The 60,948-nt window shown below is 27.7% G+C and overlaps 2 protein-coding genes across 2 annotated transcripts; one reads left to right on the top strand and one right to left on the bottom strand.

The window, feature by feature from the left end:
* Positions 1–911: 911 nt before the first annotated feature.
* Positions 912–19,736, top strand: LOC136072134 (actin-related protein 6-like). Its single transcript, XM_065820627.1, has 16 exons — positions 912–1,041; positions 1,157–1,274; positions 2,467–2,535; positions 3,280–3,342; positions 3,648–3,708; positions 5,620–5,758; positions 5,989–6,045; positions 6,172–6,211; positions 6,957–7,015; positions 10,396–10,474; positions 10,559–10,600; positions 10,679–10,742; positions 10,872–10,931; positions 14,462–14,537; positions 14,851–14,913; positions 19,515–19,736. The coding sequence occupies exons 1-16, from the start codon at positions 965–967 to the stop codon at positions 19,663–19,665; spliced, it is 1,218 nt and encodes a 405-aa protein (XP_065676699.1). The 5' UTR covers positions 912–964; the 3' UTR covers positions 19,666–19,736.
* Positions 19,737–48,094: 28,358 nt separating this feature from the next.
* LOC136072035 (uncharacterized) lies at positions 48,095–57,485 on the bottom strand. Its single transcript, XM_065819993.1, has 6 exons — positions 57,358–57,485; positions 56,768–57,232; positions 49,688–50,107; positions 49,171–49,611; positions 48,914–49,003; positions 48,095–48,744 (listed from the first exon to the last, which is right to left on the bottom strand). The coding sequence occupies exons 1-6, from the start codon at positions 57,413–57,415 to the stop codon at positions 48,308–48,310; spliced, it is 1,911 nt and encodes a 636-aa protein (XP_065676065.1). The 5' UTR covers positions 57,416–57,485; the 3' UTR covers positions 48,095–48,307.
* Between the last annotated feature and the right edge of the window lie 3,463 nt (positions 57,486–60,948).

Here is a 60,948-nt window from a genome sequence, read left to right as displayed (position 1 = left end):
TGTGCAGAATAAAAATTATGTTAACAAAAACTTTACCATACATTCATTAACATGAATAAAACAAACAAAAACAATAACATACATTAACAGACTTTTATAAGAGTTATTTAAGTTTCATTTAAGAGTCATTTTACTCATTCTACTGGCAAACATTGTATAAATTGTTAAAAATCTCTTCAAAATTATTGCTGTAATTTGTAATAAACCCATACAAATTATAAATGATTTTAATTTATTAATTTAGCAGGCTTTGAAACTAAGTATTTAATTGTCTCTTTAAATTAAGTAATTTATAATTGATATTGTCTCTTGAAATTTAGTAACAATTTTAAAACTTTTTAATAGAATATTAATAAATTTAAAATCCTTCAGCTAAATTTTTTTTTAATGCTTAACATTCATTATTCCTGATTTGTTTGAATGAGTTTCTATAATGCTTATTTAAATATGCCTATTGAAGAGTAAATGGTTTATAAACGTAAAAAATTGAAATCAATTTTTATTTCTTTATTTTTTTTTCATTTCATGTAATATTTATTTTTCAATATGTTTACAATCTTTATTAATTTTTTTATTTGTTATTTATTGCATTTCAACTATTTAAACTAAATTTGATAACTAAGAATTTTTTATTCATAGCAATTCATCTCATTTTTATTAATGATGTACACAGATGCATTCCATATTTATTTTTTTTACAATAACAGTTTATACAATGTTCATATCTCTTATTATAGCATTCTTTGGAATTGATGACTAGTGCAATAAAAGTAACTCTGCTTTTCAAACATGCTGTATTTATCCATATGATAAATGTGTGTTGATAAGTTTTTTTTGAAAGGATACAGTTTAAGAACTTGAAAGGATTAAATTTATAAAATTTTTTATTTAATGCATTAACGTTTATTTAATTTTTTTAATAAAAATAGAAATGTTTAAACCTAATAAAATGTAAATCTATAAAATGGGAACTTACACTACTGTTCTTGATCTTGGAGCATACAACAACAAATTAGGAAATGTACAAGATTGTGAAGCAAGGTTATATATATTTTATATATAATAGAAGTATATATACATTTATATTACATTTTAAGTGTAAAGAAATAGTAAAATTTTATTGGAAAAAAGTTTTTTTGTTCAATTATCTGACTAGGATAATACCAAACTATATTTCAAAAGCGAAGAATGAAAGAAGAAAAATTTTCTTTGGAGACCAATTGTATGAGTGCAAAGATTTTTCTGGTTTATTTTATGTTTTGCCATTTCAAAAGGTGATTTGATTTTTTTTTCTCTACAATAAAAGTGTAAACTAAATGTTCTAATTTTAGTTTTGAAAAATCCTATTTTAAGATTGTTGATCTTTTGAAAAAATGATCTAAAATCTTAAAGAATAAATATTTTTTTTTTAAGTAAAAAAAATATTTAATGTTCTATATATTTTTTTAAAAACCATTCATAATTAAAGTTGTCTGTAAAAAATGTTGCAATCAGTCCAAAGTGCAGTTCTTATGGTGAATATGGCTAATTAGATAAAGTAATACTATTTATTATGTGTATTCTTTTGTTAAAGGGTGACCGAGAGTTTTTCTTTTCTTAGTACTGTTATGAAGTCTTTTTTTATCTTTTTTAAAGTAAAAATAAAGTACAATAAAACAATTTTTTAACTTTATAATATTACAACAGTTTTTTAACAATGTAATAGTTTTTTTAACAATATAATATGTTGCTTATAAAATAAATATCAATTTTTTTGTTATAGGCTTTTTTTTCATTGTGGATATTTTTACTTTTTTTTAATTGTGGATATAATTCTTTTTTAACTCTTTAACTCTGAAACATGAACCTTAAAAAATATGGCTGCTAATATGGCTGCTGCATGAAAAAACTAGTTGAGTTCTACCAAAAGAGGTAGTGGGATTGATCTTTCCATTTATGAAGAGTGCACTCTACCACTACATCACTACCACACATCGTATAACTATTGCAAAGTTGTCAAGATTATTTCTACTAATCAGACTAATCCATTTCTTAATCTTAACTTTTACAAAGATAACAATTTTAATTATAATTAAAATTATTATCTTCCTAAAAGTTAAGATTCATCTTTATAAAGACAAAAGTTATAGTTTGATATTTAATTTTAACAGAAAATTAAAAATTCCAACTAATTAGAATAAATTTTATGGGCAGTTTTTATAATTTTTATAAGTTATTATTTCTATCTATTTCTCTTGATCTTGTAACAATGTTGACAAAATGAAAATAAAAATAGTTTTTATGTTATAAAGATTGTCTAATTTTTTGTTTGAAAATTACCCTATAGTATTGACCTTAAAAACAAGTTGTTTTTGTGCATTTTTAGATTTGTAATGTCATAATTGTAATTACATATAAACTGAATATATAATATAAGTTTATGTATTATGCACATTAAATAAAAATTTAATTATTTAATTTTTTTAGGGTTATTTGGTAAATTGGGATGTCCAACGTCAGTTATTTGACTACATGTTTAATAAAGATTTTTTAAAGGTATAATACAAATTTTTTAATGGTAAGAATAATTTTATATTAATCTTTCCTCTCTTTGCTATTAGGTTTTGAGAGCTCTAATAGTAAATTAGGTTTTTGGAGCAATATGTTCATAACTATGTTAGTTTATAACTATGTTAGTTCATAACTAGTCAGCAGCAGACACCACATAGAATATGTGTGATTAGATGTCAGGGTTCGTAGGCTGAGGCAACAATAATTTATTGGCTTTCGTACTTTCCTAATGGATTTAGTTCTTTCTTGATGTTTCTTGATCATCCTAGATCTTGCAAACTAATGGCATTAGATTTGGAGCCTGCAAAGCAGCTAATCAAAAGCTATTTGAGATAAACTATGTGCAGCTTAGCAAGCAAAATTGATTGTGTTTATGGTACTATATAATTCCACTTACACAAAAAAGAAAAGACCCCAAACTTGGTGTTTTATACCAAACAAACTGATTGCTAAGCATTTAGTTTAACCAATGGACACCTTTATAAACTTTTTGTCTTTGCACTAAATGTTTAACTGGCTCGACCATGTTATCACCAGAGATAAGAAGTAATTATTCTTTGTAAACCATAAAGTGCCAGTGGCTAGGCCTGGAACAACTGTCAAAATAAACTCCAAAAATAAACTTGCACCCTAAACTTTATTTTTCCATAACAATGCCTGCTTTCACATTGCAAAATAAGCACCTTACTGTATTTTTATTTTACAGTAAGTAAAATGACTTGTTTTTAGGTAGAAGTTTCAGATTCAAACTTAATTATTACAGAACCACAATTTAATTTTACCTCCATCAAGGTATGAAGATATTCTTTTATAATCGTTTTATATAAAATTTTCTTTTGCATAAAATATTTTTGTATATAAATTTTTCTGGTGTAGAAATTTACCTGATGTATAATGTTCCCATATTTTTTTAAGTTAGATGCTTAATTATAATTAATTATATAGTTTAATTATACTTATGACTGAAATTATAGAGATGAACACAAAATAAAATATATTGAAAGATTTTCAACCTTTTGATAATAAAATAAATTGTCTGGATAATTAAAATAAATAAAGTGTCAAAGACACGACACTGCAAACTTTCTTTTTTAAAGGAATGTCTCGAAGAAATACTATTTGAAGAATACAAGTTTAATTCAATATGTCGAATAACAAGTAAGATATTAAATTTTTATCATATCATTTTTAAAGTTTAAAAGTTTAAAAATTTGTAAAAAATATTTGACTAAAGTTTAATACTCGTTATGTTTTTTTTATGTTTGTTATTGTTGTTATGATTGTAGCAACCCTGGGCATGAGGGTCGACATTCACAATGCCAGTTTTTGCAAACCTCAAAATTTTAAATTTTAAATATTTGCTATTTCAAGTAAATTAAAAATGACAAAAAATAAACAAACAATTTATTTAAATTTTTAATGAAGTGATAAAATTAAAACTATGTTCACTTTAAATTTCAAATAAAAATAAAACAAAAAATTTATTTATGAATAAATTTAAGCACTGCAGCTGTGGTAAGGTTGCAAGGACTTCTTGGAGCACCTTAATAACTACAAAAAAAAAAAAAAAAAATTCAAGAAAACAGTAAATTAAATGTTTTATTTAAATTCTAAATAAAATAAAAAAATAAAAAATAACGTTTTATTTAAATTCTTATCATAAAATGTTTTTGTTATAAAAACAAAAACAAAAAAATAAAGTTTTTTAAATCTAGATAAAATAATTAAAACAAAAAAGATAAAAACAACCCAATTAAATAAATTTTAAACAGTATGAACCAAAAAAAAAAAATTTATTCTTATTATACTTAATTAAATTATACTTAATAAAATAAAATAGAAACGGCAAAATAAGCGTTCTTTTTAAATACTGAATGCAAACCTTTCATTGAAAATGTAAACTAAATAGTTAAAATCAAAACAGAAAAACTAATGGTTTATTAATTCTATATAAAACAATTGAGGTAAAATCGCTAAAAATGTTTTATTTAAAATCCTAACAAAATGGTAAAATATTGCTTTCTTTTTTTTTTTTTAACTTTTAAGAAAATGTTTGAAAGAGAAGTCTGTGAAATCAGTTTTACTGTCAATTTTATTCTGAATGTTGCATGTTTTTCGATTTGTTGAACCTTGTTTCTAAATTTTGTGCCCGTCTGATGCTGACAAAAACAGTTTTAGGTTGTAATTTTTCTCAATTTTTTCTAATTCAGAGGGCTGTTGTTATGTTTGTTATGAATGTTATGTTTGTTATGTTTTTATGATTGTCAGCTTTTGGAATTAGGGTCAACATTTGGCCATGCTGACCTAACTGCTGATCTGAAAGAGTCTGAGGTCACCTTTATATATTGTTATGGTTAAACCTTTGTATCTAAAATTATGTGCTGACCTAATACAGTTAACCAAAATTAAACTAATTGGTTAGCAATAAATTACTGACCTTATATTTTTTAATTTCGTTAGTTGCATTGTTATGGTTGCTATGGTTATGTTTGCTATGATTGGTAGGTTAGTTATTTTTAAGCTACCGTTGCACAGCGTTTAGAGTTCAGGTTCATCACTAAAAGGTTCAAGGTTTGATGCCGGCTCTGGCAAATAAAGCGATTGATTTTTATCGACGATTGTGCCTCTCCACTTCGAAACCCGTGTTGTTGGCCATGTAATATACGTGGTGCAACATTATAACATGTAGCGCAACATTTTTTTTTTGTAACAGAATTTCTTAGATTTTGTGTTTATTTTTGGCAGTAATCTTAAAAATTAATTTAAATGTTTTACTCTAATTGCATGGATAAATTCTTTTAAGACTTTTCCTAATATTGACAAATATTTTTTATTTAAACTGATTGAATTACAATTTGGATTTTTATAAGATTTTTTTTATTTTTCTACTTTTTTTATTAATTTTTTTTTTTAGATAAAAAATAAAAGATTTTTGATTTATCATGTAAAATAGAAAATATAATGTTTTTTTACGAATTTATTTAAATTTATTTTATTAATTTATTTAAGTTTACCTTTTTGTATAAAACCTTACTTAAGTTTTTATTATGATCCCAAAACTTTTTAAAGCTGCTCAGTTATCAAGTTGGCAACGAAAACAAGATAAAACAGAAAATCATATGTGCTGTTTAATTGTAGATTCTGGATTCTCATTTACCCATATAGTTCCAGTATATAAAGGACAGGTACTAAAGAAAGGAGTAAGGAGGTAAGAAGTAAAATGTGGTAAGCAGAGCCTAAAAGATGAGAGGATGAAAAGTGTATTGAGTTGTGTTGAAAATCTTTCTTCTTATTATTATTATTTATTTTTTGCATACTATGCATTACCATGGATACCATTTTGTGTGTCTTAATTTATGTTTTATATTTTTGTTGCTTTAAATTAATGCTTTATAGTGTAAATGCAATATTTTATATGATAGGTGTATTATTTTATAGGATAGATGTCGGGGGAAAGTTGTTAACAAATCATCTAAAAGAAATAATATCATATAGGTGATATTTTTATTTTTTTTAAATTTATAAACATTAAAACATGAAAATCCATATAATTCCATAAATCCATACAACATCTGCATGTATTTTTGTAAGTTTGCAATAAAATCTTTTTAAATGTTTTAGACAGCTGCATGTATTAGACGAGACATTTGTGATGAACCAGGTACTACTTTTTTTTGTATGATGAACCAGGTACTACTTTTTTTTGTATGATGAACCAGGTAGTTCTACTTTTTTTTGTGATGAACCAGATAGTTCTACTTTTTTTTTTATGATGAACCAGGTAGTTCTATTTTTTTTTTTTTTGCGATGAACCAGGTAGTTCTACTTTTTTTTTTTATGATGATGAACCAGGTAGTTCTACTTTTTTTTTTATGATGAACCAGGTAGTTCTACTTTTTTTTTTTTGCGATGAACCAGGTAGTTCTACTTTTTTTTTTTATGATGAACCAGGTAGTTCTACTTTTTTTTTTGTGATGAACCAGGTAGTTCTACTTTTAAGATAAATTTTTTAGTGTTTTTAATGTATTTAACATAAAGAATTTTTTTTAAGAAATTTTTTATTTTTCAGAGACTTAATTCCATTTGTAAGTTACTGCAAGTAAGATGATGTCTGAATTAATCTTTTTAATATATGCAAGTAAGATGATGTCTGAATTAATCTTTTTAATATAGTTCAAATTACAAATGGAGATAAATGATCTCCTCAAATAGTTTTAATCCAGAATTCTAACAAGCTCAATTAAATTCTGAATAATCAACCCTAACTGCAACTTAACAAATTTAAAGAATACCATCCAAATACAAGACCTAGGGTGATCATAGACTCCTTCTTAGCATCATCACACTGTGATGATACTTAAAAAGAATGTATGAGCATCTTAAGTCACATCTTTTTGTTTTTCAAGGTTAAAGAAGATTGTTGCTATGTTACCAATCAATTTCTTGAAGATTTAATTATTACAAAGTTTGTTGATTTTTTTTTAAATTAATTTTTAAATAATAAATTATGTAATTTATTTTTAACACATTGTCAATTAATATAATCTTTCAGATTATATTAATTGATTAAACTTTAATTATGAGTTTGAAAGATTTTTTCACAACTAAAAGTTTGATATAGATTTTATTAGACATAGACAGATTATTCTTTTTATTTAGGAATGATTTACCTTTCTATATTACCATACTACATGCAAACTTTATCTCTGTAATATAAACCATTTTGCTTTTTATATCGCCCTTAATCAAAAAATACTTAGATGGTTGTATACAGGTGTGTGGAGCGGTATTTAGAAATTACTTCAAACAATCCTGTTATTTTATTTCCGCTTTCACTTTGCTTATAAATTATAAAGAAAATTTTATCACTCTATAGTCATGTTCTCTATCAATTAGTATGCTACACATTCAAGTGAGCTGAAGAGTTATTACAACTTTTCATTTCACAAGTTTGACAATTATATTACAGTAGAAACCCATTTACTTTATTTTTGTTTTCGGACTTACTTGGTTTCCTTATGTTATACCCATGGAATTAAGTTATTGCAGTTGTTGATAACAAGTTGAAAAGGTTCTAGCAAGATGATGGAAAAGTTCTTGCAAGATGATGGAAAAGTTCTTATATAATAATGGTTAAATTAGTTAAAAGTTTGATTTACCATATACTTTTAGAACTCACTCATCTCGGAAATCTCGGTCATTTTTTCAATTTGAAAATCTTGGTTGGCGCTTTTTTTGAATGAAGAAGAGTTCTAATGTTTTTGAATAAGAGAGAAGAGTTCTAATGTTTTTGATTATAGGAGATTCCTCATCATAAATTGCCTCCGCAAGGATACATTTTCACATTTTTCTGATTAAAACAAACAAAAAAAATTTTTTCTAAATATTTTTCAGTTATCTTAATTTTAAAATTTTAAAAGTTGCAATTGCAATGCAACATATAAGTTGCAGTTGCAATGCAATGTATAAGTTGCAATTGCAATGTAATGTATAAGTTGCAATTGCAATGCAACATATAAGTTGCTATTGCAATGCAACATTTTCACTCATTTTTAATAATGTTAATGTCACATAAAAAGGTGTAAAAATAAATAAAAAATAAATTAATAAACAAATAAAATAACAATAAGCTAAAAAAGAAATAACTGTAATAAACTAAAAAAGAAGTATAATTAATTTAATTTATAACATTTGGCATAGCAGTTGCATCTTATATGATTTTTAAATTTGAACAGATTCAAATAATAAAATAGAAAAAACTGCAAATGGAACTTATTCAAAATGGCAAAACTAATGTCTAGTTTTTAAAAAGTGACAAATTTCATGTTGAATGCACCTTGTGTGCTGACAGCAAAGGACAAATTCATAAAACCAACAGACTGTCAGGTTACAACTGAAAAATGAGACTGGGTTTAAAGATAGATATCTCTTTTAAGGTATAAGGTAAAACAAAAAAGAAAAATGTTTTAGAAAGTATTTTTATTCTAGTTTTTATCTATATAATCAGTTATTTTTACTTAAACCATTCCTTTTGACTTTATCAACTAGGCCTGGTATAGACTAAGCTGTACTTCCTATGAGCTCAATATCAACTTTATTAAGGCAATATATGATTTAAAAGCTCATTTTTAAAAAAATTTCTGCATGCCAATTATTCTTGTAGACAAGACCATTCAAAATAGTTCAAAAATTTTTGATTGGAAAACATTCAGGCAAGTTTGCAGGGTTAAATCATGAGATAAAAAAAAAAGTAATAAAAAATAAAAACCATTATCAACTACTAACATTAAACAATAATAATAAATAAATAGTAGTTGATAGTAGAATAATAATAATATTTTAAATAATAATAATAAATAATAATAATATTTTAATCAAGTAATAATAGTAGTTGTCAAAAAACATTAAAAAAAAAGTTCATAAAAAGTCATAATTTATTAAAATGTCATCAAAGCAATTTGAAAATTGGAATAAATCTTGCACATTTGTGAAGAAAATCCAACATGGAACTACAAACAAGTCTCAAAATCTACTAAAATTCCTAATAAATATTTACTTTTGTAAAATAACTACTGTTGGAAGGGTTATAAAACAATATAAGAAGACTTTTTCCATCGAATGAACTAAAGAATCAGTGTTAACAAGATTCGTTAGCAATATATCAGTGTAAATAAATAAAATAAATGGTAAATAAAATTCGTTGTTCTTTTGAAAGAAATCCAGGCTTGTCTACAGAGAAAGAGCTAACAAAAGTTATGTTACAACTGGATTCAAATTAGGAAAGTGATGCTTAAATTAAAATTAATCAAACCAACTTCAATTCAATGCAGATAGTAGTATTTGAGGCGGGAGAGAATGACTGCTGCAACTTTGAATGGCTTAAGTCTTTTGAAACAACATTAGTTTGATAAATGTAGATAATTTATGATTCATCGCTAATAATAAAAAATCATAAAACAAATTTTTCTGAAAGTTCCACATTATTTTTTTTATTTTTTTTTTTTAAATCTTGGTTTTTCTCTGTTTTGTTTGAAAGCTTGTCTTGTACAAAATATTGTTAGGAAAATATTGTCTTGTATAGACCATAGATAGTTATATATATACATATATATATATATATATATATATATATATATATATATATATATATATATATATATATATATATATATATATATATAGTTGAAACAGTTATATAGATAGTTGAATCTTGTGTAGACCATAGATAGTTATATATGTATATAGTTGAAACAGTTCAGCTCATTTTTGTTAAAGTTAATTTACTAAACAAAAATATATAAGGATGTTGTGCTATACTTTTCAAGTCCTCTTTTTGAATTTGCAGTTTTTAATAAGGAACTTTTATAATAAAAAAGATTTACAAAAATGAGTAACTAAATTGATTCTACAATTACACATTTTACCATATGAAACTAGGTAAAGATTGTAGGTGTATGATATTAGAAAGTAAATATCAACTACTTTAAAAACCAGAGTGCATTTAACCTTGTTCATTTATCTTGCTTGTTCATTTATCTTGCTTGTTCATTTATTTTGCTTAATCATTTACCTTGCTTGTTCAAGCTATTAGTAAATATCTAGAAGCAAAGTTTTTGAGTTTGAAATATTATTATACAAGTATTATTCTACTTTTTTTTTTTATAGTTAAAAAAATGACAAAAACATGTTTTGCTTGAAAAATTTCTAATCTGTTGCTACTAGAGACATAGTGAGATATGAAATCAGTAACCTCTGCAACTCTATGTAACCTTCTACTTGCAAAGCAAGCGCTCTATCATTAACTCACTACTGTGTTATTAACACACTGACCAACTTATCCTTTAGAAAAAAGAAAAAAGAAAATACTATTGCACAAGACTACGTGCTTCCTGATTATACCGATGTAAAACGTGGCTTCATTCGAGTATGTTTTTGAGACAGATCTTTTATTTTCTTTGTTTTCTTTGGATTATTTAAATTTATTTAGAAAATTTTTTATATAATATAGTCACAAGAAGACATGTGGACCAAATACACTGGCACTTCGCAGGTGATTTAAATTAATTTTTTATATATGTATACTTTATTTTTTTTTTTTGCTTTTAAATTTTGGATTTATTGTTTTTAGTTGCTACGCATGAATAATGAAAGGTTCACTGTTCCTGAGTTGCTTTTCAGGCCAAGTGATTTAGGTGTCAAACATTGTTTCTATTGATTGGTGTTATATTCTTGGGAGTTAGTTAAAATTTAAAACTATGAATGAATGGTGTTTTAAAACTAAGAATTTAAAATTTAAAATTGTAATATGTTTTTTTTATTAGGGATTCAACAAATGGGAATACCAGAAGCAATTGTTGATGCAATAGAATCTCTTCCTCTTCGTAAGTGTTATTGAAAAAAATATTTTCAAAGAGAAAATTAAAAGAGATAATTATAAAAACAAAATAACAATAAAAATATAATAAATAATTATAAAAAAAAAGTTAATAAGTGTTAGAGTATGAAAAATATGGAAGAGAGAACCAAAGGGGGTCATTTTTTAAAAAAGTTCTTCTTAAAATAACTTTTTTTTAAAAATTTCTACTAAATTTTGTGCTCAATTCAGTAAACGAACATATTAGAAGAATTAATAACTAATTTTATATAAAACAATATTTATAAATAGTTCTATACTAAAGTGCGTAAAAAGGTTGGAAAATCCATTAACTTCATGTTCCTTGATTGCTAAACATATATATGTAACAAAATCTATGGTCATACATCCAAAATCTAAGGTCATACATATTATGAATAGGTTTAAGACTACTCAAAGTCTCAAAAGAATGTTGAAGAATGAAAACTTTCCATAAATTAACAAATTTATCGATTCTCAATTCAGTAAATTTTAATAAATCTACAAAGGTAAACTAGAAAGTTTGTTAATTAATGATTTAAAGATGTTGCTAATAGCTGTAAGAAGACTGTTTAGCGATAGTTAGAGATGTTGCTAATAATTGTGACTAGGTGATAGTTAGAGGTGTCAGAGTAATCTAAAGAGTTTTTAAAAGTAAGAAACTTAGATGCCATTCTCCAGCTGGTGGTAAAACAAGATTTAGTTCCTGAAATAATTCCAGACATATAACTGCATCATGCTACTGCAACAAGTTACTTTTTATTACTTTTTACTAATACAATTAGTTTTAAGAGTGTATTCTGTTTAACCAAGTCTGGTATGCTGCTCTTTATCTTTACTTCGTGACTATGGTGTATCAAGAAAAATGTTTAAAATTTTTCCTCTCCAAATGCAGCACTAAAATTGCTATTGATAAAAAACATTTTTTTTATACAATATATTTCTTTTTTTCCAACAGAATTATAGTTAATTGGTATTTATCAATAGTATTTTTGAAAAGAGAAACCTGCTCTTCAGAACACAATAGTATTTTTAAAAAAAGAAACCTTGAATCAATTTAATGAGGTTTATGATTATTTGAAGATTGGTTAAAGCAAATTCAACTGTTTTCAATCTTATTTCATTTGTTTCCAATCTTATTTCATTTGTTTCCAATCTTATTTCATTTGATTCCAATCTTATTTCATTTGTTTCCAATCTTATTTCATTTGATTCCAATCTTATTTCATTTGTTTCCAATCTTATTCCATTTGTTTCCAATCTACTTCATTTGTTTCCAATCTTATTTCATTTGTTTCCAATCTTATTTCATTTGTTTCCAATCTTATTTCATTTGTTTCCAATCTTATTTCATTTGTTTCCAATCTTATTTCATTTGTTTCCAATCTTATTTTATGTTTTATACACAGCTTCACTTTTCCTGTGCTTGCACTTTTTGCTACGTTTTACACAAACATTCTGCATCCTGGGGCATTGTAACAATCTTTCCAAGCCTTTACCTTTGCTTTTCACTTGTTTTTTCTTTTGAATCACTTTCTGACATTTTGATTTTTCCAGGCTCATCTTCCAATTATTTCAAATTCCTTCTATTTACAGTTAATTCCCAATAACTCGAACCTCCAATCGAATCCAAGGAAAATAGTTTGACTTAACAAATGTTTAACTAAAGCGAATTTCCGTTAAGTTGAACTTTGACTGATATGAGATATTAGTTCGAGTTAAAACGATTTTTCTTTAGTCAGTGTTAAAGTATATACATAAATTTTACACCGTTATACTAATGTTTCAATGAAAGAAGTTACATATTGTATTAAAATTGAGTCTAAATGGTAGCGGTCTTTTATTTAGAAATTCATTAAACTATAAAATCATTGTGTTTTTTTTACAGTTGTATAGCATTTTACAATCTATTCTATTAAGATCTAAATACAACAAAATATAAAGCTACAGTTATTTATGTTTTATATGGAATGACTTTTTTTTTTAAAAAAAAAAAATTTTAAATATGTCAATATCTTTAATTCCCATATAAAAAGTTTGAGTTAACTGAAGAAGTTTGCTGAAAGGGGACAAAAAAAAATTGTTAGACTTGACAAAGTTCGAGTTATCTGAAGTTCAACTTAACTGGAGAATTTTAATAGTTATCCGTTAGACAATTTCAAGGGACCAAATGAAACAGTCAAAAAAGTTCAAGTTTACAGGTGTTCGACTTACTGGGAGTTAACTGTCAAAGTTCATTATACATTAAACATTGTCTTTACATTAAATAGTCTGCCAATTTTTGGATGTTAACATTCAAATATCCTGGCAGCACTAATATTATAGCATTTTTAATAGGGATGTTGGTGACTGAATTATTACAAAAAAGACAAAATGTCTTTTTTGTAATAACCAGTTATTGATTATTATAACCAATAACTGGTTATTACAAAAAATATTATAAGATATTTTAAAATATGTTTTGGTTGTTATTAGCTTCAGTAATAACTTATTACAAATTTATTGTAATGTTTTTTTATAAATGATTAAATAGGTTATTTCAAAATTTTGCTGTAAACTAAATATATCTAAATAATGACAGATAACATTGTACAAAAAATAAATTGATGAAATTTAGATAATGCTAAAATATGTCTTATGAAATCTATAGATGAATAGGAACATTTTCTATAAACTGTCATTTATTGGTTATTTTAAATTTATTAGTGATTTATAATAAATAATTAATTAAATTATCACTTTTTTCTCTCCTCTAAAAGATCGTCCATAAATTACGCAACGCTAAATTTATTTAAAAAATAGTTGTTGGAGATCTTGAGCACTTCTACGCTTTTTATTAAACTTAATTTTGATTTTTTATTCAATTTAAAAATTCAAGTTCAAAAAGAAAACAGTGACTCTTTAGTGTCTCAGGGAAAGTCTAAATAATTTCCCACAAAAAAATGTTGAAAAAGAAAGCAAAAGTTTTGTAAAAATAATCAAATTTAATCAATTTTGAAGGTAAAATATGATAAATTTTGTTTTATTTTGTTTGTTACAATATAGTATGTACAAAATGTCTTTTTTTATTTTGTTATTAAACTTTTTAAGTGAAATATGGTTAAACTTAGATAAGAAGCAAGGTAAAACTTGTGAAATTTAGTGTTGCGTAATTTATGGACAATCCCTAATAGCAATTAAAAAAAAAGTTTTTTTCTTTAATGGAAATTTAGTTTTGTTTCATGGAAAGTTTGTTTTTTTTTCAATCAAATCATTGTATATTGTTAAGTTTCAATTTATCATTCAAAAATATAAAAGTTTATTAAATTTAAATCATGCTTAGTATTTTTTTATGAAATCAAAATTCAAGACCAGAAAATTAGTTTTTTCATTTTTATTATGCACTTAAAACCTTTTTCAAAATTGTTTCTGTATTTAAGAATTTTCATTTAAAAATTTCCATTTTAAGCCATAAAATATTAGTTTAAGTTAGTTTATAAAAGTTTTGTTTAAAGTTATGATTTTTTTTTTCATTTTTAGCAATGCAGCCACACTTCTATGCAAATGTTGTATTGACTGGTGGAAATACCCTGTTGCCTGGTTTTCAAAATCGAGTGTAATTTGATTTTTAAAATTAATCTAGTATAATTATGAAACATATACTTTTTTATGTTTCTTTTTTTGATTTGTTTAACTAAAGTTTAAATGACTTAAAATATTTTAAATGATGAAATTAAATAAGTAATAATAAAGCAAATAAATAGGAATAAAAACTTTTGTTTCTCAGTAACACAAATATTTTTTGTTTTTTTCTTAGTTACACAAATATTTTTTGTTTTTTTCTTAGTTACACAAATTTTTTTATTTTGTTTAAAAGTTGCTCAAACTTTTTTTTTTGTTCTCAATTACTCAGACTTTTTTTTTCTCAGTTACACAGATTTGCGATCAATGGCTCCAATCGAATTTGAAGTTGATGTACATCTACCTAAAAAGTAAACTGTTTATTAGAGTTGTTTTGTTTTTAAAACTTTATCAGTTTAAAAGACAGATTATCCAATCAGAGAATCAACCAGAATTAATTATTTTTAATGATTTAAACATTAACAATAGTTAATAGATATTAACATGCATAAAAAAAAGTTGATTAATGTCATGTCATAATTCTGTTGTAACCAGTCCAATTCAGCTATTGTTACATTAGTCTTACCAACAAGCTTACAGTTTTTAATTTTCTCTGTAAGATTTAAAAAATTATTCTAAAAAACCAAGTCAGTCTGTATGTACAATTCCTTGCATGTTCTACCTATTTAAGTAAGTCAATGCATCTACGCTCTGATGCACACATCGAAGTATCGAGTCAGCTCTGATGTATCAATGTACACTCTGCTGTGCTAATCCCTAAATAAATCATTTGATGAAATAAAAATTAAAAAAATAATTAAACTTAATAAAAACGGTAAAAAAAATTAAAACATTCTGAATTACAAAGTAGACAGCATTCTAGTATATTAAGTTGCATTTATATTGTTTTTTAAAAAATATAAAATTTAATAATTTCCTTAAATATTTTAATGGTTTTTGCATAATGCATACTTAATTTTGTCAACTTTAATCACAAATAGTTGTTAAGAGCCATTTTTTATACCATAAACGGAATAAATAAATGTCAAGTCTAGGATTTTTAGTTACGTTAAAATTAACTTTGTCTAAAATTAAAATGTTTAATAAAAAGTTAAAATTTCTCTATTGTTTATCTAGAATGGTAAGCCCTACAAGGCAGCTGGATATAAATTAACCCTTTGTGGACTGATAGGACTTATTTGTTCCACTACATTAACTCCAGTTTTCTCTTAAACCATTTTTTTTTTCTTTCTATGAAAACATTGCATAAATTTTTACTTGGTTTTTAGTTAAGTTTTAAAATTACATTTAATTGTTTGTCATCAATTATTTTTTTATTTTAGATGTAATGTCTAATGATGATTTTTAAGGAAATTAAGTGTAATTAATTTTTAAAAGCAAACCTATTATTATATTATATTTATCTTTACATACTTTTATTTGTGCGGTAGTGGTGTTGTGGTAGAGCGCTCACTTCATTAGCGAGAGGTTTTGAGTTAGATTTCCACCACTTCCCTGGCAAATCTGGTATGATGGTAAAATATCAAGTATTTTATATTGTAGTTATTTATATTGACAATTGACTTATTTGCATTTATTGAAATAAATTTTGTAATGGAATATCACTAACTACCATCATTGAAAAACTCAGAGCCATTTGGAAGTACCATTTGTTTCTTCTGCAATGTTTTGTGACAGGTTCTCACAAATATTATTGTACATATCAATTATAGAAGCACTATGCCAAATAATAATCGTGATAAATTGTTCAAACTAAGACCACTTTTAGATAAACTTAAAAAAAACTTAAAAAAAAACTTTATATAACATTTCTTAAAAAATCAGTATTGAGTCTTTTCAAGGAATAAAAGTTCTCTCGAACAATATAACCGAATGAAACTGATAATGAGAGGGTATAAACTATGATGTATGGCAGAAAAGTTATTTGTTTGAATTTTCTTTTTATCAAGGTAAAAGTTGTCAAAACCTTCTTGATGACTTTTCAATCAATTTTGGGTTAGAGGATAAAATTGTTTTTGAAATGACTAGATCCTTACAAAGTTATTATTATGAAGTATATGTAAATAACTTTTTTACTTCTATTCCTTTACTTAAGTAATTGCAATCTCAAAATATTTTATGCTGTGGTACTTCACGAACAAACAAGAAGTATCTTCCAAATAATTTAAAAAGAGACAAAAATCTGAAAAGAGGAGATTTTGATTATAGAGTTTCTTGAAATGGTATTGTAATCTATAATTGGCATGACAATAGGTCTATGCATATTATATCTAATTTCCATGGTACTGATGCAACTACAATAAACTGTAAAAACAAAGATGGCAGTGTACAGATTATTTCTTATCCTATTGCTGTCAAACTTTAGGTGGTAAAAAAGTTACATTAATGCAGTTTAAAAGATCAGTTGCACAATCATTAATAATACTAGGCAGACAACCCCGACCCAAAATATCACCTTTATCAACAAAAAAATGCTGCAAGTCTAATTATTCAGTACCATTTGCAATTAGAGGAGACAATCAAGGCATTCATTGGCCTTTTAATGAAACTGACCGTGGAAGATGAGAAGCTCAAAAGAAAAGATTGAGTGATGTCCGCATTTTAAATGCGCCATTTTTATGTTTTTTTGTACATGAAAAAAAAAATTTTTTCAAAATATTATAACATCTAAATAAGTTTAATTGAAGTGTATTTAATAACAAACAATTTTTTTTTTTTTATTTTTTAAAATTTTTTTTAAAAAAAATGCTTTTATTGCCTGATGGTGCATATTAGTCCCACTTCAGTTTCTGTGGTAACAATGGCCCTAATATATTGAAAAATGTGTATTGTCTATTGTTGGATCCTAATTAGTATATTTCAGTTGTATATTTTATTATACACTAGCGTTTTCTACCCGTCAACCTTAAAGAGTTAAAAGATTATTTGGTAGTAATTTACTTAGAAAAGAAATAATCTAATTAGGCGCTATTTTATTAAGTTGTTTCATATTTGAACTAAAAAATGAGCTATTGTTAACTAAATACAAAAAAATCTAATATTAAAAAAAGATGGAAGAGGAGTTTTGAAGTTAAAAGGGTTGGGGGGGTTGCAAAGGTTTTTTATTTTACCTCTTTTTATATAGTTTTTTCCTCATGTAAAGTAAGGTAGTGTTGACATATCTTAAAAATATAAATATTTTTCAACTGTAACAAAAAAAATTTGGTATGCAATATTTCTAACATGTTTGATCCCAATGGTATTGTTTAACAATTGAAATCAAATATATATTTGTAATATTATTGATTGATCATTAATTTTGTTTTTGGAGTGCAGCTGCCAATGTTACCTCTCTCTCTCTCTCTCTCTCTCTCTCTCTCTCTCTCTCTCTCTCTCTCTCTCTCTCTCTCTCTCTCTCTCTCTCTCTTCCTCTCTCTACAATTTAATTCCCAACTAGGCTGCAAGCAACCACTAATTAAGTTGGAAGTTAACAGGGAGCAAAAAAGTTAAAAAGCAAGAAAATAGTTGACAGAAGACTTAAAGAACTAAAAAGAAAAACACAAAGAGGCAAAAAATTCTACAAGTTTCAAAAACTGTTGAATATTTTAAAAATTACATTGCGTCAACTGAATGCCCCACTCTCTGTAACCAATTTTAGCAATTTTTGAGAAGATGCTTTAGCTACATTTTTGCAATGTGTTATATTGCAATAGCTTTTCAAACAGTTTCTCTATGATCTGCCGAGTGTCTTAAAAACATCTAGACTGTAAAATACTACTTATATGGGATGGTAAGCAAAGTAGCTCAACTTTGTTTGCAACACTCTAGTCTACAACATGTGAGATTTGTTAGTCAAATATTAACAAACATATCTCACATATTGAATATAGCGTAAATTGTCCAGACTATTCCACCAGGTGTTGTAAACATAAGAGACCTTAGTAAACAATGTATATAAACAATGTAATAAAAATTGACTGGTTGTCAAATAGCGTACCAGTGAACATTATTTTAAAGTTCAAACCATTTTATTTAGATTTCTGGCTTCCTAAATGCTTGGGGAAAATGTAAATAACAGATTTAACTTAATGTCATAAATACTTAAAAGTATTTATGACATTAATCAACAAAAAACTTTAATAAAATAAAAGATCAGTTATTTATTTGTGAATAAATAAATAACGGATTTAACTTAATGTCATAAATACTTAAATGTATTTATGACATTAATCAACAAAGCATTAAATCATTAAATGCTCCCCCGTGGTCTTGTGTGACCATCAGGACTTAATGTTTATGACTTAAATTTACCCGCCATACATGGTGGGTAAACTTTAACTGACCCGTTAAGTAACTTTGACATTCTTTAGGGTAACATGTTTATTGAGTAACTTTGATATTCATTGGGGTAACATGTCAATTATATTCCAAAACCAAAATGTGCATTTTAAAAAAAATGTTATGTTATGTGTTCTTTTTATGTACTATTATGGGGAGGTAATAGCTATAATTGTTAATTCGACGAGTGGCTATTACATCTGGTGATATAATTTAAGCTTAATCAACTGGTGACCGGTAAAAATATTTAACCTTACACTGGTCAATACTACCCAAATATCTAAAATATTATCCTGCGTTACCTTTATTATATTACTAATAATAGTACAACCAAATTTACATCCTGACAAATTTAAGCAACTAATGACCTTATGTAACTTAATAATAATTTTATTTTGAATTTCAAATAGTTTTTACTATATATTTGAAACATATTTATGCTAAATTTTAACTCCAAATCATGCAAACTTTTGTACATTTATAAAATATAAAACGAACCAATTTCTACACAAATCACTTATACCATTTTTAGTTCTGTAACTTGTTTCTAGCCCCTAAGCTTTTTTTTAAAGACTGTTGTAACGTAATATATATTTTTTAAATGTCCTTATTTAACAGTTCATTTTATTTTTAGTCCTGTTACTTACGCGTGGCATGGTGGTACAGTATTATCTGCGGAAGAAGATTTTGTTCAAAAATATTGCGTCACGAAACAAGAATACGAAGAAAGTGGTAGATCTATATGCAACAAAAAGTTCGATTCTGAGGTCTATATAGCTTTGTAAGTTGACCTTATAAAAGGAATCGCTTGATTTAACCTGGACAAGATAGTATATGAATAAATTTTTTATTGGTATATATGCACCGTTCTCTACAACAGATTTATCCCGCGTGGAACCGGATTTATTTATTTTTTGTAGAAAATTTTATTTTAAAGGTTCTAAACCTTTTAAATGTCAACAATTTAATGTTTTTTAATGAGCGGAAAACATTAAAATGGAACCTTTTTCAAAAGTTTACACTTTAATATATTAATGATTTTATTGATATTTTTCATTCAATAGAATTGTAAAATTGGTTGAGTTGAAAACGGTATTAAAGCCGAACAAAAAAATCAAATGAACTTTTTTTGATAAGTTTAAAACAAAAATTTTCAAGGAAAAAAAAATCAACAAGCAATATTTACAACAAATATATTTACAAAGAATATTTACAACAAATATATTTACAAAGAATATTTACAAACAAAAAAACTTTGTTTTATTTTTCTCATTATTATAAAGTTATTAAAATTAAAAATTTATTATTATCAAGAACTTATTTAAATCTTGTTAATGTTTTCATAGTTTTCTAAACCGTTTGAAAAACTTTTCTTACAAAATCTAACATATTATTATTTAAGTATAACATTAGAGTGAAAATTATAACATAACATTAGAGTGCAAAACTTTCAAGAGATTGTAAACAATATTTAAAAACTTTCATTGATCTTAGAGCGACAAGATCAAAGTTCGGTACATTGTTTTTTTTTAGTGTAAAATTTTAAAATTTGAATCTAGTCTTTGAAATTTGTTAAATTTTGTTTTTCCATATCCAATAAATAAGTCTGAGTAGGGCTTGCAATCCCTCTGGATCCTCGCGAGATTTATAAATTCCTGCGGGGTTGCAATCCCTAAATCTGACTGTCATAAAATGTTTGTGTTGGTTTTGTATTAGTTCGCTTTACTTATAAAAACAATTGGTTAAATTTTTTATTATTAAAAAGGAGATGTCACATAAAAGTTCCTTTAAAATGTTTCACACAAATTTGCTTTTGGCGCTTAAATACAAAGTTTTAAAAAATATGGTTATTTGATAATAAGTAAAATTTTAAACTTCAAACAAAAAAAGGAAAAAAAATCATCTTTGCAAAATTTAAACTTTTATACAGTAGCGTGCAAAAACACCAACTTTTTTTCCGTTTTTACTGCATAACTTTTCACAAACTTTCTTAAATAAGCTGAAATTTTTACCCAAGGTGCCCTATATTATATCAATTTAAAATAAAAAACACAAAGGTTGTAAAATTGAACAGTTAACATTTAATTGTTTTTTTGAAAAAGCTTCTGTGCCAAAGTCTAGAAACAACATATCACGCAATAAAATCATGTTTTTGTAAACAAAAGCAAAAATTAAGGCCAAAATATTTGTGAAGTTTAATAATTTCATTAGTTTGAGATATTTCAAAGGCAGTGAAGTATAATTAATTGCTAAAATATTTGTGAAATTTTATTATTAAATAATTTAGTAATACTTTAAAAGCAAGGGAAAAATACAACCAAACGTCAATTGCGACAAAATAATCTGTATGGCCGTCGTCCAGTTAAGAAACCGCTAATATCTGCAAGAAATTTAAAAAACAGAATAAAATTTGCAAAAGATCATATTAGTTGGTCAGTTAATGACTGGTCAAAAGTTCTTTTTTCTGATGAATCAAATTTATGCTATTCAGTTGTGACGGAATTAGGAATATTAGGCGCCTAGTAGGAGACATATTTAATCCAAAATATCAGTTACCCACTGTTAAACATGGAGGAGGAAATGTTATGATTTGGGGATGTTTTAGTCGTGACAATGTGGGTCCTATTCCTCACATAGAAAGTATTATAGAAAAGAGAGTTTATTTAGACATCATAAAGAATGTTATGTTGCCACACGCAAAGCATAAAATGACTCGCAAATGAAACTTACAACAAGATAATGATCCAAAGCATTGTGCCAGATCTGTTGAGAAATATTTTAAATCACAAAAAATTAAAGTTCTTGAATAGCCTTTTCAGAGCCCAGATCTCAATCCTGTTGAGCATCTTTTGGAGTACATTGACCGGTAATTAGTTGGTAGAAAAATAACCAACAAAGACCATTTATTTGCATTGATTAAAGAATGTTGGTATAATATTCCTCAGGATGTACTCATTAAATAAGTAGATTCAATGCCTCGTTGCTGTGATGCTGTTTCAAGGGCAAATGGATATGCCATCAAATACTAAGTGTTTTATTAAAACTATTTTATTGTTAAAAAATTTTTATTTTGTAAATTTTAGTAAGTTTCAGCTTTTTTGAAATAAATATTAATCAAATTCAGTTTTTTCTAAACTTTTGCACGGAAGCATTTTCAAAAAAAATATTAAATGTTATTTAACCGTTCAATTTTACAATTTTTGTCGTTTGTATTTAAAATGAAATAATATAGAGCACATTTGATAAAAATTTGAGCTTATTTAAGAAAGTTTGCGAAAAGTTATGTAGTAAAAACCAAAAAAAAGTTGGTGCTTCTAAACTTTTGCACGCTACTGTATACATTTATATCCACTGATATATTATATATACTTGATGTCTAACTTCGATCCGAAATATGAAGCCGCTTTTGTCGTAATTAGAAATAGCTTCCACAACATTAACTATATAATTTTGCCCTTTTTTAAAATGGTTGATTAAATTTGTAAAAAAAGCGGCTTCGCTTTTCGTCCAATAAAATCCCGCAAGTTCGACATCTGGTACTCTCGGTCGTCAAGGCTTTGGAACTCACTCTCATCTCCATGTTTTCACTCCATTTAAATTAGTGTTTTCTTTAACTGTTTAATAATTAGTTCTCCAATTAAATAGTGGTTGCTTGCAGCCATGTTGTGAGTGAATTAGTTTAAAGAACCAAAACGTTTGTGTAATCTGAACTTGCGAGTTTTAATTGCGAAAACACAAAGTTTTTGTTTTTTATTGTTTCGAACTCTGTAAGGAATAATTTAGGATTTATTTGACTTGCGTTAGGGTTTGCCTTTACTTGAATATTAGAATTCGAGTTTCAGTTTCGATTGATGTTATTAGTTATTTTTATGAATTCTTTTAATTTGCGTTTGCAGTTATTGCTGTCGCGACAAGTAACCGCATACATGAAAAAAAAGTTTAATTTGCGTTTGCAGTTATTGCTGTCGCGACAAGTAACCGCATACATGAAAAAAAGTTTAATTTGCGTTTGCAGTTATTGCTGTAACAACAAGTAACCGCATACATGAAGAAACTTTTTGATAATTCTAAATTGACTACACTTTGCTTTTTTTCTTTAAACACAATTTTTTTTATTTTTTGCAGTCAAAATTTCAAGGAGTCATTTAATCGTTGAAGTCCAACCACATTTAATAAACAAAATTATAAATGCCATTGAGCACGGAAAATAAAAGTTTTAAATCTTTGTACTTGAAGCTATGAAATTGTTAGTCACTCTTGGAATGAAGTTTCAGAAACCACTATTATTAAATGCTTCTGCAGAACAGGATTTAAAAGAAGAATATTGGACACAGATAATGAATACTTTTAGACTTTTAAAATTAAAATCAATTTGTTGCGGTAACGTGTTAAGTATTTTGCTTCAAATAACTTTAATTACAAAGACAAGTAACAGGTTGACAACGGTTGACAAAGGTTGTCAAATATATTTTTGTTATGGGAAGAGCAACAAAAGGACCTTTTCTAAGGACCTTTTTTTTTTTTTAAAGAAAAATCTAGATATGGAGGACTTTTTTTTACAAAATGATGATTGCCCTCCCCCCCTTCCCACTTTGAAACCCGTGTTGTTTGTGATGAGCAGAAGAAAAAAAAAATCTTATAAAACAGTGACAAAATCAACAATTGGAGAAATTCATAAGGTCATTCCCCTGTTGGCTTTTTGATGTTTGCGCAGAGTGATTTAATCATAATTAAAATTAGTTTTTGCCAAAATTTTCGAATGAATTTTCGAATAAAGTGTGCAAACGAGTATACTTATTTCACATTTCAAAAGTTACGTTCCAAATTTTACATAGATAATCATTTTAACTAAATTTTAAACTTGCTTAAAAAGGTTTTAGTCGCAAATTATGTCTAATCTACAAATTTAGTTAAATCTACAAATTGAACTATTTAAATAAAATAAAACACCAGAGCAATTCTCAGTTAATGAAAATTTTCAGGATGTTACTATTTGCCTAATACAATAATATCATTAAATAAATATACCAAATGAATTGGTGAATGTTAAATGGGCGGAAGTCCAACTATGTAAACATTCGGGGAACTAAAAAAGAACTGCATTTTCCCCCGTAGTAAAATATTTTTTAATAGCTTAATAATTTTTTTTGAAGAGGATAATGTTTTTCACCAAAAAAATTATTGAACCATTAACAAAAATTTACTACGGGGGAAATGCAGTTTTTTTTAGTTTCCCGAAAGTTTAGATTATTGAACTTCCGCCCTTCAAACATTCACTGATTCAAATAAATTACGTCTTGAAACAGTTTCTTACGTGATTCAGTTTGTGCATTGTGTGGGTTGAGAAAAGTGCAAGACGCTATCAGAAATCACCAACCGTATACATGATATTATCAAACTTAGGGAATGCAAATTTTGACGAAAATAAAAAAATCGGAATTTGGAATTAGAAATTAAATTTTTTCGAAATTCAGTCGAATTCCGAAAATATTTTAAATTTTTTTATGTCTATAAAATAATAAAAATAACTTATTTGAGATAAATTATTGTTACTTAATGCATAAAAAATACTTTCTTTAAAGATATAAATGGAACATAATATTATGCCAAATTCAATTAGAAAAAAAACATTCTAATATGGTATATCATTTAATAATAAAAAATTTATTATTGTTTTATTTGCGTAAAATATGCCTTGAGAAAACAGAGATCACTGAAAGCTGCGTCTTCGAGTCTCGTTCAAACTTTTGTATAAAAGTTACCAGCAATTGAGAAGGCTCGCTCAGACTCCACGCTCGATGGCGGAATCAACATCAAATGTGAGTAGACGGACTCTAATATATTGCCACGAACGCGTTCTCTTCAAAGAGATTCATTTCAAATTTAATTTTTGAAATTAAGCTCCTATTTATAATTTGTTGAGTTGAGTTGGAAGATAAATTCAATTGAATTTTGTTCTCCAACTTTTGCATTAATGTTAAGGCTTAGTTTGTTCTTCCAACATCACTTCAATCACATTGTCAGCTTTTGACTGCTCGTCTGAGGAAATTTCCATGTTAGTGTTAAATATCAATCTTTGTGCAAAGTTTTCAACAACTTTAGTTATTGTTTTTTTCAATGGTCTAGTGAAAGATGCGCGAATCTCACTTTTTCCGCCATTGTGTAAATACTGAAGAGTTCCAGACACATTTGTTGATCTTTGGCTTATTCGGTCTTCTAATTTCTTATTTAATTTTAATAAAAGTTCATCAGATCCGAAATTCTCAAGCATAAAAGAAAATGCCACATAAGATTTGCATCTTCTCGACAAAGGGCTTCTATCTTAGGCTTCACTGGGAAAAGTGCAGAGATAATGTTTTTAATCAACAAAATTTCAGCATCTAGAATAACGACATTAAGTGCAATGTTAGCCGATGCTTTTCTAACACAGCTTTTTAACTTGTTAAATCTTTCAAGCATTTCGACTAAGCTATTCCATCTAGTTCTAGTATCCATAATAAGTTTCAACTGTTTTCCAAATTGTTTTACGTATACTTGAAGAATATAATTTGATGTTCTCGAAAAACAAAATTTCTTTACAACCGAACGAACATTTTTGATGAGAAAACTAAATCCAAATTCTTCAGTCTCAACAAGCTCAGCTTCATTATAAGTTTGTTCAATCAAGCCAACATTTTCATCTTCAATGTATTCCTCATCCGATTCATCGAAGTCACTTACTTGATCTTTTACACTAACAATTTCTGTTTATGTGTGAGCCACCAATGTAATTGTATTCGAATTATTATACAGGACATCAACTACAGCTAAATGTATTGCATGTGCGAAACACAACTGCTGATTACATGGCAAAAGCCATCCAACTTTTTGCATCACATCTGCCCCATCAGTTGTTAAAGACGTAATACCTTTATCGATATTTAGGTTGTTGTCTTGCAATGTGGTTTCAGAGCCGTAATGCTTTTCTCTGCAGGGAAACGTTCTTCAACAGGTTCTAAAGCTAAATTCCAAAACTGTTTCATGCCATGGACATTCACATTTAAATAACATCTGTTTCTTGAAGATGTTCATTCATCTAGAGTTAAGCAAAATCTTATTCCATCTTCTTTTAAATTTATAAAATCCTGCATCATTTTAGCCCGCATTTTTTGCGCGTATTTTAAAACCATTTTGCGAATCAAGTTAGGTGATTTTGGTAATACATAATCTCAAGCGCCTCTAGCCAAAAACAAGTTTCTCAATCGATAGACGTACAGAAAACTTTGAGTGGCATATTATTTCTGGATCTTCATCTTGCACGACATCCCGTTTTAATACATTAATATTGTGTATTGTTCTTAAATGCGTGTGCTGCGGTGTTGTCATTGAACCAGCGGTTTTTACTATTTCATAACATATTTTACATTTTGCTGTTAGTTTTTTTGATCCTCTTAAAAAATGAATTCAAACAGAATTTTTATTTTTACATTGCTTTGTGTATTCCGAATTTTCCTTTGAAGATATTTTAGGATGTACTGTTGATAATAAATTAACCGGTTTAATAAAACAAAATTAAAATTAAATAGTTATAAAATAATGTTGTGAAATTAAAACTGCTATTATTCCTGTTATTATTTGCTTACCTATTTAAAAAATATTGATCCAAATAATTCAATACGCACCGCACTTCAATAAGCTAATCTCAACATTGTTGAAAATCGTAAAATATAAGAACTCGAGGTTATACCAATTGCTAAAATTGTTACACGCGGATATGAAATGAAGACATGAAACCGTTAACTGCAATTTAGGAATGTTTTCTTTACGTCTACATGTATTATGCAGGATAACTGTAATTTACAATTGTTTTCTTTATTTTTTCTAATAGAATTAGAATGTAGAATATTTATATGTACAGAAACAAAAACAAAATTTAAAAGTTGGAGGGAGCACGAAAAAATAAATTTTAATTTTGGAATTCGCAGGAAAAATTTTCGGAATTACCTACCTCTTAAAGTCTTTATGTATATACATTTATAATATACATCCACAAAAAAAATATAAGTTTTTTTATATAACATTGAAATATACATTTAAACATTATTATAGACAACATGAGTGGTCCTTTATTTCTGCTCATGTAGTTGGTGGCAGTAAGTTCAAAAAATGATTATATATAATAATATTAATATATATAACAATATTAAAGCAAATTATTACAAACGTAGGGTTGCCAGATGTCCCGATTTTACGAAGGAGAATTCTGCGCCAAATATGTAAAAATATTTTTTTTACTTAGTTCTCCTTCGTAAAATCGGGACATCTGGCAACCCTATACAAACGACTATCTTTGCATAATTATTTGTTAAGTTATAGTTGAAATTTGTTAATTTGCTGAAATGCTTTAGATTGATTGGGCCACAAAAATCTTCAGATCCATGTCTAGGTATCAGTGTTCCAAGATTTACTGAACTAAAAGTGTCTAAAAATGTATGCAGTACTTGTTTTCTTGTTATTGGATGAGGCATTTCTCGTCAGTGTATGCAAAGTGCTGCTGTAGACAACTTGATTGGCCGCTGTTTACAATTAGGAAAATATGCAGAATAAATAGCAAGTGCTATAATTAAAAAAAATATGGAGAGAGAAGGTATAAAATAAAGAGTTTTCTAACTAAAAACACGAAGAATACCTATGTTGGAAATCCCGATATATCCCGATACATCCCGATACATCCCGATATATCCCGATATATGGAGTAACAGATGTAGTAATCAACTTTCTTGTCAAACAGTCATGGAATTACGATTCTTCTTTGAACTTTCTGACAATGCAACAAAAAAACTTTGTTCTACCACAAGAAATAGATTAAATGGAAGAGACTCTACGAAAAAAAAAATTGTTCAAAAACTAGATAATCTTACGGTACAGATGAATTTCATAGCATAAGTTTCATAGTGAGGAAATTGAATTTGTTTTTAACCAAAATGAAGCTATTATAAGAGATTTAGTATATATTAAAAATACCTCTGATTTAATCGTGTATACTATTAAAGAAAGAGGTATGAATTCATGTTTAGGTTTTGTAAGAATTCCTTTAAATGGTGGAGAAGCCTTCCTAAAAATTGTTATGAAAATTTTTGCTTGAGAAACTTAGTTTTGAAGATTTAAACTGTTATATTGCTTTTGATCTTAAATGCGCCAATGTATTATTTGGTCTTTCATCATACGCAGGTAAAAATGCTTGCTTGCGGTGGAGTGGCGAATGTAAACTTGATATAGGAACTCTAAAAACTGTTGTTGATCTTGATTCTTGTTATGAAGCGTATATTAAAAATGGATCCATCAGATCTTCCATGAAGGAATTTAATAATATTGTGAACAAACATCGAGTATATCTTAACATGGATAAAAATACATGAGCTACATCTTCTTATTGGAGCAGTGGATAAGATAGCAGGATTTCTCTTAACTAAGTGGGATGGTTTTGAGTTGTGGCTAAAAAAACACTATATAATTATAAAAAGACATCATGGAGTTGTAAGAGGTGGTGATAATGCAAATAAAATTTTAAATTGCTTCATTCACTTCAACTTGAAGTGCAACATAAATAATTTTATTTCCCAAAGCTTAAGAACTTTTAAGTCTTTAAATAAAGCTTGTTTTGGAAAAAATCTTGGTTCTCACTCAGAACACAAAATATTATTGTTAAGAGATGCTTTTCTATGCCTACAAGAAACAAATTCGTCACTTGGAAAAACAATAATAGTGATTAGGAAATCACATTATATGTTGCCATGTTTTTCCTTTTGTAAAGCATACAGGATGCGGCTTGTCAAAGTATGCAGAACAGTGTTTAAGCCTATTTAAATTTAAGCCTAAATGGCAACAGTTTAAAAAAAGTATAAATCATAAAAGTAATGGAGATAGATTGAATACTGCTGTTGTCATGGAGATGCTGTTGTTGATTTTGGAATTAAAAGATTATAATGCTTAATTTTATATAGAAACTTTTACTTAGTAAAAATTTCATTAAATTGTTAAATAAGTTGCCTTAGAAAAATTATGGGATTGATGCAAATTTTTTTTCAAGAGGAACGATAAAACCCAAAAATTTAGACAACCCATGCCCACCTTTGTTAAATGTGTTTACGAGAAAAATTTTTATACTGACGTAAACTAAATCAAAAATAATTAATAGACTTTAAATTTCATTAATAAGTACTTTGGCATTCAGAAGTTGTGGCTATTTTAAACTAACAACCCCCTCATTTTTTAAATTGGGAAGGGGATTCAGAATTTCGTGTTTTTTTTTTACTCTTAGCAAGTAAAACTGATTTTAAATATAATAAAGTACTTTATCAGCAAAAAAAAATGCCAGGTGACACTCCATCAAACCTAATATGCTCTCTAGTCCTTAAAATATCAAACGCAACTTTGATAAAAATTTCGTTTGGGCCTCGCTGATTTTATTTAAAAAACGTTAATTGAAAAAACAAAATGGTAACTTTTTCATAAAACAAAACAAGTATCTCTTAATTTACCCCTACTTTTTATTGTCATATTTTTATTACTATTTAATTTAAATAAAAAGAGTAACAAAAAAAAAGTAACTTTTGGGTATCCAAGTTGGTGAAAACCTTGGTTGGAAAAATCACATTGAATTTTTGTGTGATAAATTTCTAAAAGTATAGAAAATGAATAAAATTGCTAAAAGTATATAAAAAATAAAATTGTTAAAATTAAAGAAATATTATTTAAAACTAGAATTACTTTAAACCAAGGTAGTCTAACTCAGTTATATTTCTCATTTACCCATTGTCATTTAAACTATGCAAATACTGCTTGGTGTAATGCCAACAAATGTTGTTCGTCTCATCAATTTTAAAGACTGATTTATTTATGCCAAGTCTCTTTTATTAGAAATTAAAATTTCAAATTTATCAACGCAATATTTATCATCTCAATTTACCTCAATTTATCAGCTCAAATGTAATACGCTATACTTTTATTTGCTGTATTTTTTTAACGGAGTTTATGTATTTATTTAAATTTATTAGATTTTTAATTTACGCGCGATTCTCGATGACAAGACCTGATTGGTCTTCTGCGAGTATTCGCGTTCTTCATTTTTATACTTTTATATTTGTTTTATCTTTACTTAATGCGTAACGATTTTTTTAATTGTTTTTTGATGTTAGTTTTTTGTTTCATATAAAGTAAAATTTAATATACTTTTGTTACCAATTGATAAAGTTTAAGTAAATTTTATCAATTGGCATCCATAGAAGCATCAAAGTCTGAAAAACTAATTTCTTGAACAATTGATTATTGGAATTTCTAAAAAAATTATAAATAATACTATTGAAATGCAAGTTAGTAAACTTAATGCTTCATTTAGAACTTTTATCAATTTGTACATAAAATTAGTTTAATTTTATTTCTAGTTTGATTGAAGTTTTAATGTGATTTATTTTAATTAAAAACTGTTATATTTAATTAATTTTATATTAATGTTATATTTAATTTTTTTTTTTTTTTGTGAAATTAAAGATAATGAGTAAGTTATTATCTTTACATAGAAGATTTATATATATATATATATATATATATATATATTATTATATATATATATATATATATATATATATATATATATATATATATATATATATATATATATATATATATATATATATATATATATATATATATATATGTAAAGATAGCGAATTCTATCCATTTTCTAATGTTTTAAATTTATATTTTCAGCAATGGGAAAGAAATGCGATACTACTCCATATGCGATACGACAAAATAGAGAATAATCTCAGCGAAAAATTGTACACTGTTTAGATTTCTCACCAAACCTTAATACGAGTAAGAAAAATAAAGTTGATACTGGAGAAGAGTTTGTGAGTTTTTTTTCTATTACAAAAAAAAGAATGGAGTGGACTTAAATTCATCATCATTGGTCTGTTGAGGATTGCGAAAAGATATTTTTATTCACATTCTTAATCATAAATTTTTCAAAAGTATGTCCTTGTTACTTTAGATAAGTATTTTTCTAGATTTCCTTCCATCTGTGTTGTTCAAAACAGTAAAGTATCTACTAGGGTGCAGCTTATTTTAGTGAAAAATGTTTTTTTTTAATTTTGATGGTCCTACCCTTTTAAGTTGTTCCTTTCAAGTAGAAAACACTCCCATAAAAATTTCAGCAAAAAATATTTATATTTAGGGGTAGCTCAAGTGCTCCAAAGTTTTGAAAGTTTTGAAAAATTTGACAGATTAAGAATAAATTAACGATTATTTTTCATTTTTTGTTACATCACAGTATTCATTAAATGTTATAGTTTTTGACAATCATTGATTAAACACAAACAAATTTAATAAGTTTATTAATTTCACAAACTATATTTTTGAGATATTACAACTTCACGTCGTATGAGTATTGTGTAAAATACCCAACTATTGCCATGTTATGCAATATAAAATTTTTGATTAAAAATATGAACTTTAAAATTAATTAACAATAACTCTTGAGTTTAAATATTCTACTCTTTTGCTGGCTTATTTGCCAAAGTTTGCTTTTGGCTGTCAGGGTAGGCTTGACGATATTCTTCCTCAACTTGTAGCAGAAACTGGAGCTGGGATTCATCGCGAGTGATAAGCCCACTATACTCCTGGATTAGTGCAACTCCTCGTTCTGCGTGATTGGTTACCACTTTCAACAATTTTACCATCTCTGTTGCTTGTTTGAAATTGTCACATTCATTCCATAATTCAGGATCAACATTTAGAAATCCATCTGGTAATTCCACCATTGAAAAGAATTTCATAGATTTGGCAGTTACAAAATCTTCCGAATTCTTGTTTTTTAATATATTCATTGGAACACTAAGCCTTTTGGTTGACCGGATCATCAAAGAATGCTAAACCTACAAGTTCAGGCAACAAATACCATAAATGATTAGATAGCTTGATTGATGTAGCTTTCGCAATTGCTGGATGGATGGTCGAGTACTTCAGCAAAAATTTCATCAACATCAAATCGCAGTATGGAGCATTTGCAGCTAGTAGGGCTGTGATCCATATTTTCTGGAAGACACGAACCGTAAATACACAAACATCACGTAATCCCAGTTGTTCTGTCAGTGTTAGTTTAAACTGATGTCTGAACATCCAGATTTTCAAACTGTAAATCACCTTCAACGTCCTGCATGATGCATGGCTCCGGGGCTCATAAACCGAATTCCTCTTTCAGGTACGGCACCAAGAAAGATAATGACGAGTTCCAAAAACTCCCAATAGTCATCTCTAGGTTGACTTTGTTGAAGACTCTTGTTACAAAATTTGATTGTACTTTCTCGAATATCTTCCACTAGATCAGCTACATCACTTGCCATTCCAGTTTCATATCTGTCGGTGTCCATTAATCCCCTTTCTCTTGAAATCTCTTAAAGAGAAGAACCTCTGGAGCCGATGTTGACCCCATGCATACTTGGAATACGGCACCAATGAGTTTCATAATATGGTGTTGGCATGCAAAGTACAGACGCTTCTTGCCATGCTTTTGCTTCAGAAGAACACATGCACCAGCAATTCTGTTGGAACTTGTCGTATCAAAATACTTTGCTCGGATGCTATTGGTTATATTCCAATCTTCAATCTCCCCAAAGACGGCAAAAGCTTGAGCCTCCCCAGTTCCAGATAACAGCTTGGCAACAGTTAAAAGTTGAGAAACACCTTTGCCAGAAACCAATACTGGCAGACGATCAACATTTTCTTTTCCAGTCAAATGAGGAATGAGTTTGCCGTCCCAATGTACAACCAAAGGAGTTTGAACACAAAACTCTGCTTTTAAACTTGCTGATCTCTGGACTCGATGTTCCTGCCTTTGTCGTCGTATTGAATCTCGATTTATGGTAAGATTGTCAATCTTTTGACCCAAACTTCTAGCTGTTTTAGCAATAACAAATGCAACTTTGTTGCATTTGTTATTGCTAAAAAATTGTCAAAGTTAGATCTAAACTGGCCATTGATCCTCGCCTTCCTTTCTCTCGCTGTGCAACCAAAAAGTCTAAGTAGATACATCTGTGTTTTAGATCTAGTTGCTACTGACATTTTTCTATAGGGGAGACCGGGGCTAGTTGGCTCGGTTTTTACTCTATGAGCTCTGTAGCACTAACAGTACATTTTTTTGAAAATGTTAAAGTGTAGTCTTAAAGAGTATGAATTAGGGTAAAATTTGCATTCATTTACAAAAAAAATTTTTGGGGCCTTTTCGGACCCTCAAATAAAAAAAAAATTTGCGCCAACTTACCCCGTGGTGGGGCCACGGGGTAAGTTGGCGCAAACTATAAAAAAGATTATTGATGCACTATTAAGTGCAAAATTAATAGAAATTTTTTTACTATTAATTTTTGCAACAATTTTATCCCAAAATTTAATATTACTTTTACTTGGTACCAAATAAGTATAAAAGTATAAAAGTAAAAACAGTTTTTTATTTTTTATCTGTGAAAAAAAAAAACTAAAAAAAATTTTTTGTTAATTTTTCTGTTAGAATAAATTTTTTCAATATTGTTAAAAATTAAAAAAAAATATGAATAATTTTATAAAAAATATATATTTTTTTTCCATAGTATATATATATATACTTTTTTTTTTCCATAGTATATATATATATATGTATATATATATATATATATATATATATATATATATATATATATATATATATATATATATATATATATATATATATATATATATATATATATATATATATATATATATATATATATATATATATATATATATATACATAGTATATAGTTTTTTTCCATAGTCCGCGTTCTTTGAAGTAATTTCTAATACTTTACAGTTTTACTTTATATATTTTTTTGTATAACGTAACTTTGTAATTTTTTTTTTTTAATTTTATTTACTCTGTAAAGATTCTATTATATTTTACGAGTTTGTAAGGATTAAAGAACAAAAAAAATTTGAATAAAAAATAAAAAATAAAAAAAAGTATATGCTACGAGCCAACTTACCCCGTGAAAACTTTGCCATCTTACCCGAAAGCTTTTTTTTTCAATAAAAAGTCTATAGATCTTGAAAAATGGCTACTTTGAAAACAAAAGTCTGACTGGAACCAATTGTGACTGGAACTTTTACAATACAATTTTTTTTTCATACGACTTACTATTTTCTTTGTAAAGTAAAAAGGAAGCGATGTTCTAAAAGTTACGTTTTTGTCCAAAAAACGCATAAATCTCAATATCTCCCATGCGCATGTGCGAATCCTTACAATACTACACTGAATGATGAAATGGTCAATAAGGAAGTTTCTGTGTAATTTTTGTCACTTTCTGAAAAAAGGCTCTTAAAATAAACGCAGTTCGTCAACTTATCCCTGCGGCCAACTTGCCCCGGTCTCCCCTATTCTAAAATAAAAAAAAGTTCATATTATTCAAAGTTAGCTTATATTGCAAAATGTATTAATTTGTTTTAAAAAAGAATTTCATTCAGATTACTCTGTGCATTACCATGTAACAAAATACCATTTAAGTTGATTTAACCAACCAATAAATGGGAAGGAATAAACAGGCCAGAAGGGCCAACAAGAGAAAACAAGCAACAAAGTGCATAAAGAAATTTTGAAGGCCGCCTCCAATGGCTTCTGCCCCCTAAGAGCGGTTGTTTTTCGAATAAATTAGTAATTTTTACTCTCGAATAAATTAGTAATTTTTATTTCAAAGCAAATGTTAAAAATTAAAAATTTTGTTTACACATGCTTTAAGCAAAAAAGTCAAAAAAAAAGTTTATGACAAATAATTAAATTGTCAGTTTTTGATCAATGTTTGATACTTGTCGCCCTTACGTCACGCTAAAACTTTTATTTTTCGACCGTAACATTAAGTTATTAATTTTAGTCATTATATATTGTAAAAATATTTGAAAAACACAATATCTTTTAATATAATTAAAAATTGATAAAATTAATTTATTTTGGTTTCGGTTTGAATTGAATTTTTTTCCAATAATCCAAACTTTAACAAAAAAAATTTTTATTGATAGTAAAATTTTTTGATCTAGAATTGAAAATGAAAAATGCGCTTTAGGGGCTGGGCATACGGATAAAAACCATCCCGTCTAACTGGGATAAAAAAAAACAACTGAGATCGAACCTCTCCTTTAAAACTCATACAATTTTAATATTGCGTTCGTATGTAAAATTATTATCCTACTATTTGATTCAAATTAGTTAATATATATCTTACAACGTAAATATCGCTAAATATGTGGATCTTTCATAAAAGAGCAGAAAATTATCAAAATCACGTTAAAATAAAGGATTAATAACTACACTTGCAACACAATTTTTGAAGTTATAGAAATGCTTAAGCTTCGAAACTTAGCAATCGTCTGCTAAGTCTAATAAGCATGATATTTTTTTTTAAAACTTGACATCATCTTTTTTGAGCATAATTTTTAAACGATTTGTATCTTTTTGATGTAAGGCCAGTAAACTTTTCAAGTTAAATTTTACATTAAGGAAATTAAAAACTCTGTTAAGACCGTATTTACCGTCTTTAAAGTAAAGAATTGCAGAACTAACACCCACTTCAAGCGAAATTCTTGTAACAAAACTATTTTTTGATCCAAACTGACATATATTTAATTATATGTTATAAACTCTTCTTTTCAAAATGTATAGGAAATTTTTTTACTTCTTTAAATTCTGGTGTAGTATGAGATTTTTACTCCGTTTTTTATTAATGATAATTTTTAGTACCCAATAAAATATTTCATTTTATTTATTTTTATTCACCTTCTTTTTTTTTTCATCACTTTTTTTTCACTATTTTTCACCTATTTTTATTAAACAGTAAAAAACTTGTTTTAATTTTTTGCTTTCTTGAGATTTTGTTTCCCACGTAAAAATATATTTATGCGACCACGTTTTATTTTGTTAATACTATTGACTTAATAGCATTGAATAAATACTAGCTGCTTTTTGTAAACAGGTTGAAACAAATAGTAATCTTTAAAATGTTTAAAAGTATTGAATTAATACTGTTTTTTTGTTACTTATCTCCGAATGAAATGTTTGATATACCGTAAATATTTGGATATACCGTTAACAAACCGTTTCATATTCACAACTAAATACAATTAAAAATGCTTTAGATTTTAAAGTAATTTTAATTGATAATTAAGATTACATAAAATGTATATTATTATGCAACCTTTATCAGTTACATTAATTTGTCAAGGATGACTTTTTCAAAAAAGTAACTTTTTTTTAGAGAATTTATTTAGGGGAGAGTGGGGTATTGGCGAACACCTAAGCGGGAATGCGAATTAAAGACACCAGTTATACAAAATTGATCATATTTATTGCTTATCAATTAGTTTAACTACTCAGTCACAAACCCTCAAAAGGAATTTTTAAAAATCTTATTATAAAATAAAAATTTATGACAGAAATAAAACCATTGGTGTTCGGAATTACCCTGCCTACGTGGGGTAATTCCGAACACATTGGGGGGCAATCACAAGCACTGTTGTGTAATAGCGAATAAAAAGCTAATTGTAATAGCTAAGTCTAAAAACTATATTATGCAACAAAAACAAAAAAAAGGAGTGACTTTATTTCCATAGAAGCTACAACAGAGTGTTACTCAAGAAAAAAGTTGCATAAAATTATCAGAAAAATTTAAAATCAAATTATAGTGAACAACATCCGCAGCTTCATTACACTACTGCACGTCTGGAACTGAGCATAGGATCCCTTCTCAGCAGGTAAAAAAAAATTGTCGAATTTATTTTTTTACAATGCTGTTTTGACCATGTTCGGAGTTACCCCGCGTTCGCCATTACCCCACTCTCCCCTACAACAATTTAAGCTGCATATAGAGCATGATGCAAAACGAACGAATTAAAGAATATTTTGAAGTGACTGAAAATAGGGAGTGGAAATGCAAAGTGTGTATAGAAAAAAACTTAATTCTTGCCGGTAATGTTTCTCACCTCAAAACCATTTGCATTCAAAGCACAAGGATATTGTCATCGAACTTGGAATTTTTGAAAGAAAAAGAGTTCAAAATAAAAATCATAATAACGTTGAAAAAGTTGTTATTTTTGTTTCACGTAGAACGGTTAATGACTTTGATATTGTATGACTTTGATATTAACAATACAGTAAGAGATTTTATAAAGTCAATTCTAATGAGAAATTTGCCAATGACGGTTGCTGATAACATGAGGGAAGAATGAAAGAATTAGAGAAGCTTTTCAAGGTTTTGGTGTGACATTGAATCGTCAGAAAGCAAAAGAATTTATTCTTAAAGCTACTAATCAAATTTATGAAATTATTGAAAAAGACATAGAAAATGTATATCCATCATTAATGTTTGATTCAGCTTCTCGTCTCAATACGAGAAGTATTCAGTTTACAAAAAATTGTACGGAAAATTTTAAGATCGAACTTTGGGAATGCTCACTCAGCGCGGACGACAATTTGGGACGGTTTAAGCCGACCAGCTGATTACTATGCTTGCGAAAGTAGGAAAAGGAGTAGACGATATTTACTCAACTTGTTCAGATCAAAGTAAGAACATTATCAAAGCTTCTGATAGTATCAAAGAAATGCAAAATTAAATAATTATTTGTAATGAATTTATCGAGGAAGCACAAAAGTTTGATTTTGAAGATTTTGATTTGCTTGATCGAGTCAATCTCGAAGAAGAAGTTGTTGTTGAAAATTCCAAAAATACAGATGACGAAAGTGAAAGATAATTGCAAACTCTAGAATATGGGAGAAGGCTAAATGTGTTAGAAAACAATATTGGTACAATCTGCTCCAAAATGTTTTGTGGAGCGCACGTTTGCCAATTAGCTGCTAAAGACGTTACTGGGCCGTACACGAGCGCCTAAATATGATACAATTTTTGCTAATCTTAAGAGATCACGCAAAGATATTGCTCCGAGATGGGGTAGTACGTATATTATGGTAGCAGACATGTTTAAAAAACTTGCGATATATGAAAAGTTTGGGACAAATAGAAATAACCGCGACCGAAGATTAAATGATGAAATCTGGAAGTTTATTGAAGAATATACAAAAGTATTTGAACCAATTTTTTTTGCAATAAAGGAATTTCAAAGATCTGACAATACCATGTCGGACTTCTTTTTACAATAGATTAGAATAGTAATGAACTTGGAAAAAATTCCCGATGGAAAAAACAGTTTCAAATCTAAACTTCTCGAAGCTTTAAGTATACATTCGCAAAAACTTTTTGAGTGCGATGCTTTCAATGCTGCACTCATACTGGATCCTCGTTTCGCATAGAGTACTGCTGGTCATGAAGTCTTCAACGATTCATTGAAAAGTCGTGCAGTAAATCACCTACTTAAATTTCATTATTTTATAAACTTACAAATAGAATTTGCTGAAATTGCTCGACAGGATGAAAATGTACGAGATAAAGATGAAGACCGTTTGACTCAACTTTCAGGTATTTCAATATTATTTAATAATAGATACTTAATCAAAATTTGATATAGAATGATTTAAATGAAATTTTTATGAATTTTTTTAAACTAGCATTCAAAAGTTTTCATTGTAAATCAATAAAAATTCACTACTATTTACTACTTTTATATTATTAACTTTCATCATCAATAGAAAATTAATAATGACAAGGGTTAGGTCATAAATTCATCTATTTTTTCTTTTCAAAAATCAAACTAAAAATAAGTATAACATTTTTTTGATTTACATGTAAGTTTAATTTACAAAGCTTTTGTATATCTTATTAATTTGTTGAATTTAATCAGTTAAATAAAATAAAATTTGTTGCTTGATAAATAACTAATAACTAATCTATCTTCTTTAAGGAGGAGGTCAACGTCAAACCATACATGTTAAGCCAGATACAAGAATTTATCTGCAAAAAATAAAATATTGTGTATAGTGAGCCACGTATTGGGCTAAATGAAAATTTTAATACTTTTGAATATTGGCATTTATAACGTGATGATTATAATTGGAAGAAACTCTAAAAGATTTTTTGTAGTTTTGCAATGGTCTACACTCATTCGAGAACTCGATTTTCGGATAAAACATTAAACGCGATATTATTCGTGAGAGAAAATTTGGGTTTACTTGACAAAGGAAAATTCTTTTAACAACGTTAACTTTATAAAAAAAATGAATGTATGTAACGCTATTTAATTTAAAATGTAAAACAAACAATTACTTTTTCTAAATAATAAAATAAGTCTTGTCTTTAATAAACGGAAGTTAATTTCAAATCCAGTGAAATTAACTTTTTAATGTTAATCAAATTGATTTTTAATTAATTCAATGTAAAAGAAAATGAAATAAGTTACGTATGAGAATTCTAAAATTTTTTAATTATAAAATTCATTTATAAGGGAAAGGCGCCTATGATGGCATACTTAACTTTGAAGCTTCATTATTCAGTATCCTGAAGATCAATAATAAAAGTTTTGATATGGATACATTCCTTGTTATATCTAGAACAATAATTACCCTCGGAGTTTTCATCAGGTTTATTTTTTTTATAAGTTATTTTTATTGTAAAAAAAAACACAAGCATGCCATCATAGGCAACCACTGCTCCTATGATGGCATAGGCAAGGATGGGGCTGGTTAGGATCGAGGGTAACTTAATGATTTCATTTAACCTTAGAGTCTTTCCTCAGAAAAGCCAGAAGTTACTCGAAACCATCCTAATTTACCATTTTATGCTACACAACACCCCCAACTTGTCAGCATGCCATCATGGGAAAAGTCATCATTTTCATTAAAACAAGCAGTGTCTGCTTTGTCCAAAAGATAAAATTAAAGTAAGTATTCCACTAAATGCACAAAACTTGAATATAAAATGCATGAAAATTTCATTTCTGCACAGTTAATAATAAAATCACAATCTTAAATATATGAAGGAAATAAAACTACAACAGCACATCCCAAAATCGATTTTTGTTGATTATAAAAACAATATTTGTACACAAAGAACGTATTTTCACAAAAACTATAGTCAGTATAGTCATGTAGCTCTAATCATTTTTTTACCAAAACCAGTTTTACTGGAAATATAACCGGTATGCCATTATAGGCGCTTTGCCATCATAGGCGCACTTCCCCTATTTAAATGAATGTTCATTAAAATTTGGTGTAAATGTAAAAATGCAAGTTTGTTTGACTGTTTCAGAAAAAAACTATTCTCTGCGACAAAATCGCAGCTTTTTTAAAAATAGTCAAAGATTGGCAATTAATGCACAATTTCAATATAAGTTTTCGTTAGTCGCTCAAATGCGAACTGTAAACTTATATATAAGTGACATTTAATAATGCTACCGACTGGTCACTGTCGGTAGCATTACTAAATGACGAGTAACCGTCATTTGAAAAAAATATTTATTTGTAACCGCCGATTTAGGAACAGTCATTTGAAAAAACTTTTGAGTACTGTCGTTTGAAAAGATAAAAGTTTTTCTTTAAAAAAGTGTTTTATGTTTGACCCATTAATATTACGTTCAACTTTTTGTTTCGAAATAATTCTAATGTCTTAAGATTCCAAAGAGTTATACACCAATCAATAACAGAATAATGACTTTATCAAAGTTGTTGTTCTGTACAAGACATGTTGACTTGTACAGGACAAGAACAATAAGGCTGCGTGTGGTCGGAAACTCTTTCCGGAAATAATTCCATTAACTTGGTAGCGCATTTATACATATATATATATATATATATATATATATATATGTATATATATATGTATAAATATATATATATATATATATATATATATATATATATATATATATATATATATATATATATATATATACAGTATCGGACAAAACGAGTGCAACCAAATAATGCTAATTTAGTTTCTTTATATAAAAGTGCTGCATTTTTTCAATTTAGAGAAATAACTATGTAACTGTTTAGAGACAAAGTTCTTCAAGTTTTATTTATCACAAAGTTCATTATTTGTACACGAAAATTAATAAATTAATCAAAAGTATTAAAAAAAGTTGATTTCCATCTGGACAAAACAAGTGCAACTCGACAAAATGTTGACCAAGCTGTATTTCGCTATCAAATTTCGTGGCGAATCCTTTGTTGTCGATCACAGCCTTGAATCTTCGAGGCATAGATTCGATCAGGTGATCAATGAAACTTTGTGGAATCGCTGCTCAGGCCTTTTGGATTTGTTCAAACAGTTGATCCTTATTACGAATACCTTCACGATTAATTCTGCGGTTGACGATCTCCCACAGGCTCTCGATAGGGTTGAGATCCGGAGATTGAGGCGGCCAATCCATCACTGATAGGTGATTGTTTTGAAACCACTGCTTGACTACTTTTGCAGTGTGTTTCGGATCGTTGTCTTGCTGAAAAACCCATTTTATTGGCATATTCCATTCAGCATGAGGTAACATAACATCTTTCAGGATATTTTTATACATAACACGGTCCATTATTCCATCGTTTCGATGTATTGGACCTAGACAGTTAGCAGAAAAACACCCCCAGACCATTACATTGCCTCCACCATGCTTCACGGTCTTATGGCAGTAACGTAAGTCAAGGCGACGTACACTCTCCCAATGATGTTGAACTTCGATTCATCACTGAACAGGACAGTTCGCCATTTCTGCACATTCCAGTCAATATGAGATTTAGCAAACAGGAGTCTTTTCTTCTGGTTTTTTAGTGAAATCAGCGGTTTCTTTGCAGGGCGTCGAGAAAACAATCCGGCTTCAACAGCACATCGTCTGATTGTTCGGTCCGATACAGGCAGCTCTAATTGCTTTTGTATCTCAACTAATGATATCCAGGGATCCTTCTTGACGGATCTGACGATCAGAGAATCCTCTCTAGGAGTGGTGGAACGCGGTCTTCCACCTTTGTTATCTGCTGCCAACTTCCCCGTAGAACCGTAGAATATTTGGAACATAGTGTTGATACGGTCCATTTTTTCACGCGATACTGATCACAAATACTTTTTTGTGACATTCCACTTACGTAACCGCCAATAATTTTCTTTCTTAGTTCCATTCCAAGACTGTCGGGAGCCATTTTTGCACTTGAAGTCATAAAAATATTAAAAATAAATAATCACGCTTCTCAAGGCTTACCGTGTTACATTTACCTTGTGATGATACAATAATGCTCTGTGGAACACAACGTCTTGGTTGGATGTGGACTGTTTTGATGTAATGAAACACTTGTTGTATTTCACTTCTTGTATTGGTGTTCTTCGATAAAACATTTGATAAAACTCACTTCGATAAACTGCCTTGATAATACTGACTGATTGACTTCCATATACTGACTGAATTACATGTCGATTTACATGTCTCTTATATAGTAAAATGAACCTGTGTGAACCTGTTCTGGAAGATTCTAGATGCTTCTTTTCGATGCTTCTGGAAGCTTCTGGATGCATCTGGATGCTTCTGAATGTTTCTGGATATTTCTGGATGCTACTGGATGCTTCCAGATGCTTCTTCTGGAAACTTCTGGAAGCTTCTGCATGCTTCTGGAAACTTCTGGATACTTTCATTAATTATTAAAAAACTTCCGTGACGTTGACACGGACCAGACTTAAAAAATGAAACAAACCAAAAAAGTTGCACTTGTTTTGTCGGCTGCAAAATGGCACTTGTCAACGAAACTCTGCCTGTGTGCAGTCACCTGTCAGCTGATTGTTCATGTCATGGCATGCTAAGACTCCAGACTCCTGAACTGTTTGCCGTGGTAGTATAGTTCGTTTCGTTTTTAAGACATGTAAAATTAGGAACACTTTTTAGCATTGTTCGATGTTGGTTGCAAATGTTTTGTCCAATACTGTATATATATATATATATATATATATATATATATATATATATATATATATATATATATATATATATATATATATATATATATATATATATATATATATATTGCTGTTGTATGATTTAGTATTAAAAATACTAAACTCTTGATTGTTGTAAAGTGCTCAATATTTAAGAAAATATATATTTTTTCAAAAACAGAGCGTTTTATAATTAAATTTTAGAAAAAACAACTTTTAATGGATATTAAAGTTTGATGCCTATCGGCAATCATCAGCCATGAAGTACAAAATAGTACAAAAAGTAAAAAACCGTTTAAAAATTACAAACTACAGTAGAATGAGTTCTGACGTTATGTTACAAGAAGACGAAGTTTTTGAAAAAATATATATTTTCTTAAATACTGAGCACTTTACAACAATCAAGAGTTTAGTATTTTTAATACTAAATCATACAACAGCAATATAAACACTCCTTTCAGTTGAGCACTCTACTCAAAATTGTCCAAGATGGAAAAAATAAACTTTAAATACTTAATCAAAAATATACCCATACCGTCTGAAAAAGAATTTATACTGCAGTTACTCGAGAAAACTGAAGCTCTTATAAAAAGAATGAGATGGAAAGCGTTATTTTTTATTAACAAACAACTCGGTGATGCGTCTAAGTGTAATGATTTCACTAACTATGGAGTAAAATCTTCAAAGTGTCCTCCACAAATTAAAGAAATGTCACTATTTGAAAAAGATTTAATAAATCTTGTTAAAACTATCAAATTTCGCAATCTCAGCAACGCATTTCAAGAAAAAATAAATAATGACATTAAATCTTTACGCAAATCTAATTAAAAATTAACTCCAGCTGACAAAACTTCCAACATGTACAAAATATCTAAAGATGATTACAACCACCTTCTAAAAAACGCAATCACTTCCATTTATAAAAAGGCCGACCCAAATCTAAAGAACGTAGTAAATAAAGAAAGTAAGCAAATTTTGACAAACCACGATATTTTTAATAGAATCGAGATACGTCATGCAAGAAAATCTTTCATTTTTAATGGTGGCATATCATGGATTAGGAAAAAAGCAGGATTGTTTGATGTTACCATGAGAGCCTATGATGGCGCGGAAGTTTGCGAACTAGTTGGGATTTTTCTTTTAGATCAACTTTCGCAGTTTTACAACAAAAATGATTTTGGTTTATATCGAGATGACGGGATAGCTGTTTTTTAGAACAAAAATGGCCATCAAATGGAACAAATAAAAAAGCATGTCGTTCAAGTTTTCAAACGTAACAATCTCAACATCTCTATCAATTGCAATCTTAAAATTGTTAACTACCTTGATTTAACTGTTAATCTTACTCAAAATTCTTTTCAACCATACTGCAAGCCTGAAAATAACCTAAGTTATGTGCATGCTGATTCTAACCATCCACCTAGCATACTAAATAATCTTCCAAAAATATCGAGCTAAGATTGTCCGCCAACTCATCAAGTGAAGTTATTTTTAATAAATCGACACACCTTTATGATGACGCATTAAAGCAATCGGGATACATTTATAAATTGACATATAAACCAAGCATAAATAATGTTCCAAAAAATAACCGCAAACGAAACATAATCTGGTACAATCCTCCATTTAGTAAAAATGTTACAACCAAAATTGGTTAACGCTTTTTGACCCCAATTGACAAGCATTTTCCTAAAAACCACAAACTACACAAAATATTTAACAGAAACACAATTAAGATAAGCTACTCCTGTATGCCAAACATCAATTCTATTATCAACTTACACAACAAAAATATTTTATATGGTGATGTAAAATTATCAGAAAAAGCCTGCAATTGCTTTAAAAAATCTCTTTGTCCACTGAACAACAATTGCTTGTCTAACAATATCGTTTACCAAGCCACCTTAAGCTCAAATAAACCTCAATACAACGATAAAGCATACATTGGGATGAGCCAAACCTCATTTAAGCTACGTTATGCGAACCATCAAAAATCTTTTAACATAAAAAATACAAAAACGACACTGAGTTGTCTAAGAAAGTATGGGAGTTAAAAGAAAACAATTTTACAACTTCAATCAAATGGAATATTATTAAACGCTGTAAATCATACAATCCTGCGTCGAAAATTTGTATGCTTTGTTTAAATGAGAAATTTGCAATATTATTTTACAAAGGAAACAATCTGCTAAACAAAAGAGACAAATTAGTTTCTAAATGCAGACACAAAAATAAATTTTGTCCTTTCATTATTTGATAGCGGAGATTAGTTTTCCATTACGTCTTCTTGTAATATAACGTCAGAACTCATTCTACTGTAGTTTGTAATTTTTAAACGGTTTTTTACATTTTTGATTTTGTACTTCATGGCTGATGATTGCCGATAGGCATGAAACTTTAAAAGTTGTTTTTTCTAAAATTTAATTATATATATATATATATATATATATATATATATATATATATATATATACCTATTCCATAAAATTATAAATAATGGCTCGAACAAAATTTATATTAAGAGAAAATATTAAACTCAATTTAAAATAGGAAATATACTTTTAAAAAAATTTTATGGGAGATTTTTTACCTGGAAGTGAAAGTTTAATATTACATTCTTATTGGGTAGTATATAAAAAGAAAAAAAAAACGTGAGAGTCAAATCATACTAATGTAATAGCCAGCCCGGTGGGCACGGTCCAAAGAAAAGAAAAAAAAAAGAAAGAAAAAACGTCCAAAGAACGTTTAAAAAACGTACTATGCCCATTGGGAGAGGTAATGCCGTAACGGCCTAAATAAATTTATTTTTGCGCTCGATTCAAGAGACTTCTTAAAATCATCTTAAAATACTTTGTTTAAATAATATAACTATTGTACATATTTTATTTATTAATAACATTAATAATAATAGTTATTATTTGTATTACAAATATATAAATTATCATTATGAATAATAATTATTAATACGTTATGGATACGTGTTTTTTAGACTCATCTTTTTTAAAAAACAAAAAATAAAATTATTTTTCGCGTGTTTTTCCTATAAATTAATGTTTATTAAAAATTTCTTTGTTTTCGTTTTTCATAGTTTCTTAGAATACATACACATGCATAAATCGACTAATATAGCCGTAGCCACAGTATAGTGTACATATATTGACTGACATAAATAGAGGGTTCAGGTTTTGGCAGGCATCTTTAAACTAAAAGTATTTCAATCTTTATTTAAATAGGATTTAAATAGTGGTTAATAAGTTAATCTAATTTATATTAAAAGTTACTATATTAAATTACAGTGGATTTTTTGATGAAATAACTTAAATAAATGTTTATAATTTATGTACAAATAAGCGCATACAAATAAGAAAAAATTTTTCAAACGCGCAAATAAACAAATAATGCTTGGAGACATTTTGATGTTTTAAACGTACAAAAAGAAACATTGCTGAAGCAATTAAAATATTTAATAAACTTAATTTAAATATTTTAAAACTTTATAAATTCAATTTTCAATTGTACCTTTTTAAACATTTGAACGTTTTAAATTTTTAAACGTTTCAAAAGTATAGAGTCAATTTATGAATTTTATTAGTCAGTTTATAAATTATTATTTTTTTGTTGTTGTTGTAATTTGGCGAAACTATTAGCGTAATACAGCGTGGTCGCAAATTTTAATAAACATTCGCAGATATTTTTTTTATAACTTTTACAATATCGAATTATCAAAAATAATTTAACGTTACGGTAAATGATAAAACAGATAAAAATTTTAGTATGTCAACTTGTTCTAAGAAACTTTTTAAATAAACTTTTTAAAAAAAAATACTTATAATTTTTTTTTTCTCAAAAAGATTTCTTCGCCAATTGCATAGAAATAAAATTTCCAATTTTTAACTTTTGTTTTGTATAATTAAAATACTAATTTATTCTAGATGATTTATTAGTTTTAAAAAAAATTAGAATTTTTTTAAATACTCAAAACTTTTGCAAACAATCATATAAAATGAAACTTAATGTCAAGTATTTAACATTTGTTTCTAGTAAATATTTAATTGAAAATTAAATTGCAAATAAAACAAAATTTGCTTTAAAGCAAACGAGCAATTATTTTTCATTACATCCGCCGGCGGGAGGCAAATATATCCGCCTCCAATTTGACGGCCGCAGCCAGTTAGGGGGCAGAAGCCATTGGAGGCGGCCTTTCAAATTTCTTCTGGAGGCGGCCACCATTGGTTTCCGCCTCTCTATTGGCGTAGGCCTACAAAACATTTTGCCTCCAAAAAAGAACTCTGGCTGCGACCGCCAATAGAAAGGCGGAAGGAAGAACATTTTGCCGCAAAAAATTGATCGGGAGGCAGCAGCCGTCTGCTGTGGAAGAAAAGCAGAGGCGAGAAGATTTGCGCCGTTTATCAACACTGCTATTACACATTGAGAGGTTATTGCAAATAAAAGTGGTTTCAGAAAATATGCCTTTAATATATTGTTATAATAACCAATAAATATTAAACTAATATTTTATTCTAATATTCAAAATGTATAAATTTTTTATTATCTAATGTCAATAAAAGTACAAGGTTTAAATTGTACTGTAATTTATCTTTTTGTTTAATGTTCATTTTAACACAGTACTTACAAAAAATTACGCTGATCCTGTGATGGTCACCCACTGTATAACAAACTTAATGCAAAAAGCGTTTACTTTTACTACTCCGTATAACGAAAACAATTATATGAAGATGTTTTAGCTCCAATCATAAAGCAAGAGTAATAAAATAATAAAATAATAATAAAATTTTTTATAAAACCTATAATTTATAAAATTATATTAAAAACACACTAAAAATTAAAAAAATAATATCCAAAATTAAACGGTGTAGACAGTTGCAATTAAAGTACCAAAATGTTTAATAAAACAAAAATGCTAAAACGAAAGCATATTATTTTCAAGGAGAAACTGGATTATTTAATATAAAAAGCTTAAAAACATTACATGACTTTCAAATACTAAAAGATTATAGCAGGAAATTTAAAACTTGTCAATAATTACAAAGTTAGCGTATGAGAGTAGAATGTGCAAACATACGAAAAACTAAGAACGGGCTTGTAATATAAATAACAATAACTTATTATTATAATTAATATTATATTTTCAGAGCTGAAGTACTTTTAAAAAAAAATCTAGAGTGAAATTCGAAAAAATAAATAAAATGCATGTATAGATGAAATTTAAAATGTTAATTTTGGCTTTTATGCAAATTATTTTTGATAATAAATGTATTGAGCATGTGAACATTCAATGCAAGAATCAAAAGTAAACTTTAGTAACAAAGGTTTATTTCTTTTAATGGTAAGTCCACTGTACAAATTTACAGACCAAATAAAAAATCCCTTATATATAGGAAAAAACATTTATATCAACAATGTTATAAAAATAAAATTAGCTTGTATACAATATTTGTTGTTACACATAAGATTTGCAGACCAAAGTCTTTTGATGAAATAAAAGATGTCTTTTATTATTTATAGAAGTTTAGATTTCTGTATCAAAATTATTGTAAGAACCTGGCTTCTTATAATCTTCTTTCTTCATTAGCATGTGATATTCATCAGTAGAATCATCCAGCTCCTTTCCTTCCGGTATTGTGTGCAAGTCATCATCTGGTCCACGAACCATTTCAATCTCTGAATCATTATCAGAAACTGGTTTCCGTGGAGGAGGTTCATTTGGAAAGGGTGGTATTGGATTAACTACGGTTTTATCTTTTTTATCTTTTGAATCACGAAAAAAAACACCATTACTACTCGAAGGTTTAGGTTCTTCAGCAGTACTGTAAAATTTTTCATCGCGCCTTCTTTTGTATACAGGCCAAATCATGTAAAGTATAAATAATACAAGTAGAATTAGAAGAATAATAATAATAAATATAATTATTGATAATACAGTCGTTGTGCTTGCCAAACTGTTATCTAAATAAAAAAATGATCGATTGAAAATTACAGCCAATTAAATTTTCACTTAGCAAATGAATATCCAATTCACTAAAAAACATAATATATGATAACATTATCCAAAACATAATTAGAATTTTTTTTTAATTATATTTAAGATTTCATAAAAAAACGTAAATTTCTGCACCTTTTTTTTGTTCTTGTTTTATGGCAACAGGATTGTAGCCATGAGGTGGAATTTCATATAACGGAGGACGATCAACGTCAATTGTGATTTCTAAATAGAGAATAAAAATGTAATTAAATTAACTTTAAACATTGAAACAATAAAAAAAATTATATTCTCTAATAAAATTTATCAACAACTATTTAAGAGCTGTTGCAATAAAAAAAATATTTATAATATTACTATCTGCAATAAATAAAAACAGCCATTATCGTTACCTTTTGACTTGTTTGCAACCATGCAAAATCTAGAGTTGCAATATGGAACACTTTTAAAATCATACACAAAAAAATCCCCACAATTTTGTACATCTATTGAAACAGTATGCTGGCATTGACAAGCAATTTTAGGTGTTTGAAAACATATAACTCGCTGCACTAGCTCTCCCTTTCGTGTGGGATGTTTTCCTATCATATAACCTTGGTATTCTGATCCACATCTATGGGTCACTATTGCTGAGTCTGAAGAGTTGCAACCTTCTATAATTGTCCAAGGTGTATACTTAGAGCCAAACCTATATTTTCCGTACAAATGTGCATCACATTTAGAAACAGTTGGACTTGTAAACGACCACAAACGATCTGGATCATGTAATATATTGTAGCGAACTGAGCACAAATCTTTGCTTTTAATAATGATTGGCTTAGATGGATCATTAACTAAAAGTAATATAAATAATATAAATGACTGATTCAATTTTAAAGTAACAATAATGAATAAACTATATATGTGTACCATTTGAAAGTGAATTCGAAGGAGCACCACAATATCTTGCATTACATATAGGCACTTTATTAAAACGATAAACATAAAAACCACCACAATTTCTAACATAAATATTGGAAAAGAATTCACAAGAGCACTGGTCCGCATATGAAAAACATACTCTTCGTTGCACACGTCCTTCTTCTAATGAAGGATGTCGATCCATAATCCAACCACGAAACTCTGCTCCACATGATTGCCCAAATCGTGTTATAGGATTGGTGTTCTTTGTGCATTTAGATGCAATCTCTGCTCCAGATTCAGCACTAAATCTTACCCAACCAACCTCGGTATCACAAACAACATCTGAAACTTTATCCCATAGGCGAGAAGAGGATTCTTCTAACTTATACTCTGTGCACTCCACAGCTGTAGATTTGCCTGATTTTACTAAAAATATAGAGTTATATGCAATATATCAATTATAATCTATATAAACACAGAAGATGAAGTGGTGCAAAAATCACGAATAAACCCTATTAAGTTACTAGTATAATACTAACAACTTTTGAAAAAAAAACTGTTTTTTCAATTTTAGAGCATAAAAATGTAAAAACAAAGCTTTCCCTCATTCCCCGTCCCTAGAAGAGTGAAGATTTTTTTTTATTTAACAAACTATATCCTGCATATAGGAAAATATGTATTAGTTAATATTGTGGTATATATTAAAAGCTATTTCAATCAGTAATTTTAGAGATCTAATGTGAGATTCTTTTTGTTATTTTTTTCAAAAAATTCAAAAGCAGTAAAACAAATTAGTAGCTTTGATTTTTTATATTTTTCTCACAAATTAAAAAAAAAAATGCATTGACTAAAATTCTTATTATTTTGGTATGTTTTAAAGGTAATAAAAGAGGATATCGTTAAGTTATATATCTTTGATGGGCGGACATAAGAGTATAACTGCAAAAGTGTAACTTTTCAGGAGAGCAAAAAAACATTATTATGAACCCAATTATTTTGCTACAGAAGTCATATTTTGAGAAAAGGGTTATTACTTTTATTCTGTTTGAACCAAATGGTGTAACTATACTGTTAATACCATTGATGCCGGCATACACAAGACACATATTCTTATATAAATCATTAAATGGTCAAAAATGCAGTTATACTGTTATGTCGGCCCATCAAAGATATACTACTGTGTATATAAATAAAGCATGCACAGCATATATGTCATTTACAATAAAAAATGTTTGCAAAGGATTTCTAAAATGTGATATGAGTTTTTTATATCTAATAATGGTTTGCTGTTGAATTTTTTAATGTAAATTACTTAATAACATAATATTAACTTAGCATAGTAATAATTAACTTAGCAATTAACTGCTGCAGCCAATGGCTTGTTTTTAATGGGTAATGGGAATCATATCCAAGCTTTTACACAACATTATTTTTGTTTTATTAAAGAAAAAAACCCATATATTAATCTGTTTTAAATAAAATTTATTGAGTAATTTTTGGTTTTTAAAATACAATTTGTTGGTTTTTAAAATACAATTTGTTGACAATAAGTAGACAGAGATATGTCTCCATACAATAAAAAAATTTTACAGCACTCCTATTATATATATATACATATACACACATATATATATATATATATATATATATATATATATAATATATATATATATATATATATATATATATATATATACACACACTATATACCTTTTTAGCACCTCTAATGGTAAAAACTACCTTTACTGCTTGACTGGCTTAAAACTTACTAGTGACCTCTTTTTTTATTTTCCAATCTTTTATATTTATCATATTCAATAAGTAGTGCTCAATAAAAAGGACAAAAACCCTGGTTCAATAAAAAACTCTTTTTACCAATAGACATATGCAGAAACAATATTTTGCTTTTGTACACAATGTTGCAAGAGTTAATGGTTATCAAACTATTTTTAATGCATAAATTAAACAACTATATCAATATTTAAAAAACTTTTAATGAAAACTGTCCCATTTATTAAGGTTTTTCTTCAACATCATCAAAACTTGTTTCTCCGCACAGCAACCTTTTTGTCAAGGCTCGTGTTTTGGAGTTATAGAGTTGAGCAGTGACGTAGCTAGGGTTTCTGGCGCCCAAGGCAATGCTGAAAATTGGTGCCTCCTTAAAGCAGACATGCCAAATAAAAAAAAACACTTAATGTTTCCAAGTATATGACAATTATAATTAAAAAAATGCAAACTCAATTTAACTCGTGTTTCCAATTACATATCCATTATGGTTCATGTGAATTAGTCATTGAAAGTGACAGATGGTCAATCAGATCCAATAATCAATAACTATTTATAAATTATAATTTGATCATTCTAGCTTGAACTAAAGCAAATTTATCTATTATGTCGTCAAAGTCTGTTGATTCTTGAGTTTCTCTTTTGACACTAAGGATATAATTCTCTTTTGACACTAAAGAAATAAAGTAAAACAATGAAATTAAATTTCAGAATATTTTGAAGTAAAGTTCCAGCTTCATTTCTTGTATCCATCGTCTGGCTATGTCATCTGAAAGACTTTCAAGAAGTTCAACCAATTCAGTGACTCCTTCAGAAATTGCTTTAACAGCTTCTGCTTTTGCACTCCATCTGGTTTCTGCTTCCCGTTTAACAGTGATCTTAACAGCATTTTTCAATTGCTCCCATCGCAGAGTCGAAAGAAAAGAAAACAGATAAATGCTTTCAACTGTTCCAAAAAATGTTATGACTATAGGATCTACTTTAGCAGGATGAACTCCGACCAAGTTCAAACTATGGTTATCACAATTCACAAACAATGCCGAGGATTTCGGTCACATATTCATTGTTAAAGCCCAGAGATATGTCCTGTCACCACAGCAGCATTGTCGTAACATTGGGATCTACTATCTGCTAGTGGTAGGTTGTCTTATTCAAGTTTTTCAGTAAAACATTTTCAAGAGTTGCTGCAGCTTTGGCATGGATTTCAATGTATCCAGAAATGACTTTCTGATCACAAAATTTTTGGTAACAAAATCAATGTCCACAAATCTTATTACTTTGGATAACTGCTCTCGATGTTCCAGATCAGGAGTCGAATCAAGTAAGATACCAAAATACTTACTTTTGAAACTGGTGAGCAGTTAAGACTATCCTGTACTCTTAGAGATTAGCTCCTCACCAGTTTTGATACTGGTGAGGAGCTAATCTCTAAGAGTACAGGCAAGTAACTTGGTTTCTCTGCGCAGCGGCCTTGCTCGTCAGGGTTCGTGTTTCGGAGTTAATGAGTTGAGAGAGTTGTACCACAAATAAGAACAAAAATGAGTAGCCTTCTCGACTGTAGTGGCCCTCTCGTGCCTTGGGGAGGTGAATAATGTAAAAAAAAAAAAAGTAGGTTGATGAGTTCATTTGAATATCTGGAGACAAATAAGAGACGAACCCTGGATTTTCTTTAGCATGCTATAGATGGTTTGCAATGAGAAGGTCATACTCAGCAAGGAGTTTCAAAAGGGCAAGAAAGTTTCCAATATTGGCTCCTTTATCAGCAGTATTAAGTTTTTCTCTATGACCACATAAAGCCATGTTCTAAGAAGCAAGAACTTTAATACAAGAAAGAACTTTTTTTAAGATATTTCGCAAGTGATGCTTTTCAGATTCAACTTGGGCTACGAGTTCTGAATCCTTTTCCATAAATTATTCTTTGTTTAGCTTCTTTCCATATAGTAAATGATCTGCGGTGACAGGGAGTGTTCTCGTGATCTTATAATCATTCTGTGTGTCTCCAGATAGTGAATCCACCAGCTGATTCAAAGGAAGATTGTGAATTTGAGCTGGAAGTTGGAAATAGTGAACAACAGAAACAATAAACTGCTTTGTTAACTAGTGAATATAACAACCATGAATGAACCACTTCATCACCATTAGCAAGTCGTCGTTTGAACCACATCGAGTTCATTAAACGCCCTCCTGAGTTTGCAACAAAAGGTCCATTCTTGTTTTGAAATAAATGAGATCCGCGAGCTATGATCTCAGTTCTAAGACTTTGCGACATGATAGGTTGTTGTGTTGTTTGGTCAAATTTTGGTCAAAAAACCAACATCAAGAAATGACAATACAGCAGGAATAGGAAGATCTTCAACCATTTCTTCATTTTTACCGTCACTGTCATTATTAGGATCAGGATAGCAGGTATCTTCACCTCCTTGGTCCATTGAGTCTTCTTCATTTTCGGCAAACAATTGATAACTACCTTCACCTCTGCTGTTATCTTCAGATTCTGATTCAGTATGCTGTCATCTTTATCTTGGACTTTAATGCCTCTTTCTCATCATTTTTCTGTTTTTTTTGACGTTGAGCCCCACTTAGTTTGTGTTTTGGTATGTCTGAATTTGAAAAATAATATTGTGATGATTAGAATTAGTTTCTCTACTTAAATATTATAAAATTTTAATTTATAGATTTTAAAATCGTTGTAAATTAAAGGCTGAGTCAAACTCGTTTACATTTATCATACATTGATGGTCTTAACTGCTTTAAACAATATATATATATATATATATATATATATATATATATATATATATATATATATATATATATACATATATTCTATGTATAGAAGACATGTTCGACTAAGAGAATTCCGCCTATAATTTTTTAATGTTTGGACGTGGATGATAATGCTGTACAACGATTTAAGTGTTGAAATTTTTTTCATTTTAGAATATGTAGACTCTCAAAATTGTATAACTCAGTTTTAGTATGATATTAACACTTACCTTTTGCATTGATAATTTTAGTTTAGCTGCATCTGTTGTAACTCACCAATTTAAACTGCTGACCATTTGTGTCAAATTATTTCTAAGTATGGTTGAGGCAGTGCCCTGGAACATCTGAAATTCCACAGCACAAAAATAATCCAGAATGCCATTCCATCAATTTCATTTCATTCATTTCACCAATTCCATCAACTAAATTGGAAAACTGTACTTATAATGAGGTGCATTTGTCACTTTCTAACTATTGTGGTACAAAATGCTTTTCATGTAATTATATCTCAAGTTAGCTTTCTTCTGAGTGTCGTTCCCCCGTTTTTTAATAAGAGCACTCTTCGTCTATATGAATATGAAAAACTATTTGAACTCATAAATCCAAATAATTAATGGGTTGGAACTTCATTTCCTTCTCAGAGGTTTTATGCAACATGTTAGTTGGTTTGAGAAAAGTGTTTTTATAACTTTTTTTTTTTTTTTTTTTATAATTCACCTCCCCAAGGCCGAGAAGGCCACTACAGATGAAGAGGCTACTAAAAGGAAACACGAACCTTGACGAACAAGGCTGCTGCGCGGAGAAACAAGTTGAGCGCGGTACTACCAGGGACGTGGCGGGAATCGAACTCGGAACCTTGCTTGTGAATTGGCAAAACTAAAAACATTCTTTGTATGTGCTGAAATGAATGCAAACTCTGAAGTCAGCTACAAAATCTCTTTAATAAGCAAACATTCCAAGACAACACCCTTTATCTATATGTTGTTTTCCTCACTCCAGTCATTTAAGAGTTTGAGCAATAAAACTCTATCTTTCAAGGGTCAATTGATGATCCAGAAAATCTAATAACTGAACTAAATATGCATCTAAAAAGCTTGAAGCAGCACGCTTTTGATACAAAAGGTTTCAGACTTCCTCTTCATTGTGTTGATTTTAGAGCTAAATTTTCCTCAGAGATTTAAAGCAAAATGCAAAAAAAGAAGTTTTTAAAAATACTGCTGAATTCTGGATAGCTTTGAGGGACTATGCAGACATTTTTAGACATCCTGAATTCTGCCACATTTCGGACTACTGCCTTGCCTGTTTATGTGTTTATGTTTCTAGCTGTTTTGTTGAGAAAGTCTTCTCACAGGTCAGCTATGTGAAAAGCAAGCTGAGAAACAGAATGTCAAACCAGGTGTCAGATGCAGTCATTCGCATAAAATCATATTTAAATCAAAAGATTTGTTGCAAAGACTTTAACATCCTTGATTCAATAATTCCAAAGGTTGGAAATGAAATATAGGCAACAGATGCATGTGAAAATAAAGATGACCTTCACTTGTTGCAGAACTTTGTTAAATGTGTCTAAAAAGTAAATATTGATCTTTTTGTTGTATTCAAAATAGCAAATAAATTTTGGGATAAAAATGTTCTACTTTATTTTTTTATAATCTTTATTGCTTCCAAGGAATTAAATAAGTTTCTGTTTCTAATGATTGACTTTTTTTATAAACTTTATTGCTTTCTATTTCTTTGTTGTTTTTAATGTTTAATGTTTTCTAAGTTTCTGTTTTGCAAATTATTATTTATTATATTTATTTAAACTATAAATTTTATAAACTACAATTTATTTATTTTTTTACTTTTTAAAATTTATTTTTATTTATATTTTTTATATTTAACAATAAAAAATATAAAGAATATCTAACATTAATCTTCAAATGTAATTTAATTAAAAACATTTTTTTTTGTTATTTTTCAAAGATGTATTTTATTCATTTATTCATTGCAAATACTTATACAGGATATAAATTTCAATATAAACTGTTTATATTTTATTACTTTTAAAAAATTTATTTTTATTTAGTTTTTATATGTAACAATAAAAAGTATAAAGAATATCTAACATTAATCATTAAAGGTAATTTAATTAAAAACTTTTTTTTGTTATTTGTCAAAGAAGTATTTCAATATAAACTTTTTATTTACATCCTAGTACAACATTCAACTTGTTTCTCCATGTGGTATCCTTCTCCATCACGACTTGTGTTTTGAAGTTAAAGGGTTAGAAGAGGGTTGCAACAACAATTCAAAAAAAATGTAGTGGCCTCTGTAACATTGGGGAAGTGAATGCATATAATAAATATAATACATACTTAGTGAATATAATACACACAGGCGAACATTGGGGAGGTGAATACAGTAAAAAAACTATTGGTAATATCAAGTACCTTTTTTGTATTTTTTATTTTTTTGATTACAGTTTGCAACCAAAACTATAGATCTTCAAAAAGAAATTCAATATTTATATTAACATAAATAATTAAAACATACTTGGTGCACCCATCATTCCCATACTTCCAGTACAATATCTCATTTTTTCACCCGTTGGAAATAACCAATACACAAAATGCTTTCCACAATTACGCACATATATTATTTGCTTTCCTTGGCATAAACAAAATTGTATGTTACTAAAAAAACAATATCTTGCTCTAAAACATACTGTCATTTCTACAATTCCTTCCTCTTTTGTAGGGTGCTCCTCCATCAGTGTGCCTGCTAACTCAGTGCCACAAAAATTTGGGGGTGAGCTTCCTGTTGCTAAAAATTTATCAAAGCCTTGTTTCAAACTATTTCCAGCATCACCCATTATTCGGTACCAGCCCATCTCTAAATTAATATCACTAGCACTAGAAGTTGGAATATCTTGCTTTGAAAAAAGTCGTGTTACATCCTGAATCTCTTTATTTTCATAGCATTCTTTTGGTGGAACTTCATCTTCAGAGGAAATTATTTCTAAAAAAAAATTACAGCATTAAAAAAAGTTTTTTTTTTAATTCTATAAAAAATAGAATGCAACTAAAAAAAGTAATATTAATTAAATATTAAACATTAAATAATAACAAATAATAGTAACAAACCTATTAAAATCATAAATAACAATAATTCAAATATCTTCATGTGTTTCCTTAGAAGCATTTTATTTTAAAAATATTCTATAACAAAAAATTTTTAAAAAATCAATAAAAATAAAAAAGTTGAAAATTATAACAGATTTATGTAAATATAAATATTTACATAAATCTGTTACAATTTCATAGAAGTGGTAAATCTCATTTAAAAGAAAAGTCATTCATAATCTAAATAACACAAAGTAATAACTAATTGAGTCATTTTTAAAAAATTATAAATATTAAACCAATGTTTAAAAAATTTTACAATTAAAAAATATAACTTTAAAAAAATAAAAATTCAAAACCTTGTTAAAAATAGCAATCAATGAAAAGATAAACATGAAATAAAATTTAAAAACATATGTCAACTAAAAAACTTATGGTTTACAATTAAACAAATCATAGTGTATTAAAAGCAATGTTTGGATTTCTCATGTTTTTTTCCATCAATTTTTTTTTTATTATTAATAAGTTTTTATTTGTTTGTTTTTTTTAAGATTAAACATTAAATATTACCTTTTAAAAGTTGACTTAAATAAAGCAAAAGTCTTTATTCAATCATTATGAATCAAATTTGTTTAAAAATTTCATTTACAGTTAGCCAAAAATAATGTAATAATAATAATAATAATAATAATAACAAAAAGTTAAATAAATAGGTGTATTTACAGTGATTATGATGAGTCCTTAAACATTTTGTTTTATATAGTTAAATGATAAAGATTTACTTTGCACAAAGGTTTTCTGTTTAAAAGTTTAGATTGAATTAGAAGTGAGCTTATAAGTATTTATTCAAAGCATTTAACACAGCTGATTGCTTTTTTTTCTTAAAAATAAAGCAATGGATAATTAATATAGCTCATTATTGGAATAAAAGTGATCATACTGATAGTAAGCAATATATTTATATCGTATAAATACATTATTGTTTCTCAAAACTTGAATGGGCTGTGTGGAGTTAGCCAAGAAATGATTTTTTACAAATCTATTTCTTTCCGACAATCAAGCAACTAAAACAATTGGTTTAAAAATTTCACCTTAGAGAGATTGAATTATATTCTTACATCAAAAAACACCAGTAAACAAATTTCATTGAAGATCGCCTGACTTTTTTTCAAATGATAAACTAATTAAAAAGCAAGTCAGTATAAAACTCTAAAAATTCTTGTTAATAAAAATTTCAAATAAAATATATTAAAATATATCAAATTAATATATCCCAAATAAAATTTAAAAAAAATCCCAAATAAAATAAAACAAACCCTAAATAAAATAAAATAAAAATTCTATCCCAAATAAAATATATTAAAAATTACCAAACCATGGTGTGATGAACAAAGCTAGCATTTCTATCAATATACAAAGTCTTAATTTAATGTGTTTTCCCTAACTCATTGCTTCGTTAACTATGCAAATATTATCAGAGAGGTAGTCAAGACAGTAAAGACCAAAGCTAAGACCAAGACTTGATGACTCAAGACCAAGACTAAGACCAAGGCTTGAAACTTCAAGACTATTATCAAGACCGAGACATCAAAAAGTCAATTCAAGACCAAGATTTTAAACACACAATACTCTATAATAAACCTTATTTACGCATGTGTAATAGATTTATATTATTATATTTATTGCAAATTATGCAGTACACTGTTGCAGTCTACTAAAGATATCTTTAATAATAACAGAAAACTAACAGTTTCTTCAATTGTTAAAAACAAAATGTTCCAATAAAAAATGGCGCAAGATCATCACTGAAATCAACAATAGCACATAACTCTAGCCTTGACAAAAGCTGACAAAAGCCATTTCATTGACTTTTTTTCATTGACTTTTTTGCTATTTTTAGTGGCTATAGTAGCTACATACTATAGTTAGCAAAAAACAAATTCAAAATAAAATTTATATACCCTATTCTAGACTTTAATGTATCACTTAATTTCATAGCTTAAATAACATGTTAATCCTAGTAGTAACAATTTATTACTAAAGACTAATCCATCCAGTGTGTTGACAGTTTTTTCAAACAAGCAAAAACTTTTTTGAAAAATATAAAAATTTATTAGTATTTAATTTTTATTTATTGGTTTATAAAAATGACATAAAAATTAACTTGGAACTGTTATGACATAGAAATATCATATCATTTCCAAGGTAATTTGTAAATATTTGGTTTAACTGATGGTTATAAAAGCAATTAATGAAAATGTTATATACAAATACAAACAAACATTAGGGTGCATCAAATGCTGCCTACTTTCAAAAAAAGATGTGGCCCCATTTTTTAAACTTTTTGTTGGTACTCACAAGCTAGTCTGTTAATTTTTTAAAAAATCTATTAGGGTTTAGGGGGGCACCTTAAGTCTGATTTTGCAACGAGACCCTAAATTCTAGAAAAAAACTTTGGTTTAAAAGTAAATAAAAAGTCATAGATTTTATCTAGTTTTTAAATAAAAATATATTACTTCACATTTATATTTAAAATACAACACTTTTAAACTAAAAATGATTTGGTCATTCTTTTATGAAATTTTGTAGCAACAATTTTTTTATATAATTTTTTTATAAAAAAGGTTAGAAATTCTAAAATTTTATTAACACGTATATGATTATCAAAAATAATAAACATAATAAACAACATAATAAAACAATGAAGCCTCTTTTTCAGCTTTTTGTTGCTCTAAAAAAGTTTAAAACAAAATAGTAGTTCTATGAAAATCATATAAAAGCAGACAAAAATCTTTAATTAATACTTTCTTTTTTTAAAAAAAAATGTTTGTTTTCTAGTAACTCCCAACTTAATAGTGGTTGTCTGCAGCCTTATCTGCATCATTGTCTGCAGCTTTGTTGGGAGTGAACAAGTGTAATTGAAAAAAAATAATAAAATTACCGTTTACAACAGTAATACAGATGAGTAGGAGTACTAGTGTTATTTATTATTCACTTAAAGAATGTTCAATTGTACACAATTTTTTTTTATTATCAGCTCTAAATTTCTTTAATTCATAAAATTTTCTAATTTCTATTTTTTGCCATATAAAGTTATATACTGACAATCATTTTTTTTAGGTAACATATTATATTATTAAAACAATTTAGTACAAGTTACACCATTTATAATCAGTAGTTTAATAACTACCAACTTGGAGAAAATAATTTTAGTAACAATTAGAATTCATATTGAGTTTTAACCTTAAAATTATACTATGGTCTATTTTATAATGTGGTTAAAAATTAACAAAAAAATAAAAGTCATTTAAATCAACTTTTTTTTTTAAAATAGCATATATAGACATTGGTTGCTTACCTCAAACCTTTTTTTAAATATATGATAAAAATTACATAGTAAAAGTTTTCCAGATGGGCATTTCTCTGCACTTTTCCTTTTTTAATCTTTTGCTATTGCAAATTTTACTTCCAACGGACTATAGACAACAAAAAAGTAATGATACTAGTTTTAGTACTTTGTAATATATATTCATATAATTTTTTTTTTATATTATACTTATGTTTCACATAATTATATTAAAAAATTTGAAATTTAGGTTATAGTGACCTATT

This window comes from Hydra vulgaris, chromosome 15, assembly GCF_038396675.1.
Source record: "Hydra vulgaris chromosome 15, alternate assembly HydraT2T_AEP".
In the NCBI taxonomy this organism is placed as follows: domain Eukaryota; kingdom Metazoa; phylum Cnidaria; class Hydrozoa; order Anthoathecata; family Hydridae; genus Hydra; species Hydra vulgaris.
Note: the sequence above shows the minus strand (reverse complement) of the source record. Positions and strands in the feature narration are given on the sequence as shown.

What these genes read in the sequence shown, in the direction of transcription:
- LOC136072134 (XM_065820627.1), top strand. Translation starts at nt 965, where the DNA reads ATGGGAACTTACACTACTGTTCTTGATCTTGGAGCATACAACAACAAA. An exon ending in TTTCAGGCCAAGTGATTTAG is followed by an intron (nt 10,743 to 10,871) that starts GTGTCAAACATT and finishes TTTTTTTATTAG; the next exon opens with GGATTCAACAAATGGGAATA. An exon ending in AATAGAATCTCTTCCTCTTC is followed by an intron (nt 10,932 to 14,461) that starts GTAAGTGTTATT and finishes TTTCATTTTTAG; the next exon opens with CAATGCAGCCACACTTCTAT.
- LOC136072035 (XM_065819993.1), bottom strand. Translation starts at nt 57,415, where the DNA reads ATGCTTCTAAGGAAACACATGAAGATATTTGAATTATTGTTATTTATG. An exon ending in GTTATTTATGATTTTAATAG is followed by an intron (nt 57,233 to 57,357) that starts GTTTGTTACTAT and finishes ATTTTTTTTTAG; the next exon opens with AAATAATTTCCTCTGAAGAT. An exon ending in GGGAATGATGGGTGCACCAA is followed by an intron (nt 50,108 to 56,767) that starts GTATGTTTTAAT and finishes CTATATTTTTAG; the next exon opens with TAAAATCAGGCAAATCTACA.